This window comes from Centrocercus urophasianus, unplaced genomic scaffold, assembly GCF_019232065.1.
Source record: "Centrocercus urophasianus isolate 14NV4802_14NV808 unplaced genomic scaffold, USGS_Curo_1.0 seq_67, whole genome shotgun sequence".
In the NCBI taxonomy this organism is placed as follows: Eukaryota; Metazoa; Chordata; class Aves; order Galliformes; family Phasianidae; genus Centrocercus; species Centrocercus urophasianus.
Window position 1 is genome coordinate 162,301 of NW_024885277.1, and position 67,219 is coordinate 229,519.

General features: G+C 49.7%; 6 protein-coding genes and 1 long non-coding RNA gene across 12 annotated transcripts in view; 2 read left to right on the forward strand and 5 right to left on the reverse strand.

The window, feature by feature from the left end:
- Window positions 1-7,969, forward strand: part of LOC122170344 (keratin, type II cytoskeletal cochleal) — a 10,315-nt gene extending 2,346 nt beyond the window's left edge. Inside the window, exons 3-9 of the mRNA XM_042837102.1 lie at window positions 1,387-1,447; window positions 2,030-2,125; window positions 2,849-3,013; window positions 3,142-3,267; window positions 4,472-4,692; window positions 5,298-5,332; window positions 6,692-7,969. Coding sequence (XP_042693036.1) covers window positions 1,387-1,447; window positions 2,030-2,125; window positions 2,849-3,013; window positions 3,142-3,267; window positions 4,472-4,692; window positions 5,298-5,332; window positions 6,692-6,864 — 877 coding nt within the window. The 3' untranslated portion in view covers window positions 6,865-7,969. The remainder of the gene's footprint in view (window positions 1-1,386; window positions 1,448-2,029; window positions 2,126-2,848; window positions 3,014-3,141; window positions 3,268-4,471; window positions 4,693-5,297; window positions 5,333-6,691) is intronic.
- A 4,272-nt stretch (window positions 7,970-12,241) lies between these two features.
- On the reverse strand, window positions 12,242-20,133 carry LOC122170338 (keratin, type II cytoskeletal cochleal-like). Its single transcript, XM_042837093.1, has 13 exons — window positions 19,945-20,133; window positions 19,460-19,643; window positions 17,819-17,960; window positions 15,360-15,448; window positions 15,091-15,233; window positions 14,557-14,765; window positions 14,090-14,150; window positions 13,714-13,809; window positions 13,328-13,492; window positions 13,077-13,202; window positions 12,740-12,960; window positions 12,471-12,505; window positions 12,242-12,390 (listed from the first exon to the last, which is right to left on the reverse strand). The coding sequence occupies exons 1-13, from the start codon at window positions 20,131-20,133 to the stop codon at window positions 12,242-12,244; spliced, it is 1,809 nt and encodes a 602-aa protein (XP_042693027.1).
- Window positions 20,134-24,111: 3,978 nt separating this feature from the next.
- On the reverse strand, window positions 24,112-27,916 carry LOC122170346 (keratin, type II cytoskeletal 5-like). The gene is made up of 9 exons (XM_042837106.1): window positions 27,434-27,916; window positions 26,939-27,153; window positions 26,578-26,638; window positions 26,374-26,469; window positions 25,943-26,107; window positions 25,011-25,136; window positions 24,602-24,822; window positions 24,425-24,459; window positions 24,112-24,320 (listed from the first exon to the last, which is right to left on the reverse strand). Exons 1-9 carry the CDS (start codon window positions 27,914-27,916, stop codon window positions 24,112-24,114), a joined length of 1,611 nt encoding a protein of 536 aa, XP_042693040.1.
- Window positions 27,917-30,327: 2,411 nt separating this feature from the next.
- On the forward strand, window positions 30,328-47,511 carry LOC122170348. Of its 6 annotated transcripts, none has more exons than XR_006171742.1 (9): window positions 30,328-33,195; window positions 33,509-40,025; window positions 42,714-42,825; window positions 42,909-43,388; window positions 43,844-43,969; window positions 44,566-44,661; window positions 45,390-45,456; window positions 45,557-45,750; window positions 47,462-47,511. It is a non-coding gene; the product is annotated as an uncharacterized LOC122170348 (long non-coding RNA). The 6 variants fall into 6 exon arrangements; XR_006171744.1 differs by having other exon boundaries at window positions 42,909-43,225; XR_006171743.1 differs by having other exon boundaries at window positions 33,509-33,774; window positions 38,681-40,025; window positions 42,909-43,969.
- On the reverse strand, window positions 42,883-49,065 carry LOC122170347 (keratin, type II cytoskeletal 6A-like). Its single transcript, XM_042837107.1, has 9 exons — window positions 48,416-49,065; window positions 47,716-47,930; window positions 46,028-46,088; window positions 45,673-45,768; window positions 45,099-45,263; window positions 44,533-44,658; window positions 43,941-44,161; window positions 43,329-43,363; window positions 42,883-43,223 (listed from the first exon to the last, which is right to left on the reverse strand). The coding sequence occupies exons 1-9, from the start codon at window positions 48,980-48,982 to the stop codon at window positions 42,883-42,885; spliced, it is 1,827 nt and encodes a 608-aa protein (XP_042693041.1). The 5' UTR covers window positions 48,983-49,065.
- Window positions 49,066-53,631: 4,566 nt separating this feature from the next.
- LOC122170335 (keratin, type II cytoskeletal 75-like) lies at window positions 53,632-58,578 on the reverse strand. The gene is made up of 9 exons (XM_042837090.1): window positions 57,895-58,578; window positions 56,896-57,116; window positions 56,355-56,415; window positions 55,786-55,881; window positions 55,508-55,672; window positions 55,276-55,401; window positions 54,497-54,717; window positions 54,342-54,376; window positions 53,632-54,113 (listed from the first exon to the last, which is right to left on the reverse strand). Exons 1-9 carry the CDS (start codon window positions 58,576-58,578, stop codon window positions 53,632-53,634), a joined length of 2,091 nt encoding a protein of 696 aa, XP_042693024.1.
- Window positions 58,579-62,923: 4,345 nt separating this feature from the next.
- LOC122170336 (keratin, type II cytoskeletal 6B-like) overlaps window positions 62,924-67,219 on the reverse strand; it is a 6,262-nt gene continuing 1,966 nt past the window's right edge. The window contains exons 2-9 of the mRNA XM_042837091.1: window positions 67,191-67,219; window positions 66,169-66,229; window positions 65,833-65,928; window positions 64,928-65,092; window positions 64,436-64,561; window positions 63,889-64,109; window positions 63,426-63,454; window positions 62,924-63,309 (exon numbers count right to left, since the gene is read on the reverse strand). The exon at window positions 67,191-67,219 is cut by the window's right edge and continues 186 nt beyond it. Coding sequence (XP_042693025.1) covers window positions 62,924-63,309; window positions 63,426-63,454; window positions 63,889-64,109; window positions 64,436-64,561; window positions 64,928-65,092; window positions 65,833-65,928; window positions 66,169-66,229; window positions 67,191-67,219 — 1,113 coding nt within the window. The remainder of the gene's footprint in view (window positions 63,310-63,425; window positions 63,455-63,888; window positions 64,110-64,435; window positions 64,562-64,927; window positions 65,093-65,832; window positions 65,929-66,168; window positions 66,230-67,190) is intronic.

Genomic DNA, 67,219 nt, shown 5'->3' on the forward strand with positions numbered 1-67,219 from the left:
GGATGCAATTCGGTCTCTTATTTGGTCACTGCCTTGACTCAGGGTGTGGTTCAAAGTAAGCAACGGTAGGAATGCTCTGGGTAGTGCTGCCCACGTGGCTCTGTGTGGGCTGTGCTGGGCTTTTCATGGGATTTATGGAGAGCACTGAATGATTTGTTGCAAATAGAGCTCAACAAACCATTCTGTAAAAAATGCAATTGGTGCTGGGTTTTATTATTTTATTTTATTTGTACACCTCTGTGATTACCTTTGCTAGAGGCCAAGCTCTGATTCCTTTCTACTATGCATGTGCAGCGTCCGTGTTGTGCAGTGCTCTGCAATAGCAACGGATGCAGTTCACTGACCTCCAAAAGGACAACACCTGGTTATACCAGCATGGATGGGCAAGCGTCCAGTGCAAAGCACTAGGAGCATTACGGGAAGGCTTAAAACTGAACTAGCTCAAACTTTGGAAGGCAAATTGCAGTGCTAGCCATAGACTGTGTCAATAGAACAGAGTCTAACTTTGTCAGCAGCCATTCCAAAGCAGCTGGTTAAAATGCTTCCTGCTCTATTTTGTAGATGACTTGCAGGATCTACACAGCAGGTTCTTGCTGTTTAGGGTCAGCAGGTTGGCTGTACACAGCTCTGAAAAGCAGACTCTGCAAGCCAGGCTTGCAGGTGGTAGAAAATCCATGAGGCCAGTCCATAAAGCCAATGCAGCATGATTTACATCTGCTGAGAACTCAGCAGAAGTCATTGCACCTCAAGTCAGACACTTAGAGAAGGGATGTGGCCAATATTACAAGTCTGTGGGGCTTTAGAGCAGTGCAGAATAATTGCACTCAACTCTTAGGTGCGACTAGCACCTGCACAATGTGCTCAGATGCCTGGAGTAAGGAAGTACAGAGTGAGCAGAGCTTTTAACAGCCCCTTGATCAGTGCAGATGAATGTGCTGAATGTTTGCATCTCTTCTGCATTTTTATGTATTTGTTCTCTCAGTGGCTGAGGGAAGGCGCTGAGAACCTCAGGACACAGAGCACAGCAGGCCAGCACTGGGCTGTGCATGAGTGGGGATAAGGAGCAGAGAACTCCCTATGTGCAATGGGAAAAAAAGGGAAGTGCTTCCCAGCTCAGTGGTGGTGGCAGTGTGGACCAGAGCAGCTTTCAGGCATCAGTTTGTCCAAACAATAGCTTTCAAACGTGGCACCTTCAATGCAAACAATGCACATTCCTCAGTGGTGCAGCAAACCTCTGCCTGTGACTGGCTTGTTTGGGTAATCACAGGCTGGCAAAGTGCTTCAGAAAGGGAGAAATGGGGAGAGAAAGGGTGGAATTGGGTAACTTTTCACTGAGACATTGCCTCCTTTTACCCAGGCTCTAACTGCTCCCTTCTCTCCTGGCAGATATGAAGATGAGATCAACAAGCGCACAACAGCAGAGAATGAGTTTGTGGTGCTCAAGAAGGTGCGAGTCTTGAATATGGGTCTGATCAAACCTGGGTGCAGCCCTTCTCCCCCCTTCTGCTCCTCCAATCCTTTTGCTGCTGTTTTGCCTGGATACCCAACTTCACCTCTCATTTCTGCTTCTATCTGAGCACCAGGATCACTGTAGGAACAAGGAAGGAGGAGCAGCCCCTGTGCATCTCACACATTATGGCTGTATATTTCTCTAGGTTATCTTTTTCTGCCTTGACTCTTAAAACCTAAAAAGTCAGAGAGACCATAAGGCCCAGTTTGTATGGTTTGTGTGGTCCAAACTGTCACTGTGCAAACATAGGTGCAGGCACAGTCCTGGGATCACTGAGTTGAAATGGATGATCCTTATGGATCCTTCCAACTCGAGGTATTCTATGAACCCTGCAGAACGTACAGGGACCAGCAGTTCAGTGCACCAGTGGGTAACTTCTAGGGCACACTGAGGGGGTTGAGGGATGGCGAGCAGGTGATGTGGGGAACTTGCTGGGTGCACAGCTGCTTTTGAAGCCAAAGTCTGGGTGGGCTTTGTCACCAAAACTCCATCAACCTCACTGGATTGTCACTCTTCTAGGATGTGGATGCTGCCTACATGAACAAAGTGGAGTTGGAGGCCAAGGTGGATGCGCTGACGGATGAGATTAACTTCCTGAGATCTCTCTACGAAGCGGTAAGGCCCTTCTGCTTCCTGTGGGTGCTGCAGTGCAGTACCACTGTTGATGCCTGAGAGCATCACTATGCTGTTGTCAGAGATGAGAAAGGCAGTGGAGAGATCAAGTAAGCAAAACGGAGCTACACGTGAAGTCCAGGTTCTGTGAGCTCTCACAGTAGTTTTTCCTTGTCTGGGATGTAAGTAGGTTTTGTTGCAAACATAGCTAGGGCATACTTTAGTTATTTATGCAGTTAGTGTGAAAGCAAGAAAAGCAACACATTATACTCAGTGCTGAAGCACTGATGTGTGTGTTTCTGTGCTGTCTGAGAAACAGAGAAAGGAAAGCTTCTTGCCCCAGACTCATTTATCTTTGGCAGCGTTTGCAAGATAAGAGACTGATGCAAGCAGGCACATTGCACCCTTGTGCAAGATGGTGGAATTTGGCCCTTTGCTGAGGAGCTGATGCTCAGGCTTCTTAGGCCAGCATTTCATGCCGAGGTCTTATCTCAGGAGAGCAGTCAGCTAACCTTGCTCTTAACCTGGGAGTGATAACAAGTGGCTCCCTTTCTGCTGCTGCACTCTGCACGGTTAATGTGACTCAGTTGGTTTCCTTTTAATTAGCGATGGTTTCAACGAACTTTTATCTGCTTCCCTTTTCTTCTCGGATTCTCTCTGTAACTGGCTTCTAAAAGAGAGGCCCTTATCAATGATTAATAGTATTGTTTTTATTGTGACTGGCAGGAGCTTCGTGAGCTGCAGGCCCAAATCTCTGACACCTCCGTGGTGCTGTCCATGGATAACAGCAGAAACCTGGACCTGGACAGCATCATTGCAGAGGTCAAAGCACAGTATGAGGATATTGCCAACAGGAGCCGGGCAGAGGCTGAGTCCTGGTACCAGAGCAAGGTGAGTTATGGGAGAGAGAAGGGCAGCAACAGCTTCTATTATTCCATCTCTCCTACATATAATGAGTGTGGAGAGGTCTCAGCCTGCGGTGGGCTGCTGGTCTGACTCCATCCTTCCTTGTGTCGCAGTTTGAAGCTCTGCAGGTCACTGCTGGGAAGCACGGGGATGATCTGCGCAACACCAAGAATGAAATCACAGAGATAAACCGCGTGATCCAGAGGCTGCAGGGCGAGATTGAAAATGCAAAGGCCCAGGTGAGGAGCTGCCCTTGTTCTCTTGCTGCAGAGCAGTGGGTTTAGCAGCAGCAGGTGGACCGGGGGACAAAGCTTAAGGCAGCATCTGTTAGAAGCAGATTGGGATAGCTGCAGCCATCATCCTGGAAGACATCAGTTCTGCAGGAGGGGGAAAAAACCACAGATACGATGGAGCTGAGCTACAGAGTCCTGGGAGTGCAGAAGAGGGGAGATGCAGAGCCCTTTCCAAAGGGCAGCGCTGAGTGCAGCAACCTGCTCAGCTGTGCTCAGCTGCACACCTTCCTTGTGCCCTTTTGCTGCTGGGATCTTTGTCCACTCCCTTTTGTGCAGAAGGGAACAGTGTGTTTGAGCACACAAAAGGATTTTTTAGCTGTATGGGAGTTTTGTTTGCTTTCTCCAGAGGCGGTTATCGCTTTATCAGTAGAGCTGGTGAGAGCCAGAACAGTGCATGGCTCAGACCATTTTTGGGGCTGAAGGCTGGCTGTGAACAACCAGCAGCTCACAGGCTGGAGATAAGCCATTGTGATTCATCCATTCATGTTTATTTGGTTTCAGGGCAGGGATGTTTCCACATACATCCACGTACATTTACGAGCAAAAAGCTGACCCAGTGCAGCTCCCTGAATAATGAATGAGAGTATAAAACATATGTTCACTGTGAGCCCTTCCTGCCAAACACGCTCTCTGGGTGTGCAAAGGACACTGGTGGGTGTGCATTAGGCTGCCAGCTTGATGTACCCCCATAGAGATGCTTTTGGGGGTATGTGCATTGTCGGTTAATTGCAGGTCTGCTGCAGCCCATGCTTGCCTCAGATCAAAGCTTGCTGGAGATCAACTGGCTGTGAACGAGCTCTGGGGCATAGAGAAACCCAGAGCTTGCATCAACCTTAAGTGTGGGGTTGTTGTGTGCGGTGTGGGTGGGCTGAGAAACTGAGAGTCAACTGAAAGTCCTCTGAAAGTGTAATTGGTGCAGAGAAATAGGATCTGATGAATTGCTTTTCAGAATAACATGTCCTGGAACGAGGTGAGCTTCCTTCAAGGTTGATCTCCCTCTGGTGACCCAAAAAATGTGGAGGCATGAGTTTGTATGGCTTTGGAAGGAGTTTTTTTGAGCTCTGCAGAACCACAGATGTACTGGCCTGTAGATGCCAGAAGTCCATGGGTGGTGAGATGCCCTCTAACATGCTCTGCTTTGTCACTGCAGCGTGCCAAGCTGGAAGCTGCCATTGCTGAAGCTGAGGAACGTGGTGAGTTGGCTATCAAAGATGCCAGGACAAAGCTGGAGGAGCTGGAGGCTGCTCTGCAGAAGGCAAAGCAGGACATGGCCCGGCAGCTGCGTGAGTACCAGGAGCTGATGAACGTCAAGCTGGCCCTGGACATTGAGATTGCAACCTACAGGAAGCTGCTGGAGGGCGAGGAGAGCAGGTGGGTGAAATCAAGCAGTGCAGTTGCAAGATCTGCATCTTCCCCCAGCAATATTTTACAGATGTTCTGTTGGCTGTTGGGTGCTGCCTGGGGAGTTTACATGATGAAGGATCCAACCCCTTGTATCCTGGTGACATCATGAGGGCCCAGTTCCAGTTTCTGGAAGGAAACATGGAAGAGAAAACTTTGCGTTTTAAACTGATTTTTTGGTTCTGAATGTGCTTTGGCCATAGAGCCAAACTGTCAAGCTCTGGGGAAGAGTGGATAGTTAGTTGAAAACATACAAGGAAGTAAGTGCTGCTTTCCGTTGTACATTTGAGGATGTGGAAGAAGATTTCCAAGTGGCCTAAATCCCCATAGAATTAAGCCACAGTTCCTTGTGCTCTTTCAGCACCTCCCCTCCAGGTGATAACAGAGCTTGTAAATGTAGGGCCAGAACAAAGCGCTGGATGGCACACTTATCTTGTCTGAATTATTTACAGCAGCAGTAATAACTCACTGCCATTGTCTTCATCCCCAGCACTGAGGCCCTGGGGGAACACTGAGTAATGCAGAGTCTAACCCGTTCTCTTCCCTTTTGCCTTTGTGTTTTTCTGCTCCAACAGGTTGGCTGGCGATGGGGTTGGCAGCGTCAACATCTGTGAGTTGATTTTATTATTTATAACATTTACTCTTATAGTTTCTACGGGAAATGCAGATGGGATCAGCTTGGTCTGCAAGCAGGAGCCTTGTAGTGCCCTGCCTTAATTAACCCCTTCTTAAATGGAAGCCCCCCGGGACAAAAGTTGATAATGCTGTTGGCTCCATGGCAGATTTCAGTTCTAACTCATCTGTACAAATGGGGGAATGAACGAATGAATCTGTGTGAGTGTTAAAATGGGGGAATGCTGACTCCCCCTTGCCCTGTCCCCTTCCTCCCATTTCTGTATGGAGAAAAGTGCACTAAAAAGAAAAGTTGAGAGAAAAATAAGAACCTGCATTAGAAGGCATCTCAAAGGTGATGTTAGAGGGTGTCTTTCCACCTTGGGAAGCACTGGTCACTTGCCTTACCTGGGTGTTGGACACAAGCAGGTGTTTTGGAGACACTGCTCTTAACCAGACTCTACTTTTCATCCATTCATCTACTTATCATTGCTGCTGATGGCTGTGGACATGCCTGGTGCACCACGAGATGAGAATGTATTTCTGATACTGTGTTTGTGGGACTGGGTTCCCCATTCTGCAGGAGGCCCTGAGCCACTGAGGGAGGGGTGGGGGCTGTGTGCAACTCCCCCTGCACACACAGCTGGTACATGCTCTGCGCCAAACTGGAGCAAGATATTTGTGTCCTGGGCGTTGTGTTTAGCAGGTGGTCTTAGGAAGCTCTCATCTGCTTGATGAGATTGAGGCCGCACCTCGAGTGCTGTGTTCAGTTTTGGGCCCCTCACTACAAGAAAGACATTGAGGCCCTGGAACGTGTCCAGAGAAGGGCAACGAAACTGGTGGGGGGTCTGGAGCACAAGGCTGATGAGGAGCAGCTGAGGGAGCTGGGGTTGTTCAGTGTGGAGAAGAGGAGGCTCAGGGGAGACCTCCCTGCACTCTACAACCTCCTGAAGGGAGGCTGTGGTGCAAAAGGGTCTGGCCTCTTCTCTCAGGCAAATAGTAGGACCCGAAGAAATGGCCAGAAGTTGTACCAGAGGAGGTTTAGGTTGGATATTAGGAGAAACTTTTTCTCTCAAAGGGTGGTCAGGCACTGGAATGGCTGCCCAGGGAGGTGGTGGAGTCGCCGTCCCTGGCAGCGTTCAAGAGGCTCCTGGATGAGGAGCTACGAGAGATGGTTTAGTGCTTGTGGTACTGATAGAAATGGGAGGGTGGTTGGACTGGATGATCTTGCAGGTCGTTTCCAACCTTGTGATTCTGTGATTCTGTGATGTAAAAACGCCCTTTCTGAGAAGGTTGCCAGGCTGGGTTTTGCTGTTCCCCAATGCTTACAGTTGCTTTGCTTCCCTCTGCGCCGCAGCCATGGTCACCTCCAGTGGTGGTGGATCCAGTGGATTCCTGGGAGGAGGGGTCCGTGGAGGCCTTGCCCTGGGAGCAGGGATGGGCAGCGGGGCGCTCGGCTTCTCCTCGGGGGGCTCCAGCAAATCCTACACTGTCACCACGACCTCCTCCACCAGAAGCTTCAGGAAGTAAAGGCAGGAACGGAACCCAGCGGTACCCACGAAACGGGAGGAGGGAGATCACAGAAAGAGAAGTTTGGTTGCCTTTCGTAGGACAAATTGGCTGCAAAATTTCTGCAGTGATGAATGAATTGGAATAAGATATACCAGAGTACCTGACCCTGCTGCGTCACACCTAAGGCTTGATCCTGTACTGTTGAACTCAGTGGGAGCCATCCCACTGAGAGCAGGTTCAAGCCTGTAGGGTGAAATTCCTTCAGGGAAGCAGGCAGGTTAATGCTTTTGTTGCTTGTATGCTTGGTACCCCTGTTCAGGGCTGGCTTTCACCCTTTGAAGGGCAAAACAATCATTGTGGCAAGCTTTTCCACATTTCTGCTGTGGCTTTACAAAAGAGACCAGAAGATTATCTCCCTCTGAATATGATTTGGAAGACTTCATTCCCTTGGGCTGCTCAGAAAGTGCCAGCCCTGACTGAGATTTCAGTCTGGGGTTGTTTTCTTAAAATATACCAGGAAGAAAATAGTGAAACTGCTTTGGGTTTCTCCTTATGTTCTTTAGAAATTGGCTCAGAAATGGAATTGGACAATTCTGGTCTAATGGAAGCTAATTTCTTACTGAAGGCAATGCAGACAGATCTCCTTTATAGGTTCTGTATAACAAAATAACTCACAAACTCACCCTTTCTGTCTTCTTAACAGAAGTCTGAAGCCTAAAGGGTATGGAAATTGCTTAAAATTACAAGCAGCACACTGAAATGGGAGATAGCACTCCCCACCCTTGGGTGCCTCTGTTTACTACCCTATATTGCAGAGCATTACTAGTGATATCCGGGGTCTCTCCTACCAGTGGGAAAAAAGCGTGTTTTGTTGGTGCTTCATTACAATAACTCCTTGTTCCTGCCAAAATGAGTCTTCAACCTAAACACGCCGGGGAAATAGTTTGTTACTGCGGTGGGAAGAATTTTTAAATAAACAAGTCAAAGAAACTGCATGGGATTTGTTGCACTGCGTGCTCTGCCGTGTCCTAGCAGCGTATCTCTGGTCGATGTTTTATACCTTTGTGGTCTGGGAGTTTGCCATGAGGCCGTTAATAAAGTTGCCCTGCTGTATGCTTCTTCAGTCCCAGCTGATTTCCTCGTGTGTTGCTGCTCAAGAGCCTGGAGAACCATCCCCATCCTCGCCTCCCTGCAGGCTGTGTCCCTTGGAGCAGTGCCACTCTGTGGTCAGGATGAGGATTTGGGGTTTGCTGCCTGCAGTCTCACCCATGGGTGAATTTATTCCCCTGCTTTTCACTGGGTTTGGGTGATGGGACTGGTTTTGTTCCCTCAACTTGGCTCAGCCCAGCCCTCAGCACAACTGGAACCAGTTGGCACCGACCCCTCTCTGAGCACTGTATGCCGAGCAGAGAGGAGCCAAACTTTGGGAGAAACGCTTTGCTTGCAAGCACCCAAAGCTCAGCAAAATGAATCTGCACAAGGACTCACACAGCTCCTTGCTGCTCCTTTTGGGGCAGCACAGGTGAGCAGTGTGTGCAGATGTGGGGTGAGTCCCCAGTGCTGAAGGTGTCATCCCATGGGATGGAAATGGGACCAGGCTGAAATTCCTGTAGTCAGTGAGAAAAGCTGTTTCCTGCAGCACCACGGTGGCTATGAGACCATTAAAGCCTGGGAGATGCTGTGCCCGTGGCAAACCCTACCCTGTCATCCCAGCCCCCTGCATGAGTGCAGTGCTCAGGCTGGGTGTGTGGTTCTACAGCACACGTGGCATTAATGCAGGGAGGGGAGCTCCCCGTGTGCCCAGCAGAGCCTTGCTATCAGCCTGGCACACCCAGCTCACCTCTTTCATGGCACAACCGAGGGAGTGAAATGCAAAAAGGAATCCCCTGGAGTGAATGCAAACAAAGGGTGCAAAGAAAGGCCTTGCCCAGATGGTTTTTGGGCAGCGGAGGCTGCTGCTTGCTGTCATTTGCATGGCTCTGTGATGCCTAATTGGGAATGGAAGCTCTGTCTCTGCTGTAGAATTGTGTGCAGCGATGATCTGGGAAGGGGGATGTGGGAGGTGTGGCTGCTGCTCTCCCACATCGCAGAACAATGCTCGCTGCTGGGGAGATGGGGATCTGCACCCTTCAGGTGCTTCATGTCTCTGCGAGGCCACGGGGATGGATGCACCTCATGTTTTTGGCTCATTCCTTGGGTCTGGTCGGAATGTAACCTCTATTTATTAAATTAGTGCAAAGCCAGGTGTGTCCTGAGCCTCCTGTTGCATTCAGGAGCTGTAATTCAGGAACAGTTTTGCAGTGGGTGAGGTGTTTGCATTTCCAGAAGGAGACAGGTGTGACCCAGCGCCCACCGCAGCACCGAGAAGGATTTTGTTTTGGCCTCTTGTTTTGCAGCAGTGATTAAGATGAATAATGAGTGCCTGAAATGGGCATCAGTCCTGAGCTAAGGGTGTTCCTGGGAGCTGAGAGCTGGGAACATGCCTGGTGCAAGTGCTGGAGCGGCCCCAGCAGCTGCTATAGATCCTGGAGGAGCTGTGAACTGGGACTCAGAGGACGTGGAGCACTGCAGGCTGTTGAGTTCTGCAAAGAGAGGAGTCAAGGGGAAGATGGAGCCCAACAGGGAGCAAAAGAATTGCAGAGGGAATCCCTCTTTGGATGTGTGAGTCCTCTGATCCAAATAGAGGCACTTCTTTGTTCACCTCCCGGGGAAGGGTGATGCCAAGTTTCCCCTCCCAGCCTGTTGTCCCTGCCATTGTGATCAGGGCAGGGATACAAGGCAGGATCACATCCATCTCTCTGCACACAGCTGTGTGATTAATTACAGCCTCCCACAGTACAGCTCAAAGCCCTTTGCTGCTCTTAAAATCAGACATCAATGCCTCTGCCCCCATGCCAGCACATTAATGGCTGGACAGGATGCTCCATGCAAATGCCTTACACATCTTAAAGACTTCCAGCTGATTTCATGGTCAGTAGGGTTTGCTTTTTTCCCTACCAACTGGAATACAATAAAATCTGGCTGCTTTCTGAACATAAGGCAGCGAAATGTTTTTTTTCCTTCTTCCAGCTTTGCTGGTGTCTGTGCAATGTACATCCAGGCTATCTGCTGCAGCTCAGGGTGCTTCAACCTCTTCCTCCTGCTTTCTGTGGGATAAAATGCATAACATTTATGTGCATTTATAATATTTAAGTATATTTTATAATGCAATTTATCTGATTCTCTAAGCCAGTGCTCCTTTGAGTGTTTCTGCTGCTCTGCTTGTTCTCAGCCCTTCTGTTTCTCCCCTCCTCTGATGCTCTCTTTCCAGCAGCAACCAGGATGTGGCTGTGGATGTGTGTTGCTGTAACAATGGGACTGAGAGCTTTGGAGATGCATGCTGTCCCCAGACAGCAGAGGGTTTTACAAAGGAGGTAAGTTCTGTTATTGTCTATGGGGAAACTGAGGCAGAAGAGCAGTGAGGACTTGGGGGCAACAATGACTGGGAGGAAAGCTTTGGGTGCTGGGGCTTTCTGCAGCTCCCCTGCATTCCAATTGCATTTGTTTTGTGTTTTCCATCAGTTTTTCACCAGCTACAAAGGCCAAAATCCTGCTCTGGGCTTGACTGAGGTTGTCAGCTTGTGATTGTTATGGGTTGGGCTGGGTCTGAGCTCTAGCAGGCACAGAAGAGTGAGGTGGAAGCACATCTCTTGGGAAGATGGGATGCACCAGGGGAGCCTAATTGGCTTGATGAGGTTCTAAAGCCAACCTTCCATCTGGTGAAGAGGAAAAGAGGTTCCCCAGGCTCTACTGGGGGAAGAGGATGCTCTGTGCTCTGGTGCTGGAGTGTTTGCATTATAGTGTGGACTGAGAGCTGGTACCAGAGCAAAGAGAGGACAAATTGGCCCCAAACCACCCAGCAGCTCCTGCCATCAGGATGCAAAGAGATCCTGGGCAAGTTGGGGCAGTCAGTGCTGTTCTCAGGGGATTTAGGCATCGATGGTGGTAATGAGAAGTTTCAGTTAGCTTTATGCAAACTGCGAGAGCATCTTTGCTTAGTCAGTGCCCTCTAAATGGTGTTTTGTTTTGGTTTCTTTTTTTTCCTGGGAGGAAAATTATTTGGAGCTCCACCCTGCCTTAATAAAGATGTGTAACCCCATGAGTTGGCTCCTGCCCCGTGCATGCAAGAAGAGAGCTGTGCCTTGGAGAGAGGTTTGGTGCTTTGGAGGGAGGTTTGTAAGCTCCTTGCATGCAGAATGTCGGTAGATTGAGGGATATGGGAGACCACTAATGGGAGGGCTTTGTCAGGGGATGTGGGGCTTGGACCCGCCTGTCAGACCCCTGTGAGTGTTGGCATTCGAGATCCTGGAGCAAAGACAAAACCAACCCTCCTTCTCCCCAAGAAGAAGTCACTGGGTAACTGAATTGCTCTGAAGATTTATTGGAGATGCAAGACTGTAAGTGGGATGAAAGCCATTGACAAGCATTGCGGACAAAATGTGAAGTCATTAGAAATAAATCACCGCATCCTCTCCCCTTCCCAGACCTCAGAAAGTATAAATGCATTTACACCAGCAGCTCTGCTTAATAGGTACTGGCGAATTGAAAAGGTGATTGGCCACCTGATGCCAGGTGTTTAAGGCTGGGTCTGGATCCCTTGCGCACGACAGCAGAGGACTTTTGTGACCTGTGGCCAGGATTATTGATGGATCAGCCCCTGTCACTTTTGACGTGGGCTTAGGCCCCAAGATCCTTAATTTAAGATGGTATTTACGGCATCAGATGAGCTGGGCCATTACAAACCCTGAAGAAAAAGGGAAAGTCGAGGATTGGTTTCCAAAGAGGTAATGCAAATAAAAAGCAAACTGCCTCCAAACAGCAACAGCCATTGAAATCCACTCCTTGGGATGTGAAATTGGTATGTGTAGGGAAACTAGGCAATTTTGGGTGAGTTCTGCTGATGGCAGAGGTGTATCTGTAAATCAGGATGGCTGATATAACTAGGTTATAGCAATAGGTTATGTATGGGAGCTGCTAACACAAGAGGGCTGAATGAAGGCCTAATTAGAAGCTCATGGGTGGCAGCTGTTCTGCCCTACACCTCATCCTGATCCTTCAGTCTGTAGGAGCAGAAAGAGCAAGGAATTACACCAAGGGTCTCTTATGTGGATTGCATGTAAGAAGGGGATTGTGAAGAAGTTTTGGGGTTTGCTCTTAGAATTCCCTAGCAGAAACAGCAAATCTCTTCGACAGAAATACCCCTCTTTGCCTTTTGTATCCCTTTGCATGGAAAATAGGTGTGCAGTGTAGGGGAGCTGGGTGCGTGTGCTCCTGCAGCAGCCAGGCTCTTGCTGTGTGTAGGCAGAAGGGTGTGCATTGTGCTTCGTTTCCAGCCTTGCCATTCATCTGCAGCTCTTTACACAGTTGACTTGCCCACAGACACAACCTTCATGTGGGTGCTCCCACTCCTAATGCGTGAGCTTCCATTGGCCGACCCAGCAAAGCTGGGTTCTGGGCTGTAGGCGAGACCTCCTTGGGAATGGCAGACAGCTGTGGAAGGCAAAGCTGAGTTTCAGCTTAGGGAATTGCTGGGAGAAAAGGCAGGAGATGCCCAAGCTTGGAAGAAGTTTTATGCTCCAACTTACAGATGTTGACAGGGATGCCTCCTTCTGCACAGAGCCTGTAGAGGGAAGGTTGCACTTGGTTATGTGTGTTCACATGCAGAGCCCTGTGAGCCTCAAACGTTTGCAGGCAGCAGGACAGCCTCTGTTTGCACCAGTGGAGGTGTGGTGGGACTGATGGGAAGAGCTGATCTGTGATTTACCACAGGGCAGCTCTGAAAAGCACTGCCCAGTTGGTTTTCCCATGCTGGCACATGGATCTGAAGGGTCTTGTGTTGCTATCTGCCACCCACCTGCTCTCCTCACCCTCCAGCAGCTTTCTGTAGGCTGTGATCTCGATGTCCAGGGCCAGCTTGATGTTCATCAGCTCCTGGTACTCGCGCAGCTGCCGGGCCAGGTCCTGCTTCGCCTTCTGCAGAGCCGCCTGCAGCTTGGTGAGTTTGCTCTTTGCATCCTTGATGGACGTTTCCTTGTGCTGCTCAGCAGCAGCCACGGCCATTTCCAGTTTGCAGCACTACAAAGATGTGGTCAGCCTTAAACATCTCTTGGTATTTGTAAATGTGACATGTTTGGAACAACAATTCAGCATTACTCTGCTCTGATGGTTCCAGCAGACCTGGTGGTACTCACCTGCTCCTTGGCACTCCTGACTTCTCCACTCAGTTTCTTGACCACCCGTGTCAGCTCGGCCGCCTCTCTTTTTTTCTCTTGCAGACTGTCAGCATTTCTGCCTGCAGTAACTCGCAGCTCCTCAAACTGCAAAAGCCCCAAAGATGTGGGTTGTGCATTCCCAAAAGCACGTGCTTTGAGTTAAATCAGAGCAACTCTGGGTTTTCAGAGGAAAGATGCACCCACACCCTCCTCCTGGCTGCTTTTCTCACCTTGCCTTTACACCAGGCTTCAGTTTCTGCTCTGCTCCTGCAGGCAGTGTCCTCATAGTGAGCCTTGACGTTGGCAACAACGCCATCCAGATCAGGATCCCGGCTGTTGTCCATCTGCACAACCACTGCCGTGTCTGAGATGTGGACCTGCAGCTGGTGGCTCTCCTAGAGGTGACAATGAGATGCTGGCACTGCTGTGGTCCCATCCAACCCCATTCGTACTCTTGCTCCCCGCTTTTCAGTGACCACACGGCTGGATTCTTGCTCCCCGTTCACCATAAGGGCTGACCATTGCCCCACGTTACCCATTCTTCCCCTGTCCTTCAGGATAGACCTCCCAGATCTGCCAGAGAATCGCAGAGCTGAAGCAACGGGGAGCTGCTTACCTCCTCATAGAGCAACCTGAGGAAGTCAAACTCTCCTTCCATCCTTCCCACCTTGGCCCCCAGCTCTGCTTTGCTTAAGAAAAAGCAGTCCATGTCCTGACGTGGCAGTGGGGAGAGAAGAAGGAAGCTGATTAGTGGAAGCTGATTAGTGAGAGCCGACTCAGGGCTGCCCTTAGGGTGGGGGACTGGGTGCAGGTAGCGTGGCTGCACGCCAGCTCCCACTTGCACAAGTACTGCTGGTCTGAGTTCAAGCACACCTGAGCACCAGCTCCTGCTGGTACTTGTTCTGTGCAATGCTTTGGGGGAAAGAAATCACTGCCTGCATGCACCCGAAGGACCTGGACACAACAAGAGGTTTCAAACAGCCTTTGCTCACCTTCTTCAGGGCAATGAACTCCTTCTCAGTGCAGCTCCGTTGGCTGCATTCATCCTCATACCTGCATGGGAAAATGGGAGACTTCAAGCTCAGCGCAATTACATCTTTGTTTGGGATTCTGCAGGCTTACTTCAAGAAATGGAACCCCTCCTATTTTTTTTCCCCCTTTTCCCCAGATGATATTTGGGGATGTTTTGTTCTGTTTCTCAGCCCATGGGAAAGCACGCTTGCTTTCACAGAGGTTTTGGTGTTCTTACATATTTGCAGCAGAACTGTTCTGATTTGACTTCTGCTCCAGAGAACAGAGGAACACTTGAAATTGCTGCATTAATTCCTCCAGTTAGGAAAGAATGAGAGAATCTAGAAGAGATGTGTCCTTTGTTTGGTCCACTGTAAACTGTGACATGGTTTTATGATCCTGTTCTCTGGGGACAATTTATTATATCAAAATGTTCTCACTTACTTACATTTTCTTGTTGGTTTCCACAGCCTCTTGGGCTGCTTTCAGGCATGTTTCTAACTGGGCTCTGTTGCACCCCAGCGCTTCCAGCTGCTTCTTTAAGTTCCCGATGCAAGCCTCCAACATGGGCACGATGGTGTTCCTGCAATGTTTCTGACCCTGCAGAAAGTTCCACTTGGTCTCCAGCACCTCGTTCTGCTGCTCCAGTAATCGCACCTGAATCCCAGAAAGCAAAATAGGAAATAAGATGAGGGTTAAGTGGTTGTGAGAGGTGATGTCCACGCAACAGCCCTAAAATGCAGCTCTTGGTGCGCCTGAATGCAATGTTTCCTACTCTACTGTTCTTTTGTGCATATGGTTTTTGTGGGTAAGCCTTGTGGAAATCAAACTCATAACACTTCTAGAAAAGAACACCTCCGTGCTCAACTGACATTCTGAAGTTATCCTCAGTGTCTAAAACAGAGCTGTATAACCCAGATTCCTCGCCCTTTCCGTGCTAGACCTCCCTGGGCCTGGAGCTGGGGAGGGTTTCTCTGCTCACCTTTTCAATGAAAGAAGCAAATTTGTTGTTGAGGGTCTTGATCTGCTCCTTTTCTTGGTACTTCACGGTCTGCACATTGGGGTCGAGCTCCAGTTGGAGTGGTTGTAGCAGTTTCTCATTGACAGTGATGGGTACAATGGTGCACAGCCCGGAGGATCCACCAACCCTGTAACCAAAGCCAGCACCTCTGCAGCCAAATTCAGCTCCAGCAGCACCAAAACCATATCCACATCTTGTAGGAGGACACCTTCCTACAGCTATTCTGGGCCTGGAAGATGCTGCACCGCTGAGGCTCCTGGTGCTGAAGGAACCCAACCCACGTTGGCGACACAAGACTCTACCAAAGCTTTGCCCATTCCTGGGAAGAGCAAGAGAGGATGAGCTGAAATTGCCAATGCGAGCAACATTGGTGCCATAGGAGCAGGACATGGCTGCTGGTGAGGAGGGCTGGGTGCAGGTGGTGTGCTGGGCCCCAGTGCAGTTCCCTCTGCCTCCAGTGCAGAACCTTCTTCCTTTTATTTGTGGAAAACGGGGCGAGGCTGCATGAAACTTCCACAAGATGTTTACGATGCAGAGTAGGAGCTGCTTAGCATACATTGTGCTCACCAATGGAGAAAGCAGATTTGCCCCATAACGCAATGGAGGACTGCTGTTAAGTCAGTGGGGTCATATTGAAGTCTTGTGTAATCACAGTGAAAATCATGGCTTGTGCTGGTGCTCCTTGTTTTCAGGAATGTAAAAGATTTTGCCTTGTTATGGGTTGGATAAAGATGTCAAGTTCTCACTCATCAAAGTGCTTCCCTTGCTTTACATTTTGCTGCTACATCAGCTTGTGAGTAAGCGCTCTGAGGGAGAATGTGGCTGGATATTAGGAATTATTTCTTCTCTGGAAGAGCGGTGATGCATTGGTGCAGGCTGCCCAGGGTGGTGGTGGGGTCAGCATCCCTGGAGGGGTTCAAGAACCATGGAGATGTGGCACTTGGGGACATGGTCAGTGGGCATGGTGGTGTGGGTTGGGGTTGGGCTGGGAGGTCTTGGAGGTCTTTTCCAACCTGAATGAGTCCACGACACAACCAGATGTTCAATAAATAGCATCAGTACTAAAGGTGAATTCATTGAGAGCTAGCAAATGAAGCCTTGTGTGCAGGTTAGCGATAGATGACAGCTTCGTATTGGCTTTGCCTATGGAAAGGCAACGTCCTTGAAGGCAAACGTCACTGGGACCAGGTCTATTTGTCAAGGGTTTTTGTCTGTATATTACTGGTGAGAGTGTTTTCCATCGTAACATTTTGTGGGGTATCAGTTGAAACAGAGATGTGCATTTGGAACATGGTGGCTCTTGAGGGTGTTCCAAATTGGCCAAATTCTCAGAAAAAAATGCTGTCTCCTTGTCCCTCAGCTCTAAGGCTCCTTCATTGCCTGGGGCTCACTCCTTTGCCTCCCACGTTGGGTGAGTGCCCTCACTGAGGCATCGGGGCTCCATTCCTCCCACCTTTGATATTCACATGTGTGTGTCCACAGCTTGGAGAGATGGGAACGGCATTGGAGCCCGCGTCGCTGTGTGGGAGGGCAGCATGCTTTCTAGGGGCAGGGTGGAAGTTCCAAGCTAATGGTTGGGTTTTGTTTACTGCATTTTTCCCCTTCCTTGTTCAGTGGTTGATTGCAAGCCCAAATTAGTAGCCTCACTGGACTCCTCGGCTCCAGGGCCCTCAAAGACTTTCCAGGGATGGTGCATGAGAGGATGGAGCAAATTTGGTGATTCCACAGTGTCCTTCATCCTCCTGTGCCAGGTCACCTTGTTCCAGTTTGGGCTCTAGCTGCATTTCATGGCTCTGTGAGTGCATCTCCTCCTTCCACATCCTCTAAATGCCGTTTTTTCCTTCATTTTGCAAAACACTTTCTCATGTTATTGAGGCAAGTAACACTGAGTGCGACTGTACAGCACTTTTGGACAGAAATTTGAGGGGAAGGGTTGTAAGGGGTGGGTGGCCATGCAGTGTTCCTATCCCAAAAGGAGAGGGGTCCCTGAATGAATCTTCCGATCCTCTGGTTCAATGGGGCAAAGCAGCAGAGCATGATGTTGGACTCCAAGAAAACCCACCAAGATGTTTTGAGCTAGCTCAGTTAAACCAGATAGTGCCAATTGTCTTGAGCAGGATTGGAGTAGTATGCTTGGGTGAGTGGTGAAAATGGAAGAAGTGTGTGTGGGGGGTGAGACATGCAGTGACCCCCCCCCCCCCCCTTTTTTTTTTTTTTTGAGTATTTTGATCTGCAGGAGGCTGTAGAGGACGCACCTTGGATATTGGAGCTCTTTCCTACTCACAGCACTGTGCAGTGGTACAAGCAGCATCTGGAGTGATGGTGCTCTTGTCCCCGATGCCTCCTGTGGTTACACTTACTGAGGTGGTGGCTGTAAAAGGAGCTGATGGGCTTGGGTGCATTGCTGATTCCCCCATGTAAACCTCCTGCAGGCTGGACCAGCATCCACAGAGCGTTTTGCTCTCTACTTTGGATTATCGGCAAGTGCAAGAGTCGAGCAGCTGATGTGTGTTTCATCAGCCCGTGGATGTCCCTGTTCATTGCAGGGGAGTTGGGCTGGATGGCCTTTAAAGGTCCCTTCCAGCTCAAATGGTTCTGTGATTCTATGATCAAAACGACCTTAATTGCTCCCTTTCTCTCGTGGAGGAGTTGGAAATCCACAGCCTGGGAATTACCACTGGCACATTACTGAACTTGAGTCATCCTTCCCTGGGCTTTGGTGTTTTCATGTTCTCCAGTTGCCTCTGAATCACCCAATTCAGCTCCGTAATTTTGGGTTTTTGTGTTACGCAAGCTATGTTTGCCAGCAGCTTCTCTCAGTTCCTCATACTCTGGAGAGAGAAAATGCAAGGAAAATAAATACCAGATGTCAGTGATGAGAACTGCTGTGGGGTGCTGGGGTTGCAGCCCCCAGTCTCAAGCTATAAGGCTGAGATCTTCAACACTGGTGTCACAGCTGACTCATTTACACCATAGCAGCTATGTGTTAGCAGAGAATGTCCCAAACAACACATGGCTGGGACAAGAGACCTTTAAAGAGCACCTTCAGCCCAACTTGGGAGATTGGTAGAAGCAAAAGTAGGGCATAAATCCTTTTGTGAATGTCCCTTGTTGTTGTAAGACTCTGTCAGCCCAGCTTCTTTTAGCAGTGTCCAGAAGCTTTGGACATCGAAAAGCTTTGGATGACAGCAGTGCTGCCACCCATCTCCAGGCTTTGTCTTCATATATTATTTGAAAATTCCTACAGATTTGCCCACAGTGGGTGCCTGGATCCGAGTGATTCCCTGGGAGCAGCAACAAGGTGAGCAATTGTCCATTTCTATTGCAGAAACAGATTCCTTAGGATCTTGCCCATGCAATGCAACAGTAGTGCCTTTGAAAGGTGGAGGACTGGTCTGATGTATGCACGGAACACAAAAAGTCTTCCTGACCTTAAGTGATGGGCTGTAAGAGCTGAACTCTGTGGGCCTCCCCAAGAGGCATGAGTTGGAGGAAGAGTAAAGTCGTTATTCTGCTTATGGGCTCCTCTGGAGGCTGACCATGGGTGAGGGACTCCACCTCAGCTTCCAGCTCGGCTTTGCTCATGGAGACACTATCCATGTCCCCAAGCACATCAGAAGGGTTTATGCAATGAAGGAGCATTCTGCTTAATGCCACATGCAATGGGATTACAGCTCCCAGCGCTGCTCCTTTCAAGGACATGAGTTTTACTGTGTTATTAAATGGATTTCCTCTCTCATCCTCTTAGGCACGAGAGGAACACTGCTGGGCAGAGCAGAGAAGGGTTTGACCAGCTGAGGTACACAAATGTCCCAAAGGGCCAAATTGAGCTGCAAACAACTGACTGAAGGTGGGATTCAACTCTTTTAATTAAATCTTCCCTAAAGTTGGCCTGCAGGTCCCTCTAGAGTCTCTGGAGAGTGAGATGCATTCTCACTGCTATCTCTCCAGCAATTTTCACTGCTGTTCCTATCAAACACCAAAGAAGCGTTTGAGTAGGTCTGAAATGCCCTCAGCTCTTGGAGCAGAACACACTCCTTTCCTGCACACCTTTCCTCTCCTTGCCTGTAAGGGAAGAGAAAACATAAATTTGCTCCTCTTTATTCAACCTAGGCAAGAATTTGATCTCTTCCTCTTGCCTCATCTCCAAATTGCCCCAGCATGGACACAGCTGCCAACACAAATCATACAGATGGACATCACTGGTGGCGTTGTATCTTGTGCAACTCTGCTGACTTAAAATGAACCAGATCCATTCCAGCTCTAGCTTTGGAGCTTTTGTTTTCAAACGAACTTCCTTTTTCTTGTATTTATCAGTCTTTCACGATACCTTGCATATTGCTCAGTTCTGTTGCCAGCTTGGCTCTTTCCTTTCCCAGAACATCCTGCTGCCTCTCCCAGTTGGCAATAGAAGTTCCCAATGTTAGCTCAGCATTGCTGTTGTAACACTTCTGCTCCCACAGAAATCCCCATGTGGTCTCCAGCCCCTTGTTGCACTGCTCCAGCAGTGGGACCTGAAATTCAAAGTGTAAAGATTTGTTACCTGTGATACAGAAGGGGACATTTACAGTCCCAGAAGTGGCAAACTGAGAGATGAAATCAGTATTGTTCAGGATAGCAGTGGGTGAATGCAGAAAGCAGACAGCCGAAATCTGTCAAGTGACATCTCCTCATGAGAAGGCTGTTCTGAAAAATGTCTCTGCTGTTACATGAAAAGCCCTAAGTCACTCATAACTGAGATAGGATAAAGCAGGGGTAATTCTGCTTCAGGTTAGGATTCAAAGGATGTAAAAAAATGAGGCTTAAAGAACCAACTTGTCTGCAGGTAGCAAAACTGGTTCCATCTCCATCCTGAGCTTCTTGGGGCTTGATGGGGAGCTTGAGCTTGATGGGGATCTGGGCAATGGATGTGCAGACCCCCTGGGGTCCATTGACCCCATAACCAAAGCCAGTGCCTCCATAGCCGAACCCAGTGCCAGAGAAGCCGTGGCCGTATCTCTGCATTGCCACCCAGGCTCATGCTGCTGACACACCTCAGTCCTGGGCACCCTCTGCCACCAGCTCCATGGCACAAGAATCAGTGGAGGATCTCCTCCTGCTCCTGAGGATCCCAGCAGAGCAGGAGCTGAAACTCCTTCTGCTTTAGGTGGGGTTGGCAAAGCCATCGTGGCTGCCTTGAAGGGGAGCGAAGGTGGAGGGAGGAGTAGGCAATGCACGAAAGATGGCCTTGCTGGAAACTCCGGAATGAGGAGCAGAGCTTTCACCCTCTTTTCTCCCCCCAAAATGGGCTTTTGCTGCACAACCATCCCCAAATGGTCATTTTAAACCACATTCATGAGCTTGGGGTATCTGGTAATATCCCACTCTTCTCCTTTGCTGAAGAGCAACTTGAGCTGCCTTTAAGCACATATCTGTCGCTGGGTTCTGGGCTGTGTTTCTAATCTGAATGGGAGGGAATCCTTGGCCCCATAACAATTGCATTTGCAAACCTCCCTTTTTTATAGTGACCATGAAAGAGAGAAGCAGAACCAATCATTTGATGTTTGCAGGGCACCGGGCTGTAGAAGGAAGCGTTGTTTAATGTGTACAAGTAGAAGAATCCAAACTGAACTCTTTTTTGCCTCTCTCCCTCTTCCATACAAAGGCTGGGGGGAGCTAAGGACAATGGCACTGAACCAGGGTTGATTTCCTTGTGTTTTTAACCCTGCTGATGTTACTGCCTCCAATTTGACTGGTGGGGTTGGGCTTACAGCCAGGATTCACCCCCATTCATCTTCCTGCAAATGGAGGATTTGGGGCTTCCTGCTGAAGCTAAAGGAGAAAGAGATGTATCCTGTCCTAAAATGTCTTCACCTGTCCTGCTGCTGAAGGTGACAGAGGTGTCAGACCATGATCTCCCTCCCCAGAAGGGCAGAGCAGAGGGTGCTGAGTTGCTCCTTACTCTCCTCTCTTGTTTTTCTGGTTCCACACCAACTATTTAAGCTCCTTACTTACTAAAATCCATTACGCAGTACATCCCCCGGGGGTATGGTAGCAGACTCTGAGGCTTGACAGAAGTTTTTCCAAAGTGCATGGAGTGGATGAGAAGGAGCAGCTCCTCCTAAAGAGTTAATGAGCTGAGCTGAAACCTTCAGAGACTTTCCATGGGCTGGAAATTACCTCCTGGCTTCCAGCAGTGCTGGAACCCAACCATCAGGAGTGAGGGGTGCTATTATTTTAGAGAGAGAAAGGAGCACTTAAGTTCACACTTAAAATTAATCCTTGTTTTTTTTGGCAAATTTTCTCTCCTGGAAAGGAACCCACATCAGTAAGAAGTGGTCAGTGTGCTCCTAGCTTAAAAAAAAAGCAGTAGAAATAATAACAATAATAAAAAAAGGCAGATGTCATACAGAGTGCTGCTATTTATACAGCAGCTGAAGAATGCAGGGCCAGGTTAGTCCTTGCTGAGGTCTCACAGTTCTGGGTTGCCTTGCATATTAAACTCTTCCAGAAAGAAGACAGAATGGAGAAAATAGTGGATGGGGTTCTTTCCTTCTGTTGTGTGTTGTTGCTTACGTGATCTTGACATGTTTGCCTTGTGCATGGTCTGCACTGTCCCATGTGGCCTTCAGCATCAGTGATGGCTCATTGGTAGAGAAGTTTGGATAGGAGGAGCAGTGTTCAGTTGCAAAGAAATCTGGAGAAATAGTGTGTTCCTTATCCAGCCCTACTTACTAAGCGCCTGACCTCTTTATCAGGGATTTGGAAGTGAATGTCTGACATGGAGAGCAGTCCTGATCCCACTCTGCAGATAATGATAACTATGCCAGGATGGATGAATGAAATGAGCCTCCCCTTGCTAATGAAAGAGGCAAATCTGCTGGTGAGGGCTTTGATCTGATCCTTCTTCTCCCAGCGCACTCACTGCACTGGGGCTGATCTGCAAGTTAATACTGACCAGGAGGTTTGGGTTGACCACAATCCCTTGAATACCTGCGGGGCCACATCTTCCAAACCCAAACCCTCCATCACTCACACTACGGTTGCACCCTGACCTGGCAGAGCAGTGCCCTCTGCTCCTGGAAATCCTCTTGCTTGCTTCCCCTTGGTCTGGGCAGGCTCCTGCTGCCAAATCCACTGCAGATCCATCCCACACTTCCCCCATTGCTGTGGGACAAGGAGATGGAGCTGAAGATGCTTTGAGCAATGGGCACAGTGCGGAAACGACACCAAACCCCTCACTGGTCCTGACCTTGGCTGGCTGACTTCAGTGTGGCTGCAGAGGGATGAGATGGCAGAGGGACAATGATCTCCAGGTTTGGCTCTGAAGTGATCCCTGCCTTAAATCCTTCTGTGTTCTGGTCTTGTGCAAAGGGCTGGGTGGTGAAATCATGGAACCATTAAGGCCGGAAAAGACCACTAAGATCATCAAGTCCAACCATCAAGCCATCAGCACTGTGCCCACTAACCCATGTAGCTCAGTGCCACACGAAGTGTATCAGCTCTCAGCGCCGCACCTGGCCGCATTTCCAGCTCATTAATCACCCAACTCTCTGGTGTACCATATTGGCAACCTCCAGGCTCATAAAACTACCCAAATTTTCCAGCCTGTATTTTTCAGGGTGCTGATGTCTGCTGGGAAAATATGTATCTGTACCTCTGATTGTTCCCTTTAGGCTTGCTTTTATCTTGGTGTCACTGCCTGTTTAGTTCAAAGCAGATGGAACTGAAGCTGCCACTAGGGGAGTGGTGAAGATGTTGAAAACAGCAATTTGATGGCTTTGCTAAGGGAAACCTGACTTTGCACCCAGGAGTAACATGTGGTCGAGGCAAGGGGCAGCTGGAGGTGATGGCTTGATCCTCTACTTTGCAAACATGACTTCTTGTGATGAAGGGGATAGTTTGGGAGGCACTTCTGCCCTTCTGCTTGCTACAGGAGGAGCCTGGGTGCTTTGCTTGCTGAATGCTGAGGTATCTACATTTAAAAAGCATGCTGGCTGTAGAAATGCAGCTATCAGGTGCCTTTTTGCTGCTGGATAGTGTTTGCATGGCCTCCAGCAAGCCGAATTCTGTTCTGTGTTAGTGAAATCATGTCCAGAGATGCCAAAGACGGTATGGCTGGCGTTAGAGAATGGGCCATTTCCTTGTGGGAGAGCACTGTTGTGTTCACATCTGGAGGATTAATGAGAAACTGGGTTTTCTATCACTTTCTCTTGGCCAGGAGTTGATCAGTGAGTCAGTTTGCCTCCAGCACTTTGCTTACCCAGCATGGCTGGGTCACGCTGGACATGGCTCTTCCCTAAAAGGTTGTTTGGGGCTTTTGAGTTTTTGCAGTTTCTAATTATGGTGGTACCAATGACAGCATTTTATTAATCCCTGCAGCTATTGCATGTACAGAACACATGGGTTGAACTTCTTGGGAAAACTGAATTATGTCCCTGCATGAGTCATCACATAAAAAACTGAAAAATTACAGTGTTTTGGGGGTGATCAAGCTGGCATGACACTGGTGAGATGCCACAACAGAAATTAGGATAGAGGGATGACATAAATTAGGATAGAGGAATGTTTTCTCTGGTGTATGAGGCAAGAGCTAGAAATTTCCCTTTCCCTTGGAGGCTGATGCCAAAAAATCTTGCTGCACAAATGGGAATGGGGCATCCCCAGTCCTTGTTCCCTGCTGAATGTAAGTGACTGCCATGGAAGGAGAGATCACCATTGTTATGTGTGTGACTTGTGTTCACCTTCTACTAAAGAGATGATAGTGCCACCATGGCTGTGTAAAGTCATTGAAATTAAAAGGAGAATGCAACGGAATGAATTTCATATGCCTTTTATTAGACAAACACTGGGAGGTGAGGCTTTTGGAGCATGTAAGAACAAACAGGAGCAAGGCATTTGCATAAATAAGGGCAGACAACTTAGAATTCCAAACCTTTTGCAAGTAATGGGGTGAGGACTGCACACAACATGAGGGACAGAGTGGCACGCGGCTGCTGGACTTCAGTAGCATCTCTTGGTCGAAGAGCTGCTGATGTACTGCATGCTGGAGCTGCTTCCACCGACCACGCATGACCCAGCTGTGCCTTGTCCACTCCCAGAGCTGAAGCTCATTCCTCCAGCACAGAGCCCAGCTCCAGCCCCACTGCTGCCTCTGAAACTCTGGCAGCTCCCACTTCCATATCCCGACCCTACAGCAGTTCTGGTCACAGCTGCAAGAAAAGAACACACTCGTCAGAGGCACCCACAAACAGTTGGACAGAGCAGCTGGCAGACAGATGGAAAAGTCACAAAACTGTCTTTGGAAAGTACTTACAGATATTCACTGCACCAGCACCTTCTCCAGAGAGCCTGGAATTGTGCAAAAGAAGACATTTAAAGCATTTAAGGGGAGACCATGAACAAGATGTGCTTGAAAAGCCAACAGAACATATGTAAAATATTGCTGGGGGAAGATGCAGATCTTACAACTGCACAGCTTGATTTCACCCACCTGCACTCCTCGCCCTCCAGCAGCTTCCTGTAGGTTGCAATCTCAATGTCCAGGGCCAGCTTGACGTTCATCAGCTCCTGGTACTCGCGCAGCTGCCGAGCCAGGTCTGCCTTTGCTTGCTGCAGGGCTGCCTCCAGCTCAGCCAGTTTGTCCCTGGCATCCTTCAGGGCCAGCTCCCCACGCTGCTCAGCATCTGCAATGGCTGTCTGCAAGCTGGCACACTGGGAAGGAAAAACAGTGGCTGAATTCCCCATCTGGAGCATAGAGCAGTTTGTTTCACCCTACAGTCAGGATGCGTGGCCATAGGTGCAGAAAGCTTTGAATTAATTGATTCTCAATCCAGCACAACACTGAGGTGCATTTATAGTTATTTGCTGGACTTCATTGAGTCTTTGCATTAGAACTGTACCTGTTTCTTCACGCTGTCAATCTCAGCCCGCAGACGCTGGACGTGGCGGTTGAGCTCAGAGATCTCCTGCTTGGTGCTGCGGAGGTCGTCCCCGTGCCTGCCTGCGGTAGCCTGCAGCTCTTCATACTGCCAGGGAGAGGAGCAGAGGTCAGGGCAGAATCCAGCATTGTAGAGGTTAAAGCAGCATGTGAGTATCATATCATAGAATCATGGGATGTTTGGGTTGGAAGGGTCCTTCAAGGTCATGGAACCATAGGAAGTTTGGGTTGGAAGGGACCTTCAAGATCATGGAACCATAGGATGATTGGATTGGACAGTATGGTCCTAAAAGATCTTAGAACCATAAGACATTTGGGTTGGAAGAGTCCATCAAGGTCATCAAACCATAGGATGGTTGAGTTGGAGGGGTCCTAAAAGATCACAGAACCATTGAAGGGTTGGAAGACCCCTTGAAGATCATATAGAGCCATGTAATCATAGCATGGCTTGGGTTGGACCCCATGGCTCTAAGGACCCCCCCAAACCCCACTCCTGCCCTGGGCTGTTCCCTCCCCTCCATCAGACCAGGGCCCCATCCATGGACTTGAGTACCACCAGTCATGGGGCACCCACACATCTCAGGGCAGCAGTGCTAGGGTCTCACCATCTTTTGAGTAAAGAATTTCCTTCCCACTTTCCCCCTTTTATCTTAAACCTCACTTTCCCCCTTTTATCTTAAACCCAATTTCCCTTGTCCTGTCACTATCAGATAAAGTAGTATTTCAGCTCAGAGGTGTGTGTCTCTTTTCAATCCCAAACCAGCACTTAGAGCTTTATGGGTTTGTTAAATCTAAAGGCATCCTCTGCTGTAAAAGTCCCAGTAGAACCTACTGTTGGAGAGCTGGGGGAGGCAGCATGGTTTACCCTTTGCAGAACCCATCCTGGGCACTCACCCTGGACTGGTACCAGGACTCAGCCTCCTCCCGGCTGCGCTTGGCGATGTCCTCGTACTGCGCCTTCACCTCAGCAATGATGCTGTCCATGTCCAGCCTGCGGTTGTTGTCCATGGTCAGGATGACGGAGGTGTCGGAGATCTGGCTCTGCAGCTGAGACAGCTCCTGCCAAAGCAGTGGGGGTTGTGTGAGTCACTACAGGGCACATCTCTTGTTCCAGGCCCCAGTGAAGGACAGAGCTGTGTTTACAAAGCGATTTTTCTTCCATGAATCTTCTAGGAAGGGCTACTACAGCAGGCGAGATGGAATAAGTGTGGAGGTACGTAGTACAACAGAGTGGAAAATAATCCATCCCGAGCTACAGAGGTGGGAAAAGGAAGCAAAGGTGCTCAAAAATGGGCAGGACATGAAGGTCCTGGGAAGGTGCTTACAGCTTCATAGAGGGCTCTGAGGAAGTCTATCTCCTCCAGGAGGGCATCTCGCCTGGCTTGCAGCTCTGTCTTGGTCATATAGGTAGAATCCACCTCCTAGGGGAAGAAGCACAGCACAGGAATGGAGCTGTTTCCAGAGGAGAAGCTGCAGTGTTTCTTGCAGCAGCTGAGCAGCAGCGGGAGGTGCAGCATGCATGCACCCACCTTCTTCAGAATCACAAACTCATTCTCGGCAGCTGTGCGCTTGTTGATCTCCTCTTCATATCTGTGGGATGGACATGGAGGGTTGCTATGGGCTTATGCAGAAGTTTTGTGTTTGTAGGACCTGGCTCAACTTTCTTTAGAGGAACAGCTTGGTACTTTGGTCTCCTAGCCCTATAGCTTTCTGCCTCTGAGTTTCTGCCATGGGGCTGTATGTGTCACGTATGCAAACTTAACCCTGGGTATTTATATCAGAAAAATAAGAATAATTTTAAAAGGCCTTTCTTCCTTGTTGGACTTCCTTGTTGGTGCAATGGAGCCCTGCCCAGCCTACTCACCAAGCAGACCCCAAACAAAGACTTACTTGCTCTTGAAGTCCTCAGCCAGACTCTGCACCTTGCTCAGCTCCCCACCCAGGTTCTCCTTGTCAGCCAGCAAGTTGCTCAGCTGCCTCCTGAGGTTGTTGATGTAAGCCTCAAAGAGGGGCTCAACATTGTTTCTGACTGTTTTGTGCCCCTGTTCTTGCAGAAGGGCCCACTTGGTCTCCAGGACTTTGTTTTCTTGCTCAAGGAACCGGACCTGGAATGAGAAAGCAGCTACTTCAGAAGTAGCTTGACTTTAGGATGGTTTTCCCTATCTCTGCTTCCCTACATCCCAAAGCACCATTTCCCCTCTACTGCTCTCATTATGTGGGATGAAAGAATGGTCTCAAACCAAACAATCCTCGGGTTTTATTCCCTGGCTGCTGCTGATAGAAATGGCTTTGCATCAAAAGCAGCACGGCTAATACAACTTGCCCTTCTTTGTGCTTCTCCACTAAAGAATCAGCATGGCACAGCCCAGAAATCTCATGACTCACCTTGTCGATGAAGGAGGCAAATTTGTTGTTGAGGGTTTGGATCTGTTCCTTCTCTTCCTTACGGATGCTCTGGATGCTGGGGTCGATCGCCAGGTTGAGGGGCTTCAGAAGGCTCTGGTTGATGGAGACCTCCTGGATGCCTCCAGTGGGGACTGCGGGGAATCCAGGGCCACCCATGCCCCCACCAAACCCAAAAGCACCACCAAACCCACAGGCGATCCCAGTGCCAGCACCAAACCCTGCAGGTCCATAGAATCCACTGCCCCTTCCAGCCATAGAGATCCTCTTGCATCCACCAACACTGTAGAGGCTTCTGCTCCCAAAACCTCCTCCAAATCCTCCATACCCCACAGCAGTGCCGCAGCTTCCACCTTGAGCCATGGAGCGCGAGACAAACCCGGTGCTACAGGCACTTGGGATGAAGGCAGACGCAGCACTGAAGCCAGTCCGGCCCTGGTTCCTCACGGTGCACTGACGAGACATCGCAGCCAACGGGAGAGATTGGAGGAGCAAAGCAGCGAGGATGAGGAGGAGTGCAGCGAGATGAGGTTGTGCTCCCTGGCCTGGGGTTGGCCCTTTTATCCCCTTACGAGCTGGGGGTGGGTTTGGTGAGGTGCACACCAGACTGATTAACCAGGCTCGGCACGCCTCGCCGCGATGCCAATCACCCGCAAAGTTGCAGCTGTTGCATTTTTGGGGACAGTCATGGTCTGGCTGTTGAAATATCTGTAAAAACACCAAAGGCTGCTCACAGCCACCCCTTCCCCACTCCTTTCTGCAGCGCATTGTCCGCGTTGGGCAAGCGCTCGCTCATCTCTATTTCATGGGTGAATCAGTCCCTCCCTTGCGTCAAAGCGCATTTTTTCACTTTGGAGCTCTCTGCGAAGGGTGGGAAATCTCTGATTGTGGATCTGTGTTTTCCTGCTGCTGAGATTCTGAGTAAAGCCATCAGCATCAGCACCTCGGGTCTCAACTTGTTGGGTATTCTGGGCTTTTCTTCTCATGCCTGAATGTGGCATTTAACTTGAGATGATAGGAGAAAGGAAGAAAGAGGTGGTGGACAAAGCCAATGTGTCAGTGGGCACTGATGGAAATCTTGGACCATCAGCTTTGGAAAACCATGTGGAGAATGGCAGGACATGCAAGTTGCTTAGTGAACAAAACCTTCAGACCTTTTCTTTCTGTGAAATGAATTTGCAAATCATGCTGATTCAGACTGACAACAAATGATGAAATATTACTGCGTGAGCTGGGAGGGAGCTCCTGCCGGCAGTGACAGCACAGCCTGAGCTGGTGATTCTGCACAGCTTCACCTCACAGATGTTGAGCCTAACTGATGAGCAACCGTGCCCTTACCCAGCCTGTTCCCAGGCTCTCCTCCCCACATCTCTTCTCTTCCCCTTTCGATAACTCTTAGTCACCAGGAAATTCAGTGCCGGGGATCTGCTTTTGTGGCATTGTTCTCAGCCAACTCCCTCCACTCCAATTTGTCAGAGTTCCCAGGAAATGCCAATAATGCACTTTTTAAACGATCCACGCTGTCCTCTGTGCCCTCCACTGTGGCACTGTGTGCGTGGAAACCTGTCCAGGAGGTGCTCCAAGGCCACTCCTGATGTCTGCTCTTTGTGCCCAGCAATTTCCAGGGCCAGAAATAAGTCAAGTGCTTTTGGCCAGAATGTCCCCGGGGATGATTTGCAGATGCTCATCATCTCTGTTTTTCAGCCATACTCTTCCCTTCTTTTCTTCTCCCATTTCCCCTTTTTCTCCCCTTTCTTCTTATTTTTTCCCCCTTTTCCTCTTATTTTTCCCCATTCTCTCTTTCTTTTTCTATCACTTCCCCTTCTTTTTTCTGCCTTTTCCCTTTCTTCTTCCCTCTTCTCTCCTTCTTTCTCCCTTCCTTTCCCCTTCTTTTTTCCTCTTTTTCCTCTCCTTTCTCTCGTTTTCCTCTTCTTTTCACCCTTTTCACCCTTCTTTCCCACCTTTTCCTCTTCTTTTTCCTCCTTTTTATCTCCTCTCTCTTCTCCTTCTTCCCCTTCCCCTCCTTTCCCCTGCTTTTTCCCTTCTCTTTTCCCCTTCCTCTCCTCCCCTTTGACCCCTTCTATTCTCTCCTTGCTTTCCTAGTATTTCTATCACACACCCTGCAAGGAAGATAAAGTAAATGTCCTGGCAGTGTTTTGTCACTTGTGAGCTACAGCGTGCAGCAGATTTCAAGGCAGCTCATCCCTCAAAGAAGGGCTTCAGTACCCAATCCTAAGGCACTGGTCTCAACTCTCTGCAGAACTCCATCACAGGCAGCACTCAGTGATGGGTGTTTGGAGTCACAGTTTCCTCCACACGTTGCAAATTCGAGTCTCTGGGCTGTGCCAGTGTTAACTGAGGGCTGTCCTGCTCTATATCTGTATTTGTGCATGGAGAGCAGACTGTGCTCTGCAGCACGACAGCTGCATGTTGTGTGATGAGAAACTTTGCTTCATTCTTGCTATCTTGATAAAAAGCAATGCCTGGGGAGAAGGAATTCTGACCTCAGCCTTTCCCATGCTCGTTGAAGAGCTTTGTAATCTCAGTGCTATGACCCAGGTGTGATGCAACCACTGCTGTGCCCGTGGCTACGTGCACTGCTGCGTCCTGGTGGCTGGGAGTTGCAACCCACAGCACTGGCTGGGATGCTGGATGGGGGATCCCAGGAGCCCTCAGCAGGAAGAGATGGAGGAGGAGGAGCACAGAGATGCAGCAGAGCTGCAACCCTGTTGGCAGCTCACTGCAGGGGAGATTCCCTGTGGGATGTGGAGAGGAGCAGAAAGAGTTCAGAGAATCCCAGAAAAGCATGGGAAACTGCTGATTTTGAAGAAAAACCTAAATATATTCTGCCACTCAGGGGCCTTTTCTCCTCTATGAACCCAACTCTTTGAGTATTTTCCCAAGAGTGTGGCTATACCCATTTCCTGACCTTATGTACAAAGGCAACAGGGACGTTTTTGAAAATCCTGTATCTTTCCCACTTGTCTTCCAGCAACTGTCACTACTTCGGAGCTTTCAGCCTGATAATGCTCTGCTTTCACTTCTCAATTAATTTCTCCTGATTAGTCACAGAACCACATCTAAAACTGCTGCACCTCCCCTGATTCTCCTCCACCTCCTCAAAGTCAGATCTTGTCTTCAGTGCATTCTAGGAACGAGAAGAAACAGTGGATGTTGGAGACTTGCTATTTCTGACAGGTTCTTGGATAACTTTTATAGCTGTTGGATGGGAGACAGCTCCCTTCAACACAGCACATGGATGTGTGTGGATGGGCCTCTCCACCTCTTACAGTCTTCTAGAAAGGGAGTACCCCAAGTACAGCTCTGAGCAGAAGGGGAGTTCTTCCAGGTGTCTGCTCTTACACTTACAGAATCATAGAGTCAGGTTGGGAAAGATCTCTAGGTTCATCAAGTCCAACCATCAGTCCTTCCCCACCATGCATACTCACAGAATCAGTGAGGTAGGACAAGACCTCTGAGACCATCTGGTCCAACCCCAACCCATCCCACTATGCCCACTAATATTCCCTCAGTGCCACATCTCCATGGTTTTTGAACACCTCCATGGACAGTGACTCCAACAAACTCTTCTAGAAGAGAAATTTCTTCTGATACCTAAGAACTGAGGTGAGACAGCTCGCAGTAAATAGAGTTTCGAGATGGGCTTACATCCTTGGACAGGTCGGGTGGCTGTGCTGACTCCCCTGCCAATTAGTTCCCTATTGTTCTAAGTTCATGCAGGTACATCACACGCCTGGCACAGCCCTTTGTGCCCCCTGGGAGCTGCTGTGCTGGCTGCAAGCTGCACGCTAAATGAATCCCAGACCTTTTCCCCTGTGCCTTACTCTTGCCTTGGCATGCCCTGCGTTTTGCTTCCGGGGGTTTTCCTTGCTCAGTGAGGAGAAGCAACACATTGCAACCCATGGCACCCTCCCCTTGCTGCTGCACCATGACTTTATTTGGCTGCTCATGGGGAGATTGAGGAGACATGAACAGGGAGCAAAAAACTGCACCTTGAACTGGGCAGGGCCCCATGAAAAGTGCTCGTTATCTGTATTTGCATTTGTTGTTCCATGCCTTTAATTAAAAGCTCCACGCAATAGAATAAATTACATATGCATTTTTATTAGACAAACACCAGAAAGTAAAGAGAGAAAGTCATGGGACACATTTTATATACAAAATCTGGCTGGAAAAAAAAATAACAAAACAACAAAAAACCAAAAAGCTGAGCGGTAACAAGCGAGTTGCAGATTTAAAACAGAGGGATTTCCGATCCACGGCAGAGCCCTGCATGTGTGCAAGAGAGGAGGTTTCCAGTGAGGCTCCTGCGCCACAGGACATCGGGTTCAGGTGGCTCCTGTTCTGCTTCCCCTGATTATGCTGTGGTGAAGGACCCGTGTCGTGGTGTTCTCTGGCGAGGGAGGGAGAGCTTTAGCTCCTGTAACTTCTCCGGGAGGAGGAGGAGGAGAAGAACTTCATGCTGGAGCTGCTGCCCCCACCCAGGGCACTGGTCCCCCCGGGCCCACTGCAGCTGTAGTTGTTCCCCATGCTGCACATGCCACCCCCCATGCTGAGGTTGCTTCCTCCTCCATATCCCGATCCCACAGTGGTTCTGGTCACGGCTGCAAAAGAGATAGAAAAGTAATAAGGCATTGGCTTCTCAGTGTAGGGGCATAAAAACGCTCAGGCGAGGTAATTTTATAGATTTTAGACTTACAGATATTCACTGGGACACCATCTCCAGCCAGCCTGTATGGGGAGAGAACAGCAACGTAAGAGGACAAGGATACAGACGACAGCAGGGAAAAATACAGGGGCCATTTTATAGGACTCCTGTAAATATTTGGTATTGTCCATGGATGCTCCTCACAATATTCCATCACCCGACCTCCCCCTGCTCCTGGGTACCCCAATCGATGCGTGTACCTCATGAGGGAGCATCCCACCCATGTTTTAAAATACCCCCCCACATTGATCCTCCCTCATTTTATACTGCTTCGTGCTCCAGCTCTTTGAACCCAATGGAATGTGTCCATCTCCAGGGAGGATCACACAGGGAAAAGTGAAATTTGCTGATATTTCTGCAGGGATTCTTTACCCACCTGCACTCCTCGCCCTCCAGCAGCTTCCTGTAGGTTGCAATCTCGATATCCAGGGCCAGCTTGACGTTCATCAGCTCCTGGTACTCACGCAGCTGCCGGGCCAGGTCTGCCTTTGCCTGCTGCAGGGCATCCTCCAGCTCAGCCAGTTTTGCTTTGGCATCCTTCAGGGCAATCTCCCCGCGCTCCTCAGCATCCGCAATGGCTGCTTTCAGATTTGCACACTGGGAGAGAGAAAATCTCGGTCACATTCCCCTAGTTGACTTGTTCCTTTTCTACCCTATAATCACAAGGTCTTATTCCAGCATCACCAATTTAACTAATTTTACTGAGTTTTTTGTTTTTGACAGAAGTGTCAGCTAAGCAGAACTTGCCTACATTGCTTCTGATATTTTCTTTCCTTTCTTCCAATCTGGGGGGTAAATTGATTAAAAGCATGGATTTTCCTGCCCTGTACCTGTTTCTTCACGTTGTCAATCTCAGCCCGCAGACGCTGGACGTGGCGGTTGAGCTCAGAGATCTCCTGCTTGGTGCTGCGGAGGTCGTCCCCGTGCCTGCCTGCGGTAGCCTGCAGCTCTTCATACTGCCAGGGAGAGGAGCAGAGGTCAGGGCAGAATCCAGCATTGTAGAGTGAAGAAGCATGTGAGTATCATGGAACCACGGGATGTTTGGGTCGGGAGGGTCCTTCAAGGTCATAGAACCATGGAATGTTTGGGTTGGAAAGGTCCTTACAGCTCCCCCAGCCCCACTCCCTGCCCTGGGCTGGTCCCACTCCTCCATCAACTGCCCAGGGCCTCATCGAGCCTGGACCTGTGCACCTCCAGAGATGGGGCACCCACAGGTCTCCCTCCTGTTTCTAAGCTCGCTTTATGGATGCAAAGACTGCAGTGAGGTCTCTCTGAAGCCTTCCCATCTCCAGCTGAATTTCCCCAGCTCCCTCATCCCTTCTCCATAGGAGAAGATTTTCCTGGAAGAGTCAGCCCTTCTCTATTCAAGACAAGACATGAAGACAGAAGCACGGAAAGCCCCATCTCCTTCACCTTGGTTTGGTACCAGGACTCGGCTTCAGCCCGGCTGCGGTTGGCGATGTCCTCGTACTGCGCTTTCACCTCTGCAATGATGCTGTCCAGGTCCAGGTTGCGATTGTTGTCCATGGTCAGCACCACGGAGGTGTCGGAGATCTGGGTCTGCATCTGGGACAGCTCCTGCAATGGGAACAGGGTGAGCTTGCACTCGGTGGTGCCTCCTCATCCCTAAGGATGAGCGCGCCAAACTGGGAGAGGCTGCAGATCATTATCTGCACGGTTCTAAAGAGTGAAGAGTTCAGCATCTCCTGGGGGGAGGAATTAAGGGCTGTTGGAGGGAGGTGGGTGATAGTACTTACAGCTTCGTAGAGGGCTCTCAGGAAATTGATTTCTTCAGTCAACGCATCTGCCTTGGCTTGTAGCTCAACCTTGTTCATGTAGGAAGCATCCACGTCCTGGAAGGTGAGAGAAGTGGACAGTGAGTTTTAAAGTCTTGTTCACGTGTGTATTTCTGCAGTAACAGAGCAGAGAAGTCATGAAGAAGACAGGGAAGAAGTCAAGAGGGCATCAAGAAGTACGGATGGGTTTGTGGATGGAGAGTGGATGGAAAGAGTCGTGAGCCGATGAGCCGCAATGCGCTCTCACCTTCTTAAGTGTCACAAACTCATTCTCTGCAATGGTGCGCCTGTTGATTTCATCTTCGTACCTAATGGAGGAGGCAGAGGGAGTATTGTTTAGGCAGGTAGCAGACGGAGGTGATTTTATTTTGCTGGAATGAACTTCCTTAACAGCAGTTTGCATACAATGTTCTTTTCTCCTACGTTGCATCTGAATAAGAGACCATGAGCGATTTCCTAGGCTGAACTAGTTAAAACAAGTACATTAAGGAAAAAAAAAGTGAAAGCATCTCTGCTATTCCTTTTCTCCTCTTTCTGGCCGTTACTCATTCCCCTTCAGCCTCTCTTAAGCAAATTAAGCATGCTGCCTCAAAACTTTCAGACCTACCGTGTAATTTTTTCTCCGTGCTAGGTAATTTAGTTAATAAGCCTTTGATCATATTCTAAATTATTCCCTGAATATTTGTGCATTTGGATCTGTTGCTCCGTTACCATCTATTTTGAGAAAGTGGCACAGCCTTCATTGTCGGGAATTCCTTCACTGTTGGGATTCCCGTATCCCAGTGCTGGAGGGCTCAGCTGGACCCCCAGATGGCGGTAGGATGGGGGAAGCTGCACCCATCAAGTGGGCAGAGCACATGGACTTACTTCTTCTTGAAGTCCTCAACCAGGTACTGTGTGTTGACGAGCTCTCCCTCCAGCCTCCCCTTGTCGCTCAGCAGGCTGTTCAGCTGCATCCTCAGGTTGTTGATGTACGTCTCAAAAAGTGGCTCCAGGTTGTTCCGGACCGTTTTCATCCCCTGCTCTTGCAGCAGGCTCCACTTGGTTTCCAGCACTTTGTTTTGTTGCTCGAGGAATCGGACCTGCCAGAAGAAATATGCTGAAGATGTTTGGAAAGGGCAGAGATTGGGGTGAACTTCCTTTGCACTTGTGGGGTCCCAGTACCAGAGAGGGGTTGCAGTACCCTTTCCAACTGGTTTTCACAGATAAATTTATCTCTGATAGAAACAGGAATTTGCAATTTGATTGCCATTTTCCTGCTCAGTGTTGCAAACAAGCGCTGGAACTAATTTCCTTTCCCCTTCTGCCCTTTGAATAAGTGTGCAAGATGCAAACAGCATGTTGAAAATCAGATGAGGAGTAAACAGGATTGGAACTCCTATTAAGAAAAGTGCCAGTTCCCCCCCTCTTAGCATTGCTCCTCCACTTTGAAAAACCTCTGATATAATGCAGAATAATGCAGCATTTTGCTTCGAAGCAAGAGGAGCTGCTCAACCAGGAGAGAAATCAAGCAGGTGCTCTTGTGCATCTAATATGCTTAATGAGGAAATGAAGTGGACAGAAAGTGTCGGATCAGATTTTGCTATTTTGAGCAGTCCCAACTTGCTGGTACTGTTTCATTATGAGCTTTAAATGCCTTTGAGGAAAATTCAAGCACTGAGAGGCTTATATCTTCCTTTGTGCTCTTCCTTTTCTAGTCATTTCAGGATTGCTCGCACCTCACTTTAACCACCCAACACCTGTTATCCTGAAGTGCTCAATGGAGAGACCCCAACACCTGCAGAGGGGTGGAATTGCCTTTGAGAGTTTTCTCTCTCCATTTGCCTCGCAGCAAATGAGAACCTCAGATGCTGGGTGATGCACTCATAGCAACCACTGCACAGCAGGTACCACTGCCTGGAGTTCCAGGGACAGAGGCATCTTCCAGTCCCATTCCTGATCACTGTTCCTTCTTGCTCAGCTCATGTGCTCATCATGCAATAAGAATCCCCATCAAAACATGAGGGCAGGGAAGCTCATGGCTCACCTTATCGATGAAGGATGCAAATTTGTTGTTGAGGGTTTTGATCTGCTCCTTCTCCTCCTTTCGGATCCTCTGGATGCTGGGGTCGATCTCCAGGTTGAGGGGCTTCAGAAGGCTCTGATTGATGGATACCTCCTGGATGCCACCAGCAGGGAACCCAGGGCCTCCAAATGCCCCGTATCCGTAGCCCAGCATGCTCCCAGCACCTCCACCAAACCCTGCGGGGCCATAGAAGCCCCCACCCCTTCCAGCTGCAGAGATCCTCTTGCATCCACCGAAATTGTAGAGGCTTCTGCTTCCAAAGCCACCTCCAACCCTTGCAAAGCCACTGCCAGCATTGCAGCCCCCAGCACGGGTGACGGAGCGTGAGCTGAAGCTGGTGCGGCACGTGCCGGGCACGATGGCCGACGCAGCGCTGAAGCCACTTCTCCCCCTCTGGATCCTGACGGTGGACTGGCGAGACATGGCTGGTTTGGGATGGGGTGGATGCTACGGCACGAGGGAAGCAGTGGAGGTGCTGGCCTGGAGCAAGGAGTGGGAGGGAAAGTAGAAAGATGAACCTGTGCTCCTCACGGGCTCGGGAGAGCCCTTTTATGCATTTATGAGACTGGGATGGGTTTGATGAGGTGGATCGTCTTTCTGATTAATTAGGCTTGGCATGTCCAACAGCATTCTGGAGAGAGAACTCACTCCGCACACACGCCCTTCTGAAATAATACAGCCAAGTTCTGAGCAACAGTGGTATTGTTTGGGAATAACTGTCGCCTTCTGCTGTCTTTGTAGACGGGCAGACTCTGCACCATATCAAAGAGTTTGGGAGCTGCAATGAATCAGCCTGGTCACGGGAGGGAAACACCGTTTAGAGTGGCTGTCACTCAGCTCTTGGGATCTTCAGACCATGGGACTGCTCTCCTCAGCCCATCTCTGTGAATGGGGCTTTAAGAAGTTGCAGTCCCTGGTGTTTTAGGGAAAGGAATGTGTTGGCAGGGCAGCGTTGTGCAGTCCTGTAGAACATTGCACGTTGCTTTATCCTAGGATTTTGTGGTGTCATGGAATCACTGAATCCATGGGTGGCTTGGTTTGGAAGAGTCCTTCAAGATCGCAGAATCACAGAATCACAGTGTGGCTTGAGCAAGAAGGGAACTTCAAAGCCCCCCCCATCGCCACTCCTTGCCTTTGGGCTGATCCCATTCCTCCATCAGCTTCCCAGGGTCTGTTTATGGCCTTGAGCAGCCCAAGGTGCACCTATGCTTCTCTGGGCAGCAGTGTTAGGGCCTCACTATTTTCTGGGTGAAGAATTTCCCCCTCACATCTGACCCAAATCTCCCCTCTTTTAGTTTGAAATAAGCCATATAGTCCCCTTCTACAGTACATCTACACAACTACCTCTACTTTATCTCTACATAGGCTGAGTTTCTTGAGCTGGTGTCTTCTGAAAATCCTGCTCCAGTGGACATACCTTTCTGTGACTCTTAAAAATAATATATATATAGAGAGAGAGAGAGAGAGGAAGGAATGAAAATGGAACATTTTGTCACAGTCTCTTGTTCACACCTGGACTTTGACAGCCCTATTCACTGCTGCCATTGAGTTCTGTCATGGCTGTGCTGCTCCCCCAGCTTCCAGGCTTTCAAATTTGACATTTAGGAGGATGGAAACGAAAACAATGAGAAAAAAAATAAATAACTACGGAGGAGGAAGGACTGTGGGAATGGAGCTGCTCTGAATCCACTGGCTCTATGGAAATAGAGTGCTCCAGGGCTGCTCCCAGCTCCCCATCTATAAACATGATGTCATTCCCCAAAGATTTAATCAGCTCTCTGCTCATCTGAAAGAGGGATCCCATCAACCTGAATCCATGAGAAAAGTGCTCCACAGGATCTCTTGCCCAAATCCTTAGCAATCTGTGCACAAAGATACCTGGCCCTGTCCTTTCCCATCCATGTGTGCCAATGAAAACGTTTGCTTTGCATGAGCATCACAAGCAGTTCAAGTAATGAGTCAAATCGTGATATCGTGATAAAGCCTCAATTTTGAGGGGGGAGAAGAGCATCTGGCCCTTTCTGTTTCTGGCAGGTCTGGAAAAGATGACTCATATGTAATTACACAAGAGGGTGACTTCGCAAAAGCATCCCCCCGAACAGCTTCATCTCGTGTTTCTGGAGCAGCAATCCTTTGTTTATTTTGGTAGCTGTTCCTTCAGCTCCTTCAATGAAGGGCTGAGCCTTCATTGTGATGCTGCACCTTCCACACTGCAACAGTCCCAGTGGGGCTATTCGCCAGGTGTGCACATTTGCACACCCAAAGCCCTGTCATGCTTTGGGCATTGCTCCCTGGGGTGCCCTCCATCCCTTGTGGCTCCACCTGAAAGCTTTTCCCCGTTGCTGTGCAGCTCAGGAGGGCATCAGCACCAAAGGGATTCCCCGTCCTTTGCACAGCTGCAGCACCACAGGGCTGACTCAGGGTGTGCAGAGCCTGAATCCCACCCTTGGTTACCAACGAGTGTGATGAGTCAGTGCTTTCCTTTCCCCCCTCAGGCTCCATTTTACATATGAAACTCATCTTTTTTAGCCAAAGAATACGCCAACCGCGTTGGAGTCCATTGTTAATAATAGTAATAATACAGCTCCTCCAACCAAATAAAAAGAAATTAATTTCTTTCCATTTCACATTTGCACTAGGGTGGAGGTGATGCGGTTGTCACTCATCTGGAAGGAATTTGAGAGGTAATTACAAAAGGCAGAACTGGGAGCACCAGGAGCTGCAGCTACAGGTCTGGGGTATGGGTGATGGCAGAGGGTCCCCACCCTGCCCTGTTGATGAAACATTGGGTTTCCAGGTAGCTCCCGGGGGAGTGTCTCCCCTGTGCCCTGCAGCTCCAGGCATGTGGATGAAATTGCTGCTCTAATGCAGATAGCTCACCCTGATACGGACTTCTCCTCTGGCAGAGTGTAAAAAGCAGAGTGGTGCTCTGCTTTTTCCTCCTGATCAGATCACAGAGCTGTGCTGGGGCTGAGAGCCCCGTAATGCAGCTCTGGAGCCTTTTCCACCCCTCTCCCTCCTTTCCTCCTCCAGGGATAGGTGGGAGATCCCTGGGGTGCAGCCTGGTATCACGCTAACATTGAGGTAATACACTCCTTCGAGGGTAGAAAAGTGAATTCTGGCTGCATCAGGGCAATAACTACAACTCAGGTCCTTGTAGTGGGAAATTTGAGCTGTTTCCCAGCCAGAGAGAAAGAAGGCAGCTACAACAACTTGCCACCAACACCTGCCCAGCATCCACCGTGAGATGATTCCACGGATGCATTTGCCATGGGAGCCTTCGTTTCAAGATGGATGTCTGTTCTCAGACAAGGTTGGAACCTTTTAGCAGTGGCTTAATGTGATTTCTTTGCAAAAATAGACATTTATAAAATAAGAGCATGTCCTACTGACTCGTGTTGGTTCACTAACTAATCTCAGTTTAATTATCAGTAAAGTCAAGGCTATAATTTACGTTAATTGCTTAAATTAAAGCCTTTGGGTTAAACTTGGGCTGCTAACCTAAATTCAAACCCTGCTCATTTTGGCTGTAATTTACCGTATCATCCCAACCCTACGCAGTCCCAATCATCACCCTGAGCTTTCTCCACACTGCACCCCATGGTCGTTGCATGGCATGGCAGAGACCTCCAGGAGCAGAGAGGGAGCTGGGATTCACCTCCCTGAATCTCATTTCCCCAAGGAATGAATTGGGATGAGCTGCTCCAGAGCGTTCCCATAGGTGTTGCCCCGTGCTGGGCGTTGCAGTCCTTTGAGCCTGTTCCCAGCAGTATCTGGAGGCCAGTCAGCTGGAAGTAGTGCAGGACTTTGAAGTGTAGGTGTGACCAGCTTTCTCCAGATAATTGGTTTTTGTGTTAGTGCAGAGACACCAGTGCAGCTCAGGGTTTTGGAGTAACTTTGCTTTTATTTTTGCTGTTGTTGCAGATTGAGGAGGTCTCCTTTCAGCCCATGGCTTGTTGCATCCCAAAAGAGCCTCTGACCTTGGTGGGTATATATCCTTATCCCGCTCTGCATTCAACACAGCTGCTTGCATGGAGGTACCCAAATAATATAGAATAAATAATACCCAAATAAATAATCCCAAATACCCCCAAATTATTCTGTTGCTCCTTCTGAGCACCTTTAATGCCCTGGATAGGGCTCTGTGACCCTTCTAACCCAAGCCATGACCTTCTAACCCATTCCATGTTTCTATGATCATAAAGAGCCCTTCCAACCCAACCATTCTATGGTTCTACGACCCTTCCAAGTCAAACATCCTATGGTCCTACGGTCTGTAAGGACCCTTCCAACCCAACCATCCTATGGTTCTATGGTCTGTAAATGCCCTTCCAACCCAACTATCCTATGATTATGATTCTGTAATCTCCTTTCTCATGGCCCTAGGGTGAATCTTCTCTCATTTTAAAGTTGCAGTGAAAGTGAAGTTGCTGGATACCTCATGATTTCAGATTAGCATCCTGCACCAGCACCGCTTCCGGCTCAGGGTTTCTTGCAGACAGACCTAGCGCTTGTGCAAAATTTAATTTCTCCCAATTAAAACAAAAAATACCGTTCTCTGAGCAGGTAAAATCAACAAGTATTATTCACATATTCTAGGAGGTGTCTCCGAGCGGGGTTTTGCTCTCCAAACAATTGACTGATCCTTGTGAATTGTAGCAGGGGTGTTGTTCCTCTGCTGGATTTACTGAGTCCTCCGTCACCTTCCCTGAAGCCATTTTGTGTCTTGCTTCATTTCCAGGCTGCATGCATTTGCAAGTTTTTTTAAAAATAATAATTTTGTTAGGAGAAAACCTTGTCTGGAGGGGACCCTGCATGGTAGGACCAACACTTCCAGCCTGTCAGCCAGCTCTGTGCCTTTCCCTTGCTCTGGGTCCCCACCTACTGGAGACAGCAGGCTGGGTTGTCGGGTGCCTGCACACCTCTGGCTTTTTGGCAGTGGGGCTGCTCCTTCTCCTCCCCCTCCTTTGGGGTACCCATGGTTGGAGCTGGTAGGGCATGTGGGATGGTGGGTGGATACTGGGAAGGAGTGAGATGCTCACCTTAGGACATCCCTCCAAAGGGCTGTGGGGATTTTCTGCTCCTCTCCTTCATGTTGCAGCTGTCAGAGCTTTGTGCCAGGTTTCCAGTGCCCATTGCTGCTGTTGTCTGGATTGCCACCCATTGAGCGGTGGGATCCCATCCCAAATCTGCTCCCTGAAACCTTCTGGGGAAGTGGGTGGAAATGGAGCTGCCAGGTCCTGCAGGTTCTCTCAGAATGAAGCTGAGGTCCCAGAACAGCCCTTCCAGAGCAGCATTTGAATGAGATATCACAATACAAGGGAAAATTCCACATGCAAGCATGCAGTGATATATCGGACACTTTGCCCTGCTCCTGCCCCAATTTGCTCTTTGCTGGTACTGTCCTCCTCCCTTAGGGGGTGACATTTCCCTTCCTAGGGGCTCAGTGCAGAGCACCTCCCCTCCTCAGTGCAGTTCTTGATGTCCTGGCTGTGGTCCTCATGCTCGCACTGGGCTCCTTTGCTGTAAGGTTTGCTCCATGCTATGCCTACACTAACTCAAGGATCTTGGCCAAGCCTTTGACAATCACCTTCCTTTCCCCATCTCCTGTGTTTTCTCACTCCTGCAGGGATGAGAAAAATGACAGCCCCATGGTGGGGTTCCTCCAGCTTTTGTCTTACCCAGAAGCAGCTTGTCCTCTCTCTGTCTCAGTTCTCTGCCCAGCCCACTCTCCCAGAGCCACACTGGAGTATGAGTCCTAGCCCCGAGCTCAAGGTAGTACTCTTAGAATCACAGAATCACACAATGGTTGGGTTGGAATAGACTTCAAAGATCACAGAATCATAGAATGGATGAGTAGAAAGGAACTCCAAAGTCCTCCCTCTATGGGCTGCTCCCACCCCCCCATCAGCTGTCCATCCCTATCCACGGCCATGAGTACCTCTAGGGATGGGGCACCCACACGTCTCCAGGCAGCTGTGCCATGGCTTCACCAGCTCTGAGTAAAGAATATTCTCACCCAAATCTCCTATCTTTTAATTTAAAGCCATTCCCCCTTGTCCTATCACTGCCTGCCATTGTATAAAGCTGTTCTCCTGTTTACAAGCTCCATGTAAGTACTGGAAGACTGTAACGATATCTGCCTCCTCGGAGCCTTTTTGTCTCCAAACCAATTCCCGTCAGAGAATGAAGCCAAGAAGCAGCAGTTTTTAAAAATGACAGATGCTCTTTATTGGACAACACAGTATGGTAGGAAATGAAGAGGCTATAGCCATGGGTCAAGAAGTTGGAGATCAGTGGCAATTCTTGTATGCAGAAAGCAGTAACATTTCCCCTGGGTTCCTGAGAGAATAGAAGGGGCTGGAAAATTCTTTTAATTGCAGCTGAAAGGTTTGGAGGTTGTAACATGTGATGTGATTAGGGGCTTGCAGAGCCTCTTGGGGCTCCTGTCCTTGCCAAGGACCTGGGGCTGAGGTTTCACAGGGCTGTCCCCTTGCTGTGGGGAGAATGAAACAAATGCATGTGGCCTCCCCCCATTCAGCAAAGTGCTTTAAATGCTTTGCATTAAATACATGATCTCGTGAGGAGGAACGGAGGAGGGCTGGCATCGGGTACCGTGCCAGTTCCCAAAGCCCCATTGGTGACCCACTACAACCTGTGCTTTGACCAAAGGTGCTCCAGATTCTCACAGTGGGGTCCTGGTCTCCCCCCCAGTACCCCGAGAGAGGCTGGCGAAGGACGGAGGAAGGAGAGGGCGCAGCGCAGCTATGTACAGCACTGATTGGTAAGGCAGCACGTTGCTTTTGGAAGGCAGGAAACACACCGTTGGCCGGAACCATCCTTATCTGATGGTCTTTTTGCTGGTAGTGGTCTTGGAAACGATCCGCACGCTGCCTCCCGTGCTGGAGCTGACCCCTCGGCTGCTGCTGGAGCTGAAGTTGCTGCCTCCACCATAGCTGTAGCTTCCACTCCCGCCCCCGAATCCTCCACCGCCGCCACTGCTGCTCATGGTGTAGCTGCCGCCGCCTCCCATGCTGAGACCACTGCTCATGCCAAGACCACTGCTCATGCCAAGACCACTGCTCATGCCGAGACCTCCACCCATGCCGAGACCACTGCCCATTCCAAGACTTCCTCCCATGCCGCCGCCATAGCCCATCCCGCTGGAGCTGCTCACTACAGCTGTGAGAGAACAGGGATGAGTGAGACCACCTCAGCGTCTTGCAGATCCCCAGGGTGGGGGGACAAACCCCAGCAAACAAGGGTGGGAAAGGGGGAGATACTTACAGACACTCACGGCTCCAACGCCCTCTCCAGCGAGCCTGGTGGAAAAGAGGAAAGGAGGAGGTAACACAGGCAAGATGCAGTGGTACCTGGGAGGGTCTCACTGCAGGAGCATTCAGTTGGGGAACTATCCAATGGGGGGACCATCTAAATGGGAGACTATCCAACTGAGGGGCCATCCAATTGCAGGGCCTTCAAACTGGGAGACCATCTAATTAGGAGAACATGCAATTGGGGAATCATTCATCTAAGGGACCACTCACTTGGAGGACCACCTAAATGGGGAGTCGTCTAGTTTGGGGACTTTCTGTCTGGAGGCCTGTCTAATTAGACTTTCCTGTCCTTCAATAGGGTCCTTCTACTGCTGGGCTATGTCTGCAGCACATGTGGAAGTGGCAATTCTCATTTTTCTTAGTGCATCAGATGCCAACAACTGGAGGAACCCAGCTTTTCCTAGAAACCTCACATTTCAAAACACCCATCTCCTCCCTCTGTTTTTATGTTCCTTTATGCTCCAGATCCTTGGGGTGAGCTGAGGCTTTGGGCCCAAAGAGAGGTGCAGCATGCCGGGAAAAGTGATATTTGCTGATATGTCTGCAAGGATTCTTCACTCACCTGCTCTCCTCGCCCTCCAGCAGCTTCCTGTAGGTTGCAATCTCGATGTCCAGAGCCAGCTTGACGTTCATCAGCTCCTGGTACTCACGCAGCTGCCGGGCCAGGTCTGCCTTGGCTTTCTGCAGGGCATCCTCCAGCTCGGCCAGTTTGGATTTGGCATCTTTCAGGGCCATCTCCCCACGCTCCTCTGCCTCAGCAATGGCTGCTTGGAGACTGGCACACTAAAACAGAGGGAAGCAGATAGCTGTTTAAGTTGGGCTACCCAAATCTGCAGTCCTGTGGTACTGTTGGTGCTACCAGTGGGCTCCAGCATAGCACTGGGATTTATTTCTGGAGCTATCAGAGAGGTGTCAGAGGGTGGGTGACTGAAGAGCCACAGTCCTGTTCCACGTGAAAATGAGCAGAATCTGCATCTCTTTGTTTTGCTGGCATGATGCAATAGCTCACAGCTTGCTTCCCCAGCAAGAAAACAGCAATCACAGCACATCCTCACATCAGGGGACATTCTCCAGTAGGGAAAAGAGATGGCCATGCCTGCCAATGCAGGACATGGGCTTCCATCCCTGCCCAAAGTTAGGAGCATCCCCCCTACCTGTTTCTTCACACTCTCAATCTCGTTGCGCAGCCGCTGCACCATCCGGTTGATCTCTGAGATCTCCATCTTGGTGTTCCTGAGGTCATCGCCGTGGCGCCCAGCTGAGACCTGCAGCTCTTCATACTGGTAGGCAGAAAGGAGGAAAGCAGTGGTGAGGGACCATGGGGCTGGGAATGGTGTGTACCAAGTCTGGGTGCAGGTTGAGGGCGACCTCTGAGCACACTGCTTAGCCCAGAGTTGGCAAACTATGCCTTGCATAGAGCACCTGTGTGTTGTCACCTGCTTTAGGAACCAGGAAGGGAAAGAGCAGTGCCCTGTGTTTAAGGCCAGGTCTACCAGCAGCTCTGTGAGCCCAGAATCAAGGTGGGTTGAGTTCACAGCAGGGAAAGTCTGCTGCCTTGTGCAGCGGTCCACCAGCAAGCGTTGGCAATCAGTATGCAAGAGCCCATTGCAACGAGCACAGAACGTTACTCAATTTCTTATGCAGCGCTGAGGTCCTTCCTTGGTGAGTCCCACTTCCCTTCAGCTAATATAATGTAGCATCTGTGGTCCCTGTCACCCACCTTGTTCTGGTACCAAGCCTCTGCCTCAGCTCGGCTGCGGTTGGCGATGTCCTCATACTGTGCCTTCACCTCTGCGATGATGCTGTTGAGGTCCAGGCTGCGGTTGTTGTCCATGGACAGCACCACAGAGGTGTCAGACACTTGCTGCTGCATCTGGGACAATTCCTGCAGAAGATAGAAAAAAATGAGTTAATTGTCTGCTTTCTGCACTGGAAACCATAAGACGTCTTCAGAGCTCTGTCTTCCAAGAGATGCAATTTCTTGCATTTCTTTCTATCTCTCTTGCCACAGGTCATCATCCTGGAGGTGTTCAAGAAACGTGGAGATGTGGCACCTGGGTACAAGGTTAGGGGGCATGGTGAGATGGATTGCGATTGGACTGGATGATCTTAGAAGTCTTTCCCGATCATAATGATCCTATGAGTTTACAATTCTTCTCTGATTCTACTTATCCACAGTTTTCTATCTTATGGCTGCACTGCGATTTCTAACAGGCAGCGATGCTTCCTCCTTCACTGCCGTGCAGCACTGAGTGTGGAGCCAAGGGACGTCGTGCAGAGAACTGACTGCTCACCGCTTCGTACAGAGCCCTCAGGAAGTTGATCTCATCTGCCAGCCCATCTGCTTTGGCCTGCAGTTCCACCTTGTTCATGTAAGCACCATCCACATCCTAAAGAAAAGCAAAGCAAAGCTTCAGGTGCAAACCCACAGCAAAACTCAGATTCATGGGGATCAGACCGGAGTCAGAATTGCTCCCTTACTGTGGGTATCGGAGCAATACTCAGCTCATTACCCACTCCTGGTTGTGCTTACGCTGTATTTCACTGCCTGACCCTGCTGTGATGCTGCAGGACCCCATCTCCCAGCAGCTCTGCTTGGGCTCAGCCCTTTTATTCCATTCCCCCTTCCCTCACTCCCTCTTTACTCACCTTCTTGAGCACCACGAACTCATTCTCTGCACCCGTGCGCCGGTTGATCTCATCCTCATACCTGCAGAGATAAGAGAGGTTTTGGGCAGCAGCAAAGAACCCCACAGAGTGCAGAGATGGGTCCCACGTCACTCAATGTGGCTCGCGGATTCATCCTGCATCCCACTTCTTTACAGAGCAGATACAGAGCAAATGGACACTGGGGCTGAACCTTCAAGGACTCCATGTGTGAGAAGCCCTGGCTGAAATCTAAAGAATCCAATTGCTGCCTTTAGATCCAAGCTCATGCAGGGTTGCGTGGCATGGCGCTCGTAGAGACGTTTGCTCAAAGCAAAGATGTGCAAAAGCTTTCAGTGAAGCTGGACTGCAATACCTAGCAATGCGACTGTTTGATATTTGATGTTATAATAATGCTAATGGCCCTGAATAACCCACCACAGCATTTAATTTACTAAAAAAGAAAAAAAAAAGGAGAAGCCTGTGATTCTTTAACCACGGTTGTGCAAGGGCAGATCGTTAAGTAAGCCTCAGATTATGTCTATGAGGAACTTTTTATGTCTCTGAGCAACATCCTCTCATCAGATAATCAGGGCAGGGCTTAGCTAGAAAGCCGACAAAGCATGTGGGCTGCTGTGGCAAAGAGCTGGCTTTGAAAGGCAGGTTTGTGCCAGTCCTCCAGCTAGTGCTGGTGAGCATCTCCCTGCAGTTGGAGCTTGGGTGGACGGCAGGCAAGGTCAAAATGAGCCTGAGGATGAGGAACCAGATCCAGACTTGAAATAAAACATGTTCTCTTGCCCAGGCAGTACTCCAAGATCCAGACAATGCCCTTTGTGGTATTAGCTGATGCTTGCAAAAGGCTCTAACTCATACCAAGACCTGAAATGCACCCAAGGACAACATACCAGGAGCTGGTTTGTGTCAGCCCGTCCTGTCAGATCTAACTAGCTCCCACTCCCAAAATCACACGCTATTCACACGCTTAGCTCTCTAATATTACCATGTCCGTGTACTTCAGGGTGTTTTACTCAAATTTACAGTTGACCAGATCTCATTGCATGAGAGAGAAACTGTTCTCACCGCTGGAAAACAAATTGCCGTGCCTAAAAAAAGCACCTAAATGTCCTCAGAGCCAGTGGGCACCCACCAACACGTCCCAAAAATGATTCATCCCCCTCTGCTGGGTGATGGAGCTGACAGCCTTCCCCAGAGGTTTACTTTAAGGGGAACTGAGGCAATGGGCAAAGAAAAGAGCTGAGCATCTTCCATGTGATTGGAACTAAGCGAGGCTGAGCATGTGCGGTTGCCTGGGCCCCTTTGGAAAGGTTGAGATTTCCTTTGCTACAACAGAAAATTAGGGATTTGGGGAGCTGGCTACATTTTATCCCTGTTTTCATGTCTAGTGCAGTCATGAGCTATACTTTTTGCTATTTACAGGTGATATTTTAGGAAGCCCAAGGGCTCAGACCATGGCTCCATGACAGTGCATGAGCAAGTCCTGTGCTAAATGCCAAACCTGTGTTCAAGAAACTCAACGTGAATAGAGGTAACCAAGATCAAATTTTGCTGCTCTATGTTCATTTTGCAAACTGCAAGAGGAGCCCAGTGCAAGCACAAGGCATGCACCACAGAGCCCAGCCCCTCTGAAATCAATTTTCTTGTCTGTTGACCTACAGAGCGCAATCTCTTACTTGTTCTTGAAGTCCTCCACCATGTCTTGCATGCTCCGCAGCTCCGAGTCCAGCCGTCCCCTCTCCCCCATCAGGCTGTCCAGCTGCCGCCTCAGGTTGTTGATGTAGGACTCAAAGAGGGGCTCCAGGGACTTCCTGGTGACCGTGTGGCCCTGCTCTTGCAGGAGGCTCCATTTGGTCTCCAGCACTTTGTTCTGCTGCTCCAGGAAACGCACCTAGGGAAACAAAAAATGACTGTAACCCACCAGAAAGAGAAGAGGGAGAGCATGGAATGAGGATCTTCCCACAGGAATTCAGGGCACTGAATTCTCCAAAGAAGCACAAACAGCTTAGGGAGAATTTTCAAGAGTTATCAAGCTGCCAAGCATCCGCGTTTGCAATTCTACGTGTTTCTCCCTGCACTGGATGCTCAGCCCTCCTTAATGGTTTAAACTGGTGGTATCTTGTGGAGGAACTTTGCCCCTTCACAATCCATGAAGGATCCACACAGTGCCTGGGCAGTTTTTTAGGCAAAGGGGGATTTGCTATGTCAGCAAAACGAGGCTCTGGAGATCTTGTCCTTGCAAAGAGCATAGGACAATTCTTAACATTCAGCCAAGCACGGATTAGTTCAGGCAAGCCCTGAATCCAAAGAAAGCTCTTCCTGCTGTTCTTTCCTGAGGCAAAAGGGAATGTGCCCGGGCTGAGACCCAGCTCTCACCTTGTCGATGAAGGAGGCGAATTTGTTGTTGAGGGTCTTGATCTGCTCCCTCTCATGTGTCCGCACCTTCTGGATCTCAGGGTCAATGTCCAGCTTGAGGGGTGCCAGCAGGCTCTGGTTGACAGTCACTTCGTGGATGCCACCGGGTGGGCAAACGGGGAACCCGGGGCCGCCACGACCACCAAATCCAGTACCTCCCATCCCAAATCCTCCCAGCCCATAGCCACCACCGCCACCAGCTCCTCCTAAGCCCAAAGCAGCACCTGCTCCTCCACCATAGCCTAGACCAAAGCCAGATCCTCCACCAAAGCCGTATCCAGCTCCACTCCGCAGCCCTCCGCCAAGGGAGATTCTCTTGCTTCCACCCAGGTTATAGAGACTTCTGCTGCCAAAGCCGCCACCAGCTCCGAAGCCTCCTCCGCCTCCAGCTCTTCCTCCTCCAACTCTGGAGACAGAGACGGAGCTGAAGCTGCTCCGCGTGCCACTGCCACCTCCCACGATAGCAGAACCTGAGCTAAAGCCCCTCATGCCCCCTCCGGTGGAAGATCTGTATGAGATCCGGCTCATGGCTCGTGCAGTTGGAAACACAAAGAGCAGGAACGAGGGAAAGAGCTGGTGATAGAAGCTGAGCAGCAGCAGAGCAGCAGAGGGCAACGGAGACAGAAACCCCTGTGATGGGAGAGCCTGGGAGCCTCCTCTTTTATCTGCTTGGAAAACTTGGCACGGGGATTCAGAACTTGACGTGCCTTGCAGCAACTTGCCTTGTCAAACACACCTAGGCTATGGCGAGGCGCTGAAAAATGCATTGTTTGCAGGCAAGAAAGTAACGGAGCAAGGGAGCTCCCCCCACCCTCAGAGCCCTGAGTCACCGAAGGAGAACTGGACGGGATCGGTACGAGCAGGACGCGGCACGAAGCTCCCAGAGCCCCAGGAGATCCTGTTCTCTATGCCAAGCTCACCCGTTGGAGCAAGATTCCCTGCTCTGAAGTGAGGGGAAATTTGGGATTGAGCACACTGAATGCAAAAAAATAAAAATAATAGAGGCTGATGTCCCCAGGACCACCTGGTATGGGGTTGTGTTGTGTTACATGGTGACCAAATGGGGGCTGATGTCCCACAGACCACCTGATTTAGGGCTGTGTTGTGTTACATAGTGAAAAAAATGGGGGCTGATGTCCCCAGTACTGCCTGATTTGGGGTTTTGTGCCCCAGGGAGAGCTGGCAGCGGGGGAGGAGGATCTCCTTCCCAGCTCTGTACTTTTGGTTCCTCTTGGAAAAGAGCTCTGAAGGATCAGGGGCTGAGTGGGAGGTGTCTGCTGGTTGTTTTAGCAAAAATCTGTCTCTCCATTGCAGGAGGAACAGAGAAATCAACAGTTGTTGTTTTCAAAGACAGCAAGGGACTCACCTTTCCAAAATAACATGAAACTGCATTAAATTGTGTGCTGACCCCTCTAAAGAGGATATTACAGAGCTACTGGGGAGTTGTTCTTGTTCCGAGCCTTCCAGCCAACTGAGGGCTCAGAAGTTCCCTAGGAAGCTGTTTTGTATTGCTCCCCCCATTTTGGCCCTCAAACCCGCCGTTTCCACGTCACTGCGCTCAGCAGAGGGGAACTTACCACTTTCTCCCCCATCTCCCTCCCACCCCTCCCTCGCTCTGCTGAGATCATCTCCGATGGTTTTCTCCTTGATCCTGAGCTGAGGTTGAACCCGCCCTGCAGTGGGGCTTTGGGATGGTGCAGGAGCAATGGATGGCATCTCTTCTCGTGACCCCAAAGGGATGAGTTGCACATCCCCCACCCACCCAAACCCATCTGCAACGCAGACCCAGCCCAGCTGCCATCCGTGTGCCAGATAAACCAACAGCACACAGCAGAGAGATAAAGCTGAATCAAAGAGATTTTAAAAAATTGGCTACGTGAGCAATAAGTACGGAACATAATCCAGGATGAGTCGCTCCAGGGTATCTGCGGCATCTCATGGCTTGTTTCTGTTGATGTGTTTCCAGCTGCCGTTTGTTCTGTCTGGGAACTTGAAAGAACCTGAGCAGAAGGGATTTTTGATTTATTTATTTTATTTTGTTTTGCTTTGTTTTATTTATTTCCTTGCTGCAATCATAAAAGCGCTCCCAACCCTCATCCATGCCATCCACTGCGTGATGCCAAAGATGTGAGTCATGGGCATGGAGCGCACTGGGGTGAGCAAAAGGAGTGGGGCCAGGCTGTAGCGAGGGGGTGCTCTCAGCTCAGGAATGGAGGCACTGAAAACACCAAATCTTTGCAGGAAAACCTAGCCCACACCCACCTATCCCGAAGCTGAAGGAGCTCTGATTTCACAGCGATGCACAGCGACTGTAGAATCCAATCCTAACGCCAATTCCAGGAATGCTGCCGGGGCTATTGACATGAAATAAATCGTGCTGGGAGAACAGCACGTGTGCAGAGGTTGGGTTCCTGGTGGATGGGTCCATCGCTGCAGATGGAGCCATGGACAGGGGCCAAGCAGCAGTGCAGGGAGCATGCCTTTGGCTCCTAGAGCTATGCAAAGTCACACCTGGGAACCAAGCACAGTGTTGTAATTAACACAAAAAGAAAAAGGCTTCATGGCAAGGCAAGGCACTCATTACCTCCCAGCTCTTCTAGGAAAGCCTGTTGCTGCAGACAGTGGTAATTAAGTGGAATATTACAAAGGGCTCCATGAGCTGGTTAGGCACAGAACTCGAGGAGAATTCTTGCAGTGTCTCACTCCTTGCTCTCTCTGTAGCTGCCCAGGGCTTCTGCGTTTGCCCCCTTTGGGCATCCCCACCTCCTTTCCTCCCTTTTTGGCCCTGTCTGTTTTTCCTTCCTTTTTTTTTTTTTTTTTTTTTTTTCTTTTTTTATTCTCCTAGGCATAAAAGACGCTCGCAGTGTAAGGTGAGCTGAGGTTAGGTCATCCTTAGCTGCATTAACTCCCACCACGCTCTGCAGAATCTCTGCAGATTCTATCCTTAGCACAGGGCGCACAACCCGAGATGACTCACCATTTATTTTTAACCTTTGTTCATTTTTGGTCTCTTTGCCCCAAACACCATCCTCTGTGAGGGCCGAGAAGAGGGGATTTTCCTCCAGATTTTGGTCTCTTTCACTGCAGCTCCTTTGATTTTTGGGTGGTGCTTCTGCACTCGGTGCTGCCGGATCCTGGCGAGGTTTTGGGCGCACGCGCCTGCCCTGGGGATGGAGGGGGCAGAGCGAAGCGTCTGGCCCTTTGAAATGCAATAAGCCGTGAGGGTTTGTCTGAGGGTTCTTTTTTTCTTTTCTCTTCTTATTTTTTTCTCCTTCCCCTTTTACAATCACCAAACCTGCAGGCATCATAGGCTGCTCTGCTCCATCACCAAAACCACCCTCAGCGCAGATTGTCCTGATGACATCCTCCCCCAAAGCCCTGCGCTCCGTGTCCCTTGAGAAAGCCAAAATTAAACAGTGTGTGACCTTTATTTCTCCTGTTTTCACTTTTGCCTGAGCTTTTAGAGCTGTCCCAAACCCTCTTTTCTGGAAGAAAGGCCTTTGAGTTAATCCTAAATGATCCAAGAAGAAAACAATGCCTGATTATTTTTTTTTTGTCCCCCTTCCTCCCCTTTTCCCATACGCCTCGATTCAGTTTCAGACAGCACGCACCTGATTTCAAGCATTTAATTGCATTTTCCTTTTCAGTTTTGAAACTTTTTCCCTAAAGTGAAACCAAATCCTCACCCCATTCAGTTTTCTGCAGGCTCATTCTGCTGGTTCTGCTTTGGAAGAAAAGCACTCAGGAACAAATACATTACAGTTGTTTTATTGGACACGTTCCCAAAAGAGAGGGGAAGGAAAACACAGCATTGTTTTGCTACCGTTGAAGTATAAAAAGCTGCAAATTTCTTTGGTATTTTCATCAAAATAAAGGCAGAGTGGAGCACTACAGGGGCAGATCCCATCAGAAAGGGGCACCTTTGGCACCTGCTCCCGATTGCCACATTTTCCATGGGTTGGGCTGAGATATGAACGCATTTTTTTATCCAAATGCATCTCTTTTGGCCCAGAAACGCATACCCCATGGAGCGGATGAGGTCCCCCTGGAGCAGCATGGACGTGGCCCTCTGTGTGGATTTTTGCAGGGATCTTTTGTCTCAGCAGGCTTTTACCTTGATTGCTGCTGCTGACACCATGGGGGAAGTCAGTGAGGTTTGGGCGTTGGGGTGATCTCAGCACTTTTTAAGCCATTTCCACAAAACCTAGCATGAAGCAAGACAATAACCCAATGTAACTGCAAAGGCTGATCTGCTGAAAACCTCTGTGTTCTGGTTATTTTTTAAAACAATCCCAAAAATCTGATAATTTAGGGAACAAGGTCTTTCTCACCTGCTTGGGATCCATCAGAGGAGACCAAATGCACCTGCAAGGTTACATGCAAGGTGCTGCTATGGGGCAAACATTTATTTGGGAAGAGAAAGGACAGAAGTGAGAGTGGTTCAGGGTTCTGTGGACATCTCAGGGATCTTTCCAGATGCTGTGTGGTTGCTCAGCACATCTGGAAGCAATGCACTTTTCAAAGCTCGGCCACAGGTGGGGAAAAGAGGGATATTTTCCATCAAACTCAGTGACTTAGAAGTGTCTCCTCATGTGTTGCCATTGGAAGAGGTGTCTTAAGAGGAGCACTGAGCTTGCAAACCACTGCCTGGGATCTTTCAGAAGCCTCCCAGAGTGTTTCTGCATAGCAGAAAATCCCCTCACAGATGTATGGAGATGTGTGAAGATGAGTTACTTGACTTGAAAGGATGAGTTTGATTTGTTCCAGCAGCCTGGGAGAAGCCATGGGAGAAGGGAGAAGCAGCCTGGATGGAAGCCATGTTCCCAGCCCATCCCTGGGCTTCTGCAGGCCAGAACAATGAATGTAAAACCCAGTTACTGCGTCTGAGCTGCTATTTGATCTGTGCTGCTGAGGGCCATCAGCTAGCCGCAATTACAGGCTGCTCACCCTCATTAAAAAAAAAAAAAATAATAAAAAATTCCCCATTCCAAAAATCTTGTAGACCTGTGTTTTCCTTTGAAACCTGTTTTGGTGCTTCAAGTTAGCTCGTGCTCGCTGCTTTCCTGAGGTGGAACCCAAATGCTTAAGAACTACAGCAGAGAGGTGATGGGTGCGGGAGCGGTACGGGAGTGATGCAGCAGCGATGGCTTTGGGGGAAGGGGTCTGGCAGCATCACTTTACTCGGGTTGTGAGGCATTCTTCAGGCTTTGGCTCTTTATGCTCTTTTTGCTGGAGGAAGTTTTGGAGACGATTTTCACACCCGGATTGGTGCCTTTTGCGCTCCCAGAGCTGAAATTCCCTCCTGCAGAACTCAGCCCAATTCCGCTGCTGCCTCCTCCAAGCCCAAGCCCGCTGCCACCTCCATACCCACCTCCGAGACCACCCCCACCTCCAAGTCCAAGTCCTCCTCCGCTTCCAAAGCTGTAGCCTCCACCACCTCCTCCAAGACTGTATCCGCTTCCACCACCTCCTCCAAGACTGTATCCGCTTCCACCACCTCCTCCAAGACCGTATCCGCTTCCACCACCTCCTCCAAGACCGTATCCGCTTCCACCACCTCCTCCAAGACCAAATCCACTTCCACCGCCACCTCCACTTAGGCTCAGTCCACCAAATCCTCCTCCTCCACCAGCTGTGCCAGAGCTGGAGCTGATCACCGCTGCAAGGGAAAAACAGACAGAATGTTGGACATCTAATCTGGTGGTCAGCCAGTTCCAGAAAGCACCACCATCAAGGCTTGGACCCATAGGGCCTGAACCCAACTTCTGTCCCCAAGTCACTAAGGGTTCTGGTAGGTTCTGAATGTCTTATATGGAGCAGTTGGGTAAAACCTCTCTTTTCCTTTACTCTCAATGGGCCCAAGGAAGACATGCGCTGTGGTACTTACAGTAGCCGATGGGGTTGAGTCCTTCTCCACTCAGCCTGTTGGAGGGCAAATAAAGGGGACATTAGAGCAAAATGCAAATGCGGGCAAGGGGACTAACACTCTCAGAGTGGAAAAGTTACATTTGCTATTTATTTCTGCAGGGATTCTGCTCCCACCTGCTCTCCTCGCCTTCCAGCAGCTTTCTGTAGGTCGCGATCTCAATGTCCAGGGCCAGCTTGACATTCATCAGCTCCTGGTACTCACGCAGCTGCCGGGCCATATCGGCTTTGGCTTTCTGCAGGGCATCCTCCAGCTCCATCATCTTTGCCTTGGCATCCTTGAGAGCCAGCTCTCCACGCTCCTCAGAGTCTCCAATGGCTGTTTGCAGGGTGGCACACTGCAAGAGGACAACAGAGAATCCTGACTTCTGCTTTTCTGTTTGGGTAAGAGTAAGACAACACAATTCCTGGAGAAGCTGTGGGTGTTCCTTCCCTGGAGGTGCTTAAAACCATGGATGAGTCCCTGGGCCGCTGATGGAGGGAGGAGTGGCACCAGTCCATGGCTGGGGGTGGGACAGGGGATTTTGAGGTCCCTTCCAACCCAACCATTCTGTGATTCTATGAGCTTTAAGGTCCCTTCCAACCCAACCATTCTATGGTTCTGTGATCTTTAAGGTCCCTTCCAACCTAAGACATTCTGTGATTCTATGATTCAGTGAAGGAAGAAAACCATTCTGGCTGGGGTCTTCATGAACAATGGTTATGGCTGAGGTCAGTCAGCCGTATGTGACAGTCCTGCAGTTGCAAAGCCAGCCTGGCTTGATGCATGACACAGCAATACCCTTCCAGGTACATCATGCTCTGTGGCTGCTGGTGTCTCTGTTCAGCACATGGTGGCAGAGAGCAGAGCTGTAATGCTTAGGGACACCAGAATGGGGCTCTTTTTCCATTCCTACCTGGTTCCTTGTGTTCTCTATCTCTGCTCGGATCCTCTGGATGAGCCGGTTGAGCTCAGAAATCTCCCCCTTTGTGTTGCGCAAGTCATCCCCATGCTTCCCAGCCGTGGCCTGCAGCTCTTCATACTGCAGTTCAGAAGAGGAAACATTCAGAGATGTCCAGGTGGCTCAGACAACCTCACGCAGGGACAGCAATAATTCTTCCCACAAGTACACCTACAAGCATGCTCACCTTGGTTTGGTACCAAGCCTCCGCCTCAGCCCGGCTGCGGTTGGCAATGTCCTCATACTGTGCTTTGACTTCAGCTATGATGCTGCTGAGGTCCAGGTCCCGGTTGTTGTCCATGGACAGGATGACAGCAGTGTCAGACGTTTGTGTGCTGAGCTGAGCCAGCTCCTGTAGGGAAGCACATGGGAACCCAGCTACACTTACCTTGAAAATGCCATCTGTAGTGGCTGTCACTGCCTGCGAGTGATGACAGAACAGTCAGGGGAGGAGGGTGTCTGTACCGCCTCGTAGAGGGCTCGGAGGAAGTTGAGTTCATCAGTCAGAGCATCCACCTTGGCCTCCAGCTCCACCTTATTCATGTAAGCAGCATCCACATCCTGGAAAAGAACAGCCGTGGGGACATCTGCAGCGCCTGTTATCTCTTCTTTGGCTCTACCAAGATTTTGTCAGTCTCAGGGACAGGCTGCTGCAGTGGTAATGCATGACTGGAGAAGCTGTGGTTGGCACATGCTCCTGGAAGGCCACCATGAGAACATCTCTTGGCCAAGAGAAGTGCTGGGTGTTACCTTGCTAGAGGATAAGGACAGCATGCAGTCCATCTGGCCTTGGGACATGCATTTCCCAGCATTGCTCAGCATCTTTATATCTACATGATCTATTCTGCTCAAGCAAGCATGAATGCATAGTTTGGTGTCAAGAGTTGACTTTCATCCTCCTTCAGCTCCTTTCCTTCCTTTCTCCTAAAACCATAACACCACTTTAAAAGATGAGGGTGCATCTCTATGAGATCTCCTATCTGTTACTGCACTTTTTGGGATGGCTTGGCATTCATACAATTCATCTCACCCACCTTCTTCAGCACCACAAATTCATTCTCTGCTGCTGTGCGTCGATTGATTTCCTCTTCATACCTACAGGGATAAAGTAAAGGGGCAGCTGTGCTAGGTCACACCTCGGCAAGCACAGCAGCTGTACAGGTGGGACTGCAAGATGATTTGAGTTGCGAGTGACATTTTACATAAAGCAGCTTGAGATGATTTTCATTTGCAAGTTTCATCACAAGTTGCCACGTCCTGGCTGAACCTGCGTTTTCTGCTTGGAGAAATGTTGCTGGAGCACTCTTCTGCCATGCCAGGCAGCAAGGGCTTTGAAGGGAGAGGCACGGCATGAGAGCCATGCTTTACAGGGAGGTTCGTCCGGTCTCATGTTATGGACTAAAGCACTTTTTTCCCCTTTCTCATAGAAAGTTTGATGAATATCTCAGGCTAGATGTTTGTCCTTGAGAAAACTAGTTCTAAGTGAGACTAATCCTACTGCCTAATGCTAAGCTGAACCATTTGCATCACATTTCACCCCAGGCTGCGGGGATGTGCCACCAAACAGGCACTCACTTGTTCTTGAAATCCTCAACAAGGTCTTGCATGTTCTTCAGCTCCCCGTCCATGCGTCCTCTCTCGCTCAGCAGGTTGGCCAGCTGCCGCTTCAGGTTATTGATGTAAGCCTCAAAGAGTGGGTCCAGGTTGTTCTTGCCTGTGCTGTTTTTCTGACTCTGGTCCTGCAGGAGGGTCCATTTTGTCTCCAGCACCTTGTTCTGCTGCTCCAGGAAGCGAACCTGGGCATTGGGAAGTAAAAGGGGTTAGCAGAAGATAAATGCCGATGGCCAAGAGTCAGTAACTGGGACTGATGCACAGCACAGACACAGTAAATCCCAAACCAGGAGCATTAAGTCCAGTTATCAATATCACCTGGACTATCTAGGGCTATGTTAGCCTATCCAGTAGCCAAGCAAACTTCCCATTGATGGACAGTTCTAATGAGAGACAGTGTAATTCAGCAAGCTGGTGAGCAATCATCACAAAATGTGGGTTCAGCTCCTTCACCACTTGCTTGCTTTAAAATCTTTTTTTCCTTCTTTGTAGGTGATATTTATCTTCCTTCATTAAAGCTAAGATCTGAGCACTTCAAGACAAGTCAAAGGCAGTTAAGTTGCCTTGCCTCTTGCTCATTTACACTATATATAAGGTACTTGTCCAAGGAAAAGCTAAGAAAGGACTTGAGCTTATGCAAAAAGGGCTTCAGCTTGTAGGCAGTAAAACTGGACATAAGGACCCACACTTCTGCTATAATACCCCACAGAGACAGCTTGCTTAAGCAACTGGCTTTACTAATATTTGAACTAGCATGTCTTATTTTCAAGGAACAAAACCTGAATCTAAGCCTCTAGTTTTCAGTATCTCATTTTCTGCCTTATAGCTGTCGAGAAGTATATCACTTTTTGACATATATTTAGGAAACATGCAAGAGACTGAAGATTCCTGAAGCCGTATTTTTGTAGATACAGCTCTGTCTTTCTCCCTCTTACAGTTCCACAGCACTTGATGACACCTCACCTTGTCAATGAAGGAAGCAAACTTGTTGTTGAGGGTCTTGATCTGCTCCTTCTCCTCCTTGCGCACCTGCTGGATGTTGGGGTCGATCTCCAGGTTGAGGGGTGCCAGCAGGCTCTGGTTGACTGTCACTTCTTGGATGGTGCCCATGCCAGGAGGGCCACCAAAACCCAAGGGAGCCCTGCCACCACCCAGCCCTCCAAGTCCCCCCATGCCTCCTGCTCCACCAAAGCCAAGCCCGCCAGGACCTCCACCAAAGCCATAGCCACCACCACTACCTCCGCCTCCACCAAGACCAAGTCCAAGGCCACCGCCACCTCCGCCACCACCAAGACCAAGTCCAAGGCCACCACCCCCTCCACCACCACCAAGACCAAAGCCACCACCGCTGCCACCTCCCAGGCCAGATCCACCACCTCCAAAAGCACTCCGGAAGCTGCTTCCAACACCAAAGGAAATCCTCTTGGAACCACCGAGGCTGTAGAGGCTCCTACTGCCAAAACCTCCACCACCACCGCCACCTCCTCCTCCTCCAAGGAGCCTTCCAAAGCCACCACCACCTCCTCCAGATCGTGACACCGACACCGAGCTAAAGCCAGCCCTGCTGCCCCCAGGAACGATGGCTGAAGCAGCGCTGTACGACCGCCCTCCACCCCCAGCTCTGGTGCTGTACGTCTGCCGGCTCATGGCAGCAGCTGGTCACAATAAAGAACAGCAATCTGTGAGTGGGCAGCTCTGTGAGAGGAGCAAGCAGGGGGAGGCCCTTTTTATCCCCCTGAGGATCTGGGCTTGGTTGCATGGAAGTCCAGAGATCAACTCAGAGCCTTCATGGTTTTGACGTGCCAGGCAGCCAGCTGTCTGATTGAAACTTGTTAAACTGATTGCACCCAAACACACCTCTTGGAGACAGCATGAAGCTGCTCAGCTAGAAGCATTACCTAACCGATTTCTGGCAAGAATCACTCAACCTTACTGCAAAGCATGCTTGCACAGATGCCTTGTTTTATTTCATCCCTACGAAGCAAAAGAAAGGAAACAAAAAAAAGATGAAGAAGAGAAATATCTACCCAGATACCCCTGCCTTATTTAAGATGCAGTAGATCACCAAAGAGCTTAGTGGAGATTCCTCCAAAGTAGCTCTAGTGAAAGGCACTGAAATTAAAATGAGTAAAGCTGAAGGTAAATATTGCATGGGACTTTGCTGCATGAAGGCACAGTGAGGGAGTGATGTTCATGAGGACTGACACCTCCTCAGGGCTCTGACTTCTCCTGTCGTCTTTGTTCACACTCGTCAGGCAGAGACCCAATCTGAGCTGATCCAGACCCAAGCACAGAGAGATCCAATCCATCATTTGCCTTTGAGTTGCTGCATTTCAGTGTCATCTCACATTTTGGTCATTTAATGCCAGGTATTTCATCTGTGGCAAGTTTTCTGCGATGCATTTCTGGCGATACTAGCAAATCCATCAGACAGCTCCATCCACCCAGAGGTGTCCATTCCACTGCTCCCAGCCTACAGGTGATGTTGTGATGCATTTGCACCTCAACCTAAAAACGTGCCAATGAAAGAGGCAAATTTTCTGAAAAAATATTTTGCCCAAATTTGTGGAACTGTGTGATTTGCATGCTTAGCACTAGGAGCAATCGGTCTTGAGTTTCTAGCTCTCTTACAGGCTGCAATTGCTTTAAAAGATCTTTGAACCTTTCAAAATGCTGCCAAAAGCAAAGATTTAACTGGCATGAAAAGAATCCTCCCACAAATTCTGGTTATTTTACTTTCTGAAGTCCTTGGGAAAAAAGAGCAAAGCCGGCAGGGTGTGGTGGCACTTTCTGGCCTCTCAGTTTTTAGGGAACTGTGGTGTTTACAATATTTTGTTCTTCAAATTAAAGTTTTCAGCTTGTTGTTCTGGTGGATATCCCATGCTGTGTGCATGACTGGTGCTTAAACATCTGCTTCTGCATTTGCAGGACAGGATTCCACATGCTCTGTGCAATATGCTCATGTGCCCCAGCACTGCAGAGCTGTTAAGCATGAGCTGAGGTCCCACTGGAGGAGAAATTAAGCAGGTGCTTGGTGTTCTGCTGCATACATGAGACCACATCTGCAATTATCCCTGGAGAAATGCTGCCAGTTGGGCTCTGACCAAGGGAGTTGGTTGCTCACACTGAATTTCCCACTGAAATTCTTGGGCTGGAGCGCATTGGGCTGCTCACTGGGCTGAAGCAACCTGAGATACTACTGAAATCCACAAACACCCATTGCCTTCATTATTTGCATAAAATTCAAAGCCTCCGTGTGATGGGAAAATTAGATTGTCTTCATACTGGCTTGACCCCAGTGAAGGCTGATTGTCCTGAAGCTGACAAACGGGTTCGGATCAGATATTATAGCTGAATGAATATAATGGCATTAAGGGTGCGGCCGCCAGAAGAAAGAGGGAATTGTCAGCTGGGGCTCCCACACTCTTCTCCCTTCAGCCCACTGTCTGCAAGGCATGTGAGCGATGCGAGGGCTGGAAGAAAGGCCCCATTTCTTGTTGGTCGTGGGCTCCACACCCAGATGTGGCTTTTCACATCTGTCCCTTCAGATCAGCTCCCACAAAGGTTCACATCCTTTGCAGGAGTGACATCCTGCAAGATTTAGCCCCAAAAAAGCCCCCAAAATCCTACACCTGGACTCCTGACCTTTTCTTCTCCTTCAGGAAAGCAGCCATGGCTTTTGCAATAGATAGAGTTGAGAAGGGCAGAGTTGATGAAAGGTTTTTACCCAGAAATGTGAGAGATGCCAGGCTGCTTTGGTACCATGGGGAGCAACTGGTTGGTGGTGCAGTTTTTCTTTGCAGGGAAGTGATCGACGTAAACTATGAGCTGCTGGGGCACCAGCACCTTGTTTGGATGTTTTACATATGAACAAGATGGAGTCCAAGTTGTGAACACTGAATCAGAACAGCCATAGATAACCATTTGGGAAGATACTGTCTTTAGCTGGGTGGGTTTTGCCTTTTCTGCAAGGGATAATTATTTTGGATTCCACCACTCCACAGCCCAGATTTCTGCTCAGCCATGCAGTTCACTAAAAATTAGTCAGCCATCAGCTCCAAGGTGAGCACATCCCATAGAACCTCCTTGCTTCCCAGCAGAAAATCCCTGCAAGACACAGCAAGCCCAAATGCAACATGAGGGCAGCAGAGGTGGTTACCCCTGGTGGAAACTATGGGCAGATCAAGTCTGGATGGTTTTGCTTCCCCAACTGTGGAGTGAGATGCAGGAAGGATGGGGCAGACAAGCCATGAGTCAGCAGTGAAGCCAATGAAGTGGAACGGGAAATAAATTGCAACACTCACTCCTCTTCAGTTTGCATTATAAAGGTAAATTAACCTGCCTGCACCCTGATCTGCTTCCAAATGGGTTTCTCCAAAGGGGAACTCAAAGCAGAGATGTCCTGGGGGGGTTTAGTGGAACCCAGGAGAGTGGGGGGAAGGAGGGGGCCATGGTGATGGCTGATTTGTCCTCATCCAGGTATGCATCCAGCTGTGCCAAGCACCCACACAGCAAACTATACCAGCTGTCCTGTGAGATTTTCCAGGAGGCACCATGCATTTGGGAATGGGGAGATGGGAAGAAGCGATGTTCCCTCCACACCTCTGGGAGATGGGAAGGAACAAAGCCCCTCTGTGCACCCATGGGAGATAGGAAGAAGCAATGCTCCTCTATTAACTGATGGGAAGATGGGAAGGAACAGTGCAATCCCTCTGCACCCGTGGGGATGGCAGTTTTCCCCGCATCCAGCTGTGCATCCAGCTGTGCTGTGGGGACCTTCCAGGGGTACGGTGCCTTGGGAACAGGAGCCCAGCACAGAGCAAAGGGTTGGGGAGCCTGAAATCACCCAATCTCAACTGCCTAAAAGGGCACTGAGGGCTCATCCTTCCCTGTGCATCCTGCAGACCCTGGTGCAGGCTGTGCTTTAAAGGCATGGTGCTTGAGGACACCATTGGTGCTGTGCTTTGCAAAGACAGACATCCGTTTCATTTAGAAATCAACCTGCTCTTGTGAGAGGGTTTCAGGGGTGGGGTGTGGGATTTTTTTTTTTTTTTTTTTGGGCCGATTGTTTTAAACAAGGTTCTGCCTGCCTTGTGTTCTGCCTGCAGCGTGTGAGATCCCAATGTCCCAAGTGAAGCTGTGCATTTGCTCACCTCTGGTGGAACAGGGCTATGCAAAAATGCATGGGGAAGGAGAGCAGGCAGCGTCTAAGGACTTAGTTAAAACTTTGCAAACTACAAACTCCACCCATTTGGAGGTTCATGTCTGAGAAGACATCGCTGCTTTGGTAATGTTGGGAGGGAAATGAAACCTGTGGAGCGCGGCTTGAATAATGCATGTAGTTTATTGAAGGTACAGCTGAAAGTCTGGAGTAAGCGAAGGGTAATCAACTGTTCACTTACACATTAAAAGCGTTAAATCCGTCTATCTGGTACACACACAGGAAAAACAATGCATGCATTTAACTACAGAAATATAAGGTGCTCGTCGGCGTGTAATTAAAATCTGCTCTACCAAACCTGGTGTAGCAACTTGGGCCCATTTACATAACCATTACCAACCCTCTCGTAAACAGGAAAAATTGGATTTTCAGGTGTCATTAAAGGAGCTAAATAATAGATGTGGCTTCATCTGGGGCAGTGTAAGATGTGGCTGCTCTTTCTGATGAGCAAATTTTTTGTTCTTTTGCAATTGCTGTGTGAGGGTACAGGAAATCTCTTGAAAAAGGGGCTGAGCAGAAAGAGCCACGAAGGCAGCAGACTGAAATGCAAATCTCGCCTGCCTGAGACCTGGGGGTCCGCTGACCCCCAGAGCACCATGTGAGAGAAGGTGGGTGGTGACCATTCAAAAAAACCACCATGTTTCTGGCAGAGCTACCGACCTTACTGCGTGTGCAATGCATGCTTGTGTGATTCAGCTGTGAGAAGGAAGGGGAATACTGTTTTACTGCAGAAATGCTGATTCTTTCTCAATACAATGCGGTTCTGCCCACCTACCGGCTCGTTCTGACCACGCGCACGGCCGTGCTGTACCGGCTGCCCCCTCCACACACCCCCGCCCCTGGGATTATGACAGCCCCAGGGCTGCACTGCTCCACTCCAGCACACACCAGGTTGCCCACACCGGCTGCACACTGCAGCCCATCGGCACCGGGCAGCACCTCGCGCCCCACACAGCTGGCTGCACTCCGGGCCCCAAAGCCACCCCCCACTCTGGGGACGCAGTCCACGCTGCGAGCACTGAACCCAGCACCGCTGACCCCAAAGGATGAGACCACCCCACCCAGCCCCGAGCTGGCTCCGGTCTTCACAGAGCATTTGCCACCGATTCCGGATAGGGATCGGCACTCACCGACCGTGCCGCCGCCGCTGACCACGGCTGCAGGAAGAGAAGGGTCTGGTCACTGCTGAGCAGCACACAGGTAGGTTGTGTGAAGTGTAAAAGGGAATGAAAGGGGTTACGGGCTTACAAAGGGAGGTGCTTGGTCGGCTTACCTACGCTCACAGGGTTGCCAGTGCATATCCTGTAAAAAACAAAGCAACGTCTCAGAGATGTGCTTAAGGGGATGCTCCTCAGATATGCATGCACATGGAGATGCTGCCCAGTCTTAGAAATCCTGGGGGTACTTCAGTTTGTCTGTGTTCCCAGGGGTTGTCTGTATTGGCACTGAACTGCTGCAGATTGGACCCGAAAACCCACAGGTGGCGGAATGTCACATTCCTGTCTGTCTGTCCTCCAGCAATGCGATGCAGCTGCATTGAGTGGGAGAGAGGGGGATGGGAGCAATGCTCCTCTTTACACCGTGGGGAGATGGGAAGGAGCAATGCTCCTCTTTGTACCCGCAGGGAGATGGGAAGGAGCTCTTCTTTGCACTCACGGGGAGCTGCAGCCACCCAGCATTCCCCACTCCCTCTCCTCTTGGGTTTTGCTGCAAGCTGCAGCTGGGCATGCTCCCACCTGCTCTCTTCTCCTTCCAGCAGAGTCCTGTAGGTCGCAATCTCGATGTCCAGGGCCAGCTTGACGTTCAGCAGCTCCTGGTAGTCCCTCAGCAGACACGCCATCTTGTCCTTGGCCTGCTGCAGAGCTGTCTGCAGGTCCACCAGCTTCTGCCGTGCATCTTTGAGGGCGCAGTCACCGCGCTGCTCAGCGTCACAGATGGCTGTCTGCAGAGCTGCGATCTGTGAATGGCAACAAGTGGCTGAGATAGCAACACAGACTTTGGCAGGGCTGCAAGTTTTCCCCCTTGTTTCCCAGCTAGAAACTTGTGGAGAAACCTAGATTTTGATTGGGCACCTGCAGTGGCCATGCACTGGAGGATGAAGGGAATGGATGTGTTGACTGCGCTGTAGTAAATATGCAGACACCATTATTTCTGGTAGAGACAAACCAACTGGATTCTGCTAGGTGGCCACCTAGAGAAGCATGATGACACATCCAGGCTGGAGCTGGGTCTTGGGGTTCCTTTGCACCCTACCTCCTGTGCAGTGCTCAGCTCTTCACCCACCTGTTTCTTCACATTATCTGATTCACACTGCAGCTTCTGGATCATGCGGTTCAGTTCAGCTATCTCACTCTGGTTGTTCCGTAGGTCATCACAGAACTTGCCCCGGCTGCTGTGGAGCTCTTCCAGCTGTGCATGGGAAAGGGACAACATTACACTGGGAATCACTCCTTGCAGGAAAGGGGACGACTCTCTGGAGCTGCAGCAAAGCTCCAAGGTAGCACTGAGATGGAACCTTATGTGGGCACTTTGGGAAGGGGACGGTGCTCCTGATGGGTGTGCAAGAGGAGATCATGATGTTCTGTTTTTGTGGGAAATTATTCAGATACAATAGTTATGGTGTTGTGTTGATTGGGTCTCTTTTTGGCACATTTTTCTTATCAAACTACAGTGCCTGAACACCAAGGGATGGGTTTGAGCTGTGTCATGCAGGACAGAAGTGCCCCTCAGTGTTTTGTTGGTGGAGGGTTTCATAGCCACCTGTGCAGTACTCACTCTGGTCTGGTAGAAAGCCTCCACTTCAGCCTTGCTCTTCTGGGCAATCTCCTCATAGCAGCACTCCACGCTTTTGATGATGCCCTCCATGTCCAGGTCCCGGCTGTTGTCCATTTGCACGATGACCGAAGTGTCACACAGCTGGCAGTCCATCTGTGCTCTTTCCTGCAAAATCCACCACAGGTCATTCCCTTTCCCATGCCAGTCCCAGGGCCGCACCTCAGCTAAAGGGTCTGAAGGGAAGAAGGAGCATTGGGGACAACTAGGGACAGTTGTCCTATGGATGCCCAACTGGGACACAGGATCCTTCAGGCAGCTGACTGGTTCCCAACAGCTGGGACTTGCTGTGGTAGTACGACATGGGATTGCCTGAAGGAGCAAAGCAATCCAGCTGGAGTGACTTGCTGGGTTGCAGCTCAGCATTGTGACTGTGCCAGAGATGTTTGGGCTGGGCATCCCCTGGGGTAAGTGCTTTGGGCCCAATGCCTGCAGGCTGCTGGGAAGTGTTGGTTAGAAAAGTTGGAGAGCAAGCACCAAGCATTCCCTGTGTTTTGGTAGGTGAAAGCATTTTAGGTGAAAGCATTATTTCCACTAAAAGATGTTGACATATCCAGCTAAAAAAGTGAAATGCTAAAAATAATCTGGGTTTTCAAGATCAAGGCTTTTCAGTGGCTCCTAGTCATGGATTGGATGCAAATTTGGGGGGCTTTTTTTCATGCAAAAGGTCTCTCCCTTTGCAGCCAGCAGTGTGGCAGACAACCAAAGCATCTAAGTGTCATTACCAGGCCCATACGTAGCAATAGGGACTTTTAGGGGGGCTGTGGTTCTAGGATTTTAGGAGAAGACACCTTTCGTCATGTTGGTTTTGCTCTCAGAGCCTGGGGCAGTGGGTGAGCAGCTCTTACCTCAGCATAGATGCACTTGAGGAACTCCAGCTGCTGCCGCAGGAGACCGACCCGCACCTCCAACTCTTCCTTGGTCAGGTAGAGGCAGTCCACATCCTGAAGAGAAACCATGTGTTGGGTCAAAAGAGGGAAAAGAACCGAGGGCTGTGCCCAAGCTCATTTTCAGTTAGCTTTGCAGGACTCACGCTGTGGCCAACCCCTGACTCTACCTGGATTTGCATTATCCGTGCTTAAAACCTGATGAGGTTCTGCACATTCCTTGGGTCACCTCTATGTTGGGCTTCCCCTGCTCAGGCAGTGCTGTGGCTTTGCATTTCTCCCCCAGGTTTTGCTCACCTTCTTCAGCACCACGAACTCATTCTCCGCTGCCGTGCGCTTGTTGATCTCATCTTCATACCTGTGTTGGAAAACAGAGGGAGGGGGCTGCTGAGTGCTGGGGGTCCCATCTCCACAGCCCAGCATGGTTAAAGCCAGGACCTCTTCCTGTTTACTTTGCATCTCAAATTTTTTTTTTGCTTTGTTGTTATTTTTCCTCCCTGCTTGGCTATGTTCAGCACTTCTAAATAGCCCACGCCAGCAGTATCGGTGGCTGGTGTGAGGTGGCAGCAAGATAGGCGAAACCACAAGAGGTGCAAAACTGTGCACTGAGCTGAAGGCTGGGTGTGCTCCTTCTAACCCTGTGAGTTTTTTTGAAAGCATCCAGGACTTCTGCTCTCAGAGTTTATGGGCAGAATGTGGCCAAAATGCTCCAGGGGAGGTCAGGAGCTTGAGCAAGCCATGCAATTCCCATTTGCAATGAGAGCAGAGACAGTGCGTAATGGCCGAGTAATTGGGTCTGAGAAGAACTTTCACAGAATGAGTCTGACCTCATTGAGTGAGAGAAAACTTCTGAGAGCTTGGCTGTAAGCTCTTTGGAGAAGACTCTTTCATCCTGGCTACGCATAACCAGCCACCAAGCGTCCTGGTTATGGCTGAGCATAGCACACAGGGAGCAATTAAGGAACATCTGCATCATAGATCAAAAAGCTGCTCCCACATTTCCTCTGAGAAGAATGAATGAACCCAGTGGGGATGATGTGGATGAAGGCTTCTGTGGGCAGGGGCAGCACCAGAGGCACAGAGTTTGGTGAAGTGGGAAGATTGATATGGCAAACTGCTGTGTACAGGAGTATCAGGGTGAGGAAAGGAGCTCCCTGTCCCCTCCTATGGGTACATTGCAAGTCTTGGGTGTGAGGCAATGAGACTCCAGCACAGAGACCTGCTCTATGCCCAAGTTTTTAGACTCATGGACAGATGCATTAACTTCATGCTCTGAAAAGCAACCAGCACCCTCCGCCTCCCCTTTGCACTCTGCTTACTTGCACTTGTATTCCTGCACCAGGTCCCG

Bases quoted from the DNA above. Each gene is read 5' to 3' on its own strand.
- LOC122170338 (XM_042837093.1), bottom strand. From the start codon at position 20,133: ATGCAGAGATACGGCCACGGCTTCTCTGGCACTGGGTTCGGCTATGGA. The intron at 15,234-15,359 runs GGCCCAGAATAG...CCTCCGGGCTGT, and splicing joins CAGCGGTGCAGCATCTTCCA to GCACCATTGTACCCATCACT. The intron at 14,151-14,556 runs GTAAGTAAGTGA...TTTCCCATGCAG, and splicing joins GTGGAAACCAACAAGAAAAT to GTATGAGGATGAATGCAGCC.
- LOC122170346 (XM_042837106.1), bottom strand. From the start codon at position 27,916: ATGTCTCGTCAGTGCACCGTGAGGAACCAGGGCCGGACTGGCTTCAGT. The intron at 26,470-26,577 runs GTGGGTGCATGC...TTCTTCCCCTAG, and splicing joins AGTTTGTGATTCTGAAGAAG to GAGGTGGATTCTACCTATAT. The intron at 24,460-24,601 runs GTGGGTGAAATC...GCACAATTCCAG, and splicing joins CTGGAGGGCGAGGAGTGCAG to GCTCTCTGGAGAAGGTGCTG.
- LOC122170347 (XM_042837107.1), bottom strand. From the start codon at position 48,982: ATGAGCCGGATCTCATACAGATCTTCCACCGGAGGGGGCATGAGGGGC. The intron at 45,769-46,027 runs GTGAGTAAAGAG...GCTTTTCTTTAG, and splicing joins AGTTCGTGGTGCTCAAGAAG to GATGTGGATGGTGCTTACAT. The intron at 43,364-43,940 runs GTGAGTGAAGAA...CTTTTCCACCAG, and splicing joins CTGGAGGGCGAGGAGAGCAG to GCTCGCTGGAGAGGGCGTTG.
- LOC122170335 (XM_042837090.1), bottom strand. From the start codon at position 58,578: ATGAGCCGGCAGACGTACAGCACCAGAGCTGGGGGTGGAGGGCGGTCG. The intron at 54,718-55,275 runs GTAGGAATGGAA...GTCCTCTTGCAG, and splicing joins TAGAGAACACAAGGAACCAG to TGTGCCACCCTGCAAACAGC. The intron at 54,114-54,341 runs GTAAGTACCACA...TTTCCCTTGCAG, and splicing joins ACTCAACCCCATCGGCTACT to CGGTGATCAGCTCCAGCTCT.